The 72,089-nt window shown below is 39.2% G+C and overlaps 1 pseudogene; it reads right to left on the bottom strand.

The window, feature by feature from the left end:
* Positions 1-13,868: 13,868 nt before the first annotated feature.
* On the bottom strand, positions 13,869-35,018 carry LOC116665728 (annotated as a pseudogene).
* Between the last annotated feature and the right edge of the window lie 37,071 nt (positions 35,019-72,089).

Raw genomic sequence — 72,089 nt, forward strand, 5'->3', positions numbered from 1 at the left:
TCTGGGTTCTGAAAGCATGTGGTAGTCGTCCTTCACCTAGCTTGTTGGGAATGCAGAGTTTCCATGTTAGGTAAACACTACTTGCATATCTATGGGGAGATACTCGCTCCAGCTCGGATTTCCTGCACAAACTGCATTTCCCTTGAAACCGTCTCTAGGAAACATGCTGAGAAATTAGAGGAAGGGTGTCTAGATGTACCCATGATGCTTATGCTAGATGAATGAATGCCTCTCGAGTTGTACCATTCTGTGATATGATTTTGTGTTGAAGCCGTCCTTCACCTAGCTTGTTGGGAACACACAGTTGCTTTGTAGAGGACCTATACTGTTTTAGTGCCTATGGGGAGGCATGCACTCAAATCTGATATTCCAAAACAAACTGCATTTATCTCGAAACCGGCTCTAGAATACATGCTGAGAAATCAGAGTATGTGTTTTTAGATATACATATGCCCTTTATGTTAGATGAATGAATGCCTTTCCACATATTCCATTCTGGGATCCAAGTGAGTGTTAAGCCATCCTTCACCCTGTTTGTTGGGAACAGATTTTCCATTTTAGGAGCACTAAACTATATTCATACCTGTGGGGAGGCAATCACTCCAGGTTGGTTTTCCAGTGCTAACTGCCTTTCCCATGACACCGGCTCTTAGAAACATCTGAGAAATTAGAGTAAGTGTTTTTCAATATACCCATGCTCTTTATGCTAGATGAATGAACACCTCTCTACACGTTCCATTCTGGGACCCAAATGTGTGTGGAAGCTTTCTTTCAACTAGCTTGTTGGGAACACTGAGTTTCTGTGTTAGGGGAAATATGCTACTTACATATCTATGTGGAGGCACTCACTTCAGCTTGCTTTTCCAGCACAAACTTCCTTTCCCATGAAACTGGCCCTAGGAAACATGCTGAGGATTCATAGTAACTGTTTCTAGATACATTGTCATTTATGCTAGATGAATGAACGCCTCTCCACATGTTCCATTCTTGTATGCAAATGTGTGTGGAAGATCTCCTTCACCTAGCTTGTTAGTAACATAGAGTTTCTGTGTTTGGGGGTGTACGCTACTGACATGATTATGGGGAGACATGAGCTCTAACTCGGTTTTCCAGCTAAGCTGCCTTTCCCTTGAATATGGGTCTCAGAAACATACTGAGAAATCAGAGTAAGTGTTTCTAGATGTACCAATGTCCATTATGTTAGATGAATGAACGCCACTCCACATGTTTCATTCTGGGATCCAAATGTGTGTAGAAGCAGATTTTCACCTATGTTTTTGGAACACATAGTTTCTGTATTACTGAAACTATGCTACTTACATATCTATGGGTAGGCATTCGCTCCAACTGTTTTCCAAGGCAAATTGTCTTTCCCTTGAAACTGGCTCTAGGAAGCATGCTAAGAATTCAGAGTAATTATCTCAAGATGTATCCAACCCTTCATGCTAGATTAATGAAAGCCTTTCCATATGTTCCATTCTGGGTTTCGAATGTGTTTGGAAGTGGTCCTTCAGCTAGCTTATTGGTAACAGAGTTTCTGTGTTACTGGAACTATGCTACTTTCATACCTATGTGGAGGGACTCACTCAAACTCAGTATTTCTGCGCAAATGGTCTTTCCTATGAAACTGGCTCTAGGAAACATGCTGATAAATCAGAGTAAATGTTATTACATGTAACTGCCCTTTATGCTAGATGAATGAAAGACTCTTCACATGTTCAATTCTGGGTTCTGAATGTGTGTGGAAGCCGTCCTTCACCTACCTTGTTGGGAACACAGCGTATCTGTGTAAGGGGTACTACACTTCTTACTTATGTATGGGAAGGCACTTGCTGCAACTCAGTTTTGCAGCACAAACTGCCTTTCCCTTGAAATTGGCTTTAGTAAACAGGCTGAGTTATCAGAGTGTTTGTAGATGTAGTCATGCCCTTTATACTAGAAGAATGAACACCTCCCCAGGTGTTCCATTCTGGGATCCCAATATGTGTGGAAACCTTCCTTCACCTAGCTTGCAGGGAACACAAAGTTACTGTGTTAAGAGATTATACTACTTAGATACATACTGGGAGGAACTCATTCCAGCTCACTTTTCCATCGCAAAATACTTTTCAATTCAAACAGGCTCTAGGAAACATTCTGAGAAATTAGAGTAAGTGTTTCTAGTTGTAACCATGCCTTTTATGCTAGATGAATGAACGCCTCTCCATTTATTCCATTATGGGACTCAAATGTGTGTGGAAGGTGTCCTTCATCTAGCTTATAGGGAACACCAAGTTTCTCTGTTAGGGGAACTATGCTACTTACTTACTTATGGGGAGGCACTTGCTCCAACTTGGTTTTCCTATGCAAACTACATTTCCCTTGAAACCAGCTCTTGGAAATATGCTGAGAATCAAAGGAAATGTTTCTAGGTGTACCCATGCCCTTTATGCTACTTGAATGAACACGTGTCCATATGATACAATCTGGGATGCCAATGTGTGTGGAAGCCTTCCTTCACATTGCTTGTTTGTAACACAGAAACTTTCTGTGTTTGGGGAACTGTGCTACTGACATAGCTATGGGGAGGCACCGCTTGAACTCAATTTTTCAGTGCAAACTTCCTTTCCCTTGATACTGGCTGTAGAAAACATGATGAGAAATCAGAGTAAGTCTTTCTACATGCACCCATGCCATTTACACTAAATGAATGAATGCCTTTCCATATGTTACATTCTGGGATCCCAATGTGTGTGGAAGCTGGACTGCACCTAGCTTGTCAGGAACACAGAGTTTCTGTGTTAGTGGTAATACTTTAATTACATACCTATGGGAGGCACTTGCTTCAACTCGTTTTTCCAGAGCAAACTGCCTTTCCCTTCAAATCTACACTAGGAAACATGCTGAGAAATCTGAGTAAGTCTATCTTGATGTACCCATTGCCTTTAAGCTAGATCAATGAATGCCTACCCAGTTGTACCATTCTGGGTTGTGAATGTTGTGGAAACTGTCCTTCATTTAGCTTGTTGGGAACACAGAGTTACTGTGTTAGGGGAACTATGCTACTTACGTATTTATGGGGAGGTCTGTGCTCCAACTCGGTTTTCTAGTGCGAACTGCATTTCCCTTGAAACTGGCTCTAGGAAACATGCTGAGAAATCAGAGTAAATGTTTCTAGATGTACCCATGCCCTTTATAATAGATGAGTGAACAGCTCTCCACACGTTCAATCCTGTGGTCCGAATGTATGTGGAAGCTGACTTTCACCTAGCTTTTGGGAACACATAGTTTCTGTTTTAGTGATACTACTCTACTTAAATATCTAAGTGGAGGCACTTGCTCCAACTCGATTTTCCAGCACAAACTGCCTTTCCCTTGAATACAGCTCTCAGAAACAAGCTGAGTAATCAGTGTAGCTGTTTCTAGATATACACATGTCCCTTAGGATAGATGAATGAATGTCTCTCAAAATGTTCCTTTCTGGAATCTGAATGTGTGTGGACATCTTCCTTCACCCAGCTTCTTGGGATCCCAGAGTTTCTGTGTTTGGGGAACTACGCTACTTACTTACCTATGTGGTGGTCCACGCTTCTTCTTGGTTTTCCCATGCAAACTTCCTTACCCTTGAAACCAGTTCTAGGAAACATACTGAGAATTCAGAGTTAGTATTTTTACATGTACCCATGACTTTTATGTCAGAAGAATGAACATCACTCCACATGTTCCGTTCTGGGATCCTAGTGTGTGTGGAAGCCGACTTTCACCTAGCTTTTTGGGAAAACATAGTTTCTATATTAGGGGAACTATGCTACTTACATATCTATGGGGAGGCACTCGTTCCAACTCAGTTTTCCAGCACAAACTGCCTTTTCCATGAAACCAGCTCTAAGAAACATGCTGAGAAATCACAGTAAGTGTTTCTAGATGTACCCAAGCCCCTTATGCTAGATACAGGAATATCTCTCTACTTGTTCCATTCTCAGATCTGAATGTGTGTGGAAGCCATTCTTCACCTACCTTTTTGGGAACACAGAGTTTCTGCTTGAGGGGAAATCCGCTACTTACATATCTATGGGGAGGCACTCGCTCCAACTCGGTTATCCAGTACAAACTGCCTTTCCCATGAAGCCAGTTCTAAGAAACATGTTGAGAAATCAGAGTAAGTGTTTCTAGATGTAACCATGCCATTTATGCTAGATGAATGAACACCTCTCCACATGTTCCATTCTGGAACAATGTGTGTGGAATCCGTCCTTCTCCTGTCTTGTTGGGAACAGAAAGTTTCCGTTTTAGGAGTACTACACTACTTTCACACCTATGGTGAGGAAATCGCTCCAGGTTGGTTTTCCAGCACTAACTGCCTTTCCCTTGACACCAGCTCTAGGAAACATGCTGAAAATTCAGAGTGTTTCTAGGTGTCCTTTATGCTAGATGAATGACCGCCTCTCCACGTGTTCCATTCTGAGATCTGAATGTGTGTGGAAGCCGTCCTTCACTTAATTTGTTGGGAAGACTGATTTTCCGTGTAAGGAGAATTATGCTACTTACATATCTATAGGGAGGCTGTCCTTTCAGCACTCTTTTCCAGTCAAAATGCCTTTCCCATGAAACGGCTCTAGGAATATGCTGAGAAATCAGAGTAAGGGTTTCTAGATGTACCCATGTCCTTTATGCTAGATGAATGTACACCTCTCCTTATGTTCCACTCTTGTATGTGAATGTGTGTGGAAGCCGTCCTTCACCTATCATTTTGGAAACACAGAGTATCTGGATTAGGGGAACTGGGCTACCTCTTTTTAACAATTCAGGCACTGGCCCTAATCATTTTTCTAGCACAATCTGCTTTATCTTGAATCCAGCTGTAGAATACATGCTGAGAAATCAGCATGTTTTTATAGTGTATCCTTTCCCCTTGTGCTAGATGAAAGAAAGCTTTTACACATGTCCCATTCTGATATCCAAATGTGTTTGGAAGCCGTCTTTCATCTACCTTGTTGGATCACAGACATATATATATACACATATACACTAATATATATAGGTAGGAACTCACTACAACTCAGTTTTTTAGCACAAACTGCATTTACTTTGAAACAGACTCTAGGAAACATACTGATAAATAAGGGCATGTGTTCTATGTGTAACTTTGTCCTTTGTTCTTGATGAATTATCGATTCTGTACATGTTAAATTCTGAAATCCGAATGTGTGTCGAATACTTGCTTCACCTACTTTTTGGAAACAGAGCATTTCTGGGTTGTTGGCACTGGCATAGATAGATAGATAGATAGATAGATAGATAGATAGATAGATAGATACAGATATAGATATAGACATAGACATAGACATAGACATAGACATAGATATAGATATAGATATAGATATAGATATAGATATAGATATAGATATAGATATATGTATGTGGAAGCATTCATTCCAACTCAGTTTTCCAGCACAAACGGCCTTTACCTAGAATTCAGCTCTTAGATACATGCTGAGAAATCAGGATAAGTGTTCCACATGTACCCTTGACTTTTGTGCTAGGTGAGAATGGCACACGCTTCTCAGCTTGTGCCATTCTGGGATCAAAATGTGTGTGGAAGCTGTCCTTCAACTATCTTGTTGGGAAGAGAGAATTTCTGGACTATGGGCACTGGCCTACCTGTATATAAAAGATGAGCAACTTGCTCCAACTCGGTTTTCCAGCTCAAACTGCATTTACCCTGATACCATCTCTATGAAACATGCTGAGAATTCACGGTAAGTGTTTCTAGATGTACTTTTTCTCTTTGTGCTAGATGAATGAACTTTTCTCCACATGTTCCATTTTGGAATACGAATGTGTGTGGAAGCTGTCCTTCTCCTCCTTTGTTGGGAACACAGTTTCTGTGTTAGGTTCACAAGCCTACTTATATACATAAAGGGAGGCAATCACTCCAACTCGGTTTTTCTGTGCAAACTGCCTTTATCTTGAAACCAGCTCTAGGAAGGCTGCTGAGAAATCAGGGTGTGTCTTTCTAGATGTACCCTTGCCCTTCAGGGTAGCTAAATGAACGCTTCTCCACATGTTCCCTTCTGGGATTCGTATGTGTGGAAGCTATTCTTCACCAACATTTTTGGGAACACAGAGTTACTGTGTTAGGTTTACTGGCCCACCTATATATTTAAGGGGAGGCACTTGTTCCAAGTCGATTTTCCAGCACAAACCTTTACCTTGAAACCTTCTCTAGGAAGCATGCTAGGAAATCAGGGTAAGTGTTTCTCAAAATACCCTTACCCTTCAGGCTAGCTGAAAGAATGCTTCTCCACATGTTCCATTTTGGGATTGGAATGTGTGTGGAAGCCATCCTTTACCTAGCTTGCTGGGAACCCAGAGTTTCTCTGTTAGGTTGACAGACCCTATATAAATAAGGAAAGGTTATCACCCCAACTCAGTTTTCCATTGCAAACTGCCTTTACATTGGAACCAGCTCTAGGAAACATGCTGAGAATTCAGGGTAAGTGTTTCTAGATGTATGCTTGCCCTTCAGGCTATCTGAAAGAATGATTCTCCACATGTTCCATTCTGTGATCCAAATGTGCATGAAAGCCGTCCTTCACCTTCTTATTGGGAACACAGAATTTCTTTGTTATGTTGACAGGCCTACCTAAATACATAAAAGGAGTCACTCCCTCCAACTTGGTTTTCCAGCACAAACTTCCTTTCCCTTGGAATCTTCTCTAGGAAATATGCTGAAAAATCAGGGTGTTTCTAGATGTACCCTTGCCCTTCAGACTAGCTGAAAGAATGCTTCTGCACATGTTGCATTCTGGGATCGGAATGTGTGTGGAAGCCGTCCTTCACCTAGCTTGTTGGGAACCTATAGTTTATGTGTTAGATTGACAGTCCTACCCATATACATAAAGGGAGGCACTTGTTCCTACTTGGTTTTCCAGTGCAAACTGCCTTTAACTTGAAACTGGTTCAAGGAAACATGTTGAGAAACCAGGGTAAGTGTTTCTAGGGAGTATCTTTATCCAGCCTAATTCACATAAATATTTCCTTTCTGAAATCTATAAGACCAGCACAATTTACTGTAGAGGAATTCAATGACATTATCTTGTATATCACCTCTCTGTGAAACTTTAAATACATAATTCCCTGATATACCTCCCATGTAATACTTATTCTCTTAAAGATTTAAAAAACTTACTTCTTATAAACTCATCAAGTTTTCTTTTGATATTTATGGCAAAAGAAGAGTGACTATGTTAGTCCCTAAGACCTAACAGATTGCATGCAATGGCTATTTATAAATGTCACTGGACTATCACCTTATTCTTTAAATACCCTAGGCAACTTAGCTTGTGAATACTCTCAGGTTCTTACAAGAAAAATCACCAGTGGGCAACATGTTTTCCTAGAAGCTAGTTTGTGACTTTCTGCTTTACCTTCCACTTCTAGATTCACTCTCAAGTAGCTGGCATAAAATTAGAGTAATTATGCAACTTTGAACCATAAAGAAGTGGAATAAAAATATTGGTCAGGAAAAACAGTGTATAAATAAATAAATCAAGAACCATGCTGTATCTACAGCTAGTATTCCATGGGACAAAACCTTTCCAGTGTTAGTATGTCCCTACTCTTCTTACAGAGTGATGAGAAGTCGAATTCTGGAAATTGGAAATTGGATTATTCTCCATTGTATCTTTAGCACAGAGAATCTAGCACATACAGGCACTCAGTGAAGTAGCAAAGTAAATTTAATGTGATTTTTTATACACACAAACATATACCACACAAGTGAGCTATAGGACACATCAAGTTTATTGAAGTAAACTTGGAGGTAAACTTAGAGGTAACTTAGATAAAAGGAAAGAAAGAAAGAAAGAAAGAAAGAAAGAAAGAAAGAAAGAAAGAAAGAAAGAAAGAAAGAAAGAAAGAAAGAAAGAAAGGAAGGAAGGAAGGAAGGAAGGAAGGAAGGAAGGAAGGAAGGAAGGAAGGAAGGAAGGAAGGAAGGAAGCTCTGAACTTAACAATTGGTAAATTGGCTTGATTTATGTCAAAAACTCTTAGGCTTCCAAAATGCACATTTCTCGACTCTCATCTGTGTACCTATGATTTAATGGAAAACCATAGCATCTCTCCTTCTTGTGCCACTCTTTACTTCCAACCTTAGAACATTGCTCTGCATTCAGTAGTATCTTTATTTCAATATTTATTGACAGGCAAACTATTCTCAGCCAATTCAAATAGTTCTGTCAACAAAATACTTCTGTGCAGGGCTGCTGATCTGGCTGGCTCCTGTATAAAACTGCCTGGCCAAAAGAGCTTGAAATGTAGTGTCTTGGCGGTTGCAGGGAGCCTCGCCATCTGTCTAACCAATCACCCTCCTCTCCTACTGTTGTGACTTCTCTCCCACACTTACCAGCATGGCCACCTCAGCTTAGGTCTGTAACTTATTTGTTCAGTTGTCTCCCACAGATTTGGACTTTTTTCCATATTTCTTTGTTCAAAGCTTAAAAAAGATTTCCAGTTTCTAGTTCCACATGCAAGGAGACTGGAAGTCACTACTTCATTCTAACAATAAGTAAAAAGTTTAATGGATTGAAAAATCAGCAACTCTTCTAGGATCAATAAGAAAAGAGAGGAAACATTGCAAGCTGTTACCTCCAAGTTTGGAGAGACATACAGGCAAATATAGGGAGACATGGCTTACTAGAGCAGAGACTCACCAGGAGAAACTGCCACAGGAACCAGTGCTGGAGCAAGAAAACCTGGGCTGTAATGGGTAGATATTAACCCAGATATATCAGTGATCACTTTGAACATCAATATTCTAAGTGCATCAGTTCAGGGTGGGGGGCATAGCTCAGTGATTCAGCATGAGGTCCCGGGTTCAATCCTCAGTCTCTCCATTTGTAAAAAAAAACGATATTCAAATAATGACTGAAAATATAAATACATTGCTAGGGGCAGTATTGTTTTGTTTTTTGTTTTTTTTTTTTTTAATTTACAAACAACATTCTTCTCAGTCATCTCAGAAGTCAATAAAAGAAGTGTCTTAATGGGGAAAGAAGTGTCTTAATGGGGAAAGAAGTGTCTATCTTTCACAAATTTCCCTGGCATTTTGTTTTAGATAAGACCAGAGACTGTCCCAAAGACAGTTTCTTATCTACTTAGCACCAAGCTAGAGTACGTTTTGTGATCTTTTTGTTTTCTAAAAATGCATCATTAGTTTCACATTTTAAAGGAGACACTGAGCCCTAGTTGTTATGAATATAATTAAGTGTATATTCAAAGACTCAAATTTCAAGAACTGAGCCCAAGGTAAATTCATTCTTCTGGATCATTGTTGAGTATTTCCACTATGTAATTTTCCCAACTCTGTTGTTATGCCTTAAAGAAATAAATGTATAACTGGTGGATGAGCCAGTGCATTTGGATTATTTTATTTTCTATTAAAAAAGAATCATAATATCTGGATCACATTGTGGACAAGAAATTCGAGTTTAACTTCATCAATACATTTTATATGCTTTTCTATTTCTAGCAATATTTGAGTCTTCTTAAAATTTTATAAACTTGAAAAGTTTATATAATGTATAACCCACTGATTAAAGGGGTTAATTGTAAAAAGCAATCATGAATTTCACAGTCATTGTTTCTAATTTAAAAATATGTTCCTTGTGCATATCTCAACATTTGTAAAGTTAAAATAGAAATTTCCCTTTCCTTCACTCCAATTTTACATGCCAGAGATAACCATGGTTAAAATTTTGACATGTGTCTTCTCAGATTTTATTTTCCTATTCACATAGAAACATGCATGTATATATATTTTAATTTAGTCTAATCTTTACTGTGAAAAATTTCAAAGTTGAGGAAATTAGAATATTATAATGAGCCAATATATACCTTTCACCCAACTTGAACTCTTTCCATTTTTCCTCAGTCTTGCTTCATCCACACTCCCACCCACTTTCTTCCATCCCTCACTGGGTTATTTGTAAAATATATACATATATACATATATGTGTGTATATGTATGTGGCATAATATTTTATTAGTCAATACTTTACTTTAGTATTTAGAGTCAATAAAGTATGTATAGTCAATACAATACTTTATTTATTTATCTCTAAAACATAAGATATTTAAAAACCATTACCATACCTAAAATTTTCTAAATAAATAACTTCAATAAAATGAAGTAGTGTTCAAGTATTCCTAAAAATCTGAAAATATATATAAACTATACGCATGTATACAACAGAACTATACTAGACATAATTCTAGTTTATTGCAGAAAAATTTAAATTTTAAAAGTAAATAGTAGATGAAAGAACATTATTAGGATCCATTGGGATCTTTGAGCTTATGTTTTATACTCCTATTAATTTATGAAATTCTATCTGAGGTCATGCTTAAAGCTCACTTCCTCCATAAATGACTACTAATATCACCTATCTTTTCATGTGTGTATTTTCCAATCCGATATCATTAGTGAAATGTCTTTTAATGACTTTTGCCCATTTTTTGAATTGAACTGTCTTTATTTCTTTATTTTACTGTGGAGTTATGATATGGACTTAAGAGATGACTCCTTGGTCAGATGTGCAGTTTGCAAATATTTTCTCCCTTGCTCTAGCTTGTCTTTTTATCCTTTCAACAGGCTCTTTCATATAGCAAAAGTTTTTCATTTTGATGAAGTCCAATATGCTGGTTTTTTTCATTTATGGGTCATACTTTTGGTGTCTAGTCTAAGAAGTCACCACTCAGCATCAGCTCCCCATGGTTTCTCCTATGCTATCATCTAAAAGTTTTGTAGTTTATGTTTTACTTGAAGGTCTATGATTCATTTTGAGTTAATTTTTGCATAAGGTGTTAGACTTAGGTCAAGGTTCATTTTTTTCTATGCATATCCAATTGTCCCAGTACCATTGGTTGAAAAGACTTTTCAAAAATAGTTTTTTTGTATATTTGTCAAAAGTCAGTTCCCTGTTCTTGGTTGGGGGCTATTTCTGGGTTTTCTGTTCTGCTCCACTTACTTATGTGTCTATTGACTTATAAATTTTATGTAATGGTTCTAAATATTTCCTACTATACAATCTAGTCACCTGTCTACTGTAGTCTCCTGTTCATTGCTGTCCTCAACCAGGGACTTTTATCATTATGTTCCTAGTGTAAGTTTTTTGTTTTGGGGTTTTTTTGGGGTCTATGAAGAAGATATAGAGAATCTTGTATATTATTCTATTTAATGGTATTTTGTGAATTTCCTTGTGAAGAATTTAGTCTCTTTATTAAGCTTTCTTAGAGGGAAAGCTCTAAGCCTCACCATTGAGTATGTTAGCTTTTTCATATGTAGCATTTATTATGTTGAGGTCGTTATCTTTCATTCCTAGTTTGTTAAGGGTTTACATCATTAAAAGGTGTTAAATGCTCTTTCTGCAAAAACTGAGAAGATCATGGGTTCCCTTCACCTTTATTCTGTTGCTGCGGTATATTAAATTGATTAACATTTGTATGTTGAACCACTCTTGCATTCCAGAAATAAATTCCACTTGGTGACAGTGTATACTTAAAAATGTGCTGTTAAATTCTGTCTGCTGATATTTTCTTGAGAATTTTCTTCAGGGATATTGGTCTGCAATATTTATAGTGTCCTTGTCAGGATTTGGTATCAGTGTAATGCTGACATCATAAAATGAGTCTGGAAATGTTCTCTCCTCTTCAAATTTTTGGAAGAGTTTGGGGGAGAATTAGTGTTAATTCTTCTGTAAATGTTTGGTAGACTTCACAAGTGAAGTCTCTGGTCTTGAGCTTTTATTTGTTTGAATTTTTTTGATGACTGATTCAATCTCCTAACTAGTTTTGGATGTTTAGATTTTCTATTTCTTTATGGTTCAGTCTTGGTAGGTTTTGTGATTCTAGGAATTTGTCCATTTCATCTGAGATATATAATTTTTTGGTGTATAATTTTTCATAATGCTCTTATAATACTTTTTATTTCTGTAAAATTTATTGTAATAGCCCTTCTTTCATTTATGATTTGAGTTGTTTGAGTCTGTCTCCCTTTTTTCCATAGTCAATCTAGCAAAAAGTTTGTCAATTTTGTTTATGTTTTCAATAAAGCAACTCTTGGTTTTATTGATTTTTCTCTGTACCTTTTCTGTTCTCATTTTGAATATCTCTACTTGAATCTTTATTATTAACTTCCTGCCACTAGTTTTGCATTTAGTTTGTTCTTTTTTAGTTCTTTAAGGTGTAAATTGTTGATTTGGGAATCTTTCTTTTTTAAATATAAGCATTTGAAGGTATAAATTTTCTTCTTATTACTACTTTTACAGAATCCCTAAGTTTTATATGCTAGGTTTTCATTTTCATTTGACTCAGTTTTCCTAAATTTTTTTATGATTCCTTCTCTGACCCGTGGGTTGTTTAAGGGTGTTAATTCCTCACATTAGTGGATTTTCCCAGTTTTTCTTCTGCTATTGATATCTAGTTTCATTCCATTTTGATTTAAAAGATTATTTGTATGATTTTAATCTTTTTAAATTTATTGAGACATTTTTTGTGGCCTGACATATGGTGTAACATGGAGAATATTCCATATGTACTAGAGAAAAATATGTTTTGCTGTTGTGAAGTGGAGTTTTCTATCTATATCTATATCTATATCTTAGGTTCAACTGAACTATAATGTTGTTCAAGCCCCCCATTTCCTTATTGACCTCTGTCTTGTTCTACCTAATATTGAAAATGTGTTATTGATGTCTCCTACTATTATTGTAGAGCTATCTATTTGTCCCTTCAATTTTGTCAAAGTTTGCTTCATATATTTAGGAGCTTTAATGTTTGTTACACATATCGTTATAAACTATATTTGTATAATAACTCAATTGAAAAATAGGCAGGAGAACTGAATAGACATTTTGCCAAATAAGACATACAGATGGCCAACAAGCACATGAAAAGGTGCTCAACATCACTAATAATCAGAGAAATGCAAATCAAACCCACAATGAGGCATCACCTCATACCTGTCAGAATTGTCATCTGAAAGAACACAAACAACAAATGTTGGCAGGGATATGGAGAAAAGGAATACCTCATATGCTGTTGGTGAGAATGTAAATTGGTGTAACCACTGTAGAAAACAGTATGGAGGTTCCTTAAAAAGCTAAAAATGGAACTACCATATGATCCTTTGTGTATATATATATATATATATACACACACACACACACATATACATATATACACACACATATATATAATGGAATACTAATCAGCCATAAAAAATGAAAATTTGCCATTTATAAAAATATGGATGGACTTGCAGGGTATTATGCTTGGTGAAATAAGTCAGACAGAGAAAGACAAATATTGTATGATATCACTTATACATGGAATATAAAAAATACAACAAATTATAAACTAGTGAATATGGCAAAAAATAAACAGACTTATAGAGAACAAACTAGTTGTTACCAGGTTACATTGTCTTTGTGTTGCTTTGTTAAGTGACTGTGCTAATTTGTCATCATTCAGGATCATCAGGGTGTGCTTAAATAACACATTACTCATAACAGTTGAATTATCTTACTTTTTGGAACTCTTAAGAGTTTCTTCATTTCTAACATATAAGAGTTTTCTCTTGCACAGTGAAGAAAAGTGACAATGAATAAAGGTATGTTCATGTATAACTGAAAAATTGTGTTCTACACTGGAATTTGACACAACATTGTAAAATAACTATTGCTCACTAAAAATTTAGAAAGAGAAAAAGAAGGATAAAAGAAACATTTTTAACACAAAATAAAGCAGTCAGATGTAAAACAGAAAAAAAAAAAAGACAAAGAGTTTTCTCCTGGATCGATCTCCCTGTAATCACTTGAAACTCTCATTTTAAAATGTTGCTTTATGGTTTGGTTTGAAGGTTCTAACCCTAGTCTGTAGTAACTTTTATATCTTTTCCTTTTTTAAGTTTAATTGAAAAGAAAACTGGAAAAAAAAAGAAAGAAAAGAAAGAACCTCTGGCAGCTGTGATACCAAACAGAATTATATTACAATAAAAGTCCTATAAATGATGAAATGCATTTTTAAACAGCTATAAACAGAACTTACCTCCATGAGGTATGGTTACTAAGCCTAATGTACGGATTTTCCTTGCTTTTGCTTTTGAAGTCCATGATGCTGAACTAGCAGAGTGTTTTGTTGATGTGTCCCTCCATGGTGTCATGCAGGTGGTCCCCCTAGGGTTGGATGGAGAAGGACCAGTAATACACCAGGCAGGAGATCATGTCTGGTGTGAAAGTGATGATCATGGCCTATGCTGGGAGGAAAACAGTAAAGGGAGCATTAATTTAGAGACTTTATAGTTATGGTCAACAGACATGACAGAACTTCATTTTCAGCAGTCAATTTTTTTTTAAGATTCAGAAAAATTAATTATTTCCTGTAACTGGATATAGATAGTGAATGCCTTAAAGTCTTTGAGCAACTGCTTTAAAGTAGAATACTTACTTTGCTTTTGGTCTTTAACCTAAGGGAATATCCAGAAGTCCAGAGACAGTTCAAAAGCAAGGGCCTGAACCTTGCATATTACATTTTTTAAGTACAGTAAGAATAACTGTAGAATAGGGTACTGTGGATAACTCAAGATCTGCTTGGATATGTTATATGTAAATTATATTTTCAAAAATTAGAAATATCATGAAAATCAATCAACCTTGGAGACCTATTTGGTATAATTTAATCTTAAATAATGTAGATTTAGATAGCCCTTTTGTATATGTAACATTTATGAAAATAAGTTGGCTTTATATAACTCCTTTGTAGATAAATGATTAAAAAATTGTTTTTTTATCATTTGCTTCTTAAAAATAGAATATTAATTGCATAAAATATATTTTCCTTTAAATTCATACTTTTTTCCCTATACTATCTTGACTTGTTTAGATAAGTCAACCCATAGTCTTATCTATTTTAAACACTCAGTATGTGCTTCTGTCTGTTGCTTTATTAGAGAAGAAGAATTCTTTATTATTTTTAATAAAATATACTAGCAGGAAGCTATACTGGGATTCTTCCATTCACACAGTTAAGCAATGATACCTGTTTTGTTACAGCTAGTGTTTAAGCCTCTCAACTTCCAAAAGATTACATGGACAAAGTTAAAATTGTCATAAATGATCAACTAACAAAGTTTAGTGTGTTCCTTGATTAAAAGTATAAATATGGGTCAGTCTTAAATTAGGATGTAAAGCTCCTATGAATTACATGAGTTTTCTCCAAAATTCTTTAATTTGGGCTTTAAACCCTCCAGTAAAAAACTGGTTTGAAGGAAGAAGAAAGTTGAGAATAGAATCAATCCAAATTCTATGGGAATAAACAAAGCTAAATGTTTCAGTCATTTTTTGAAGCAGAACAGGTATGTTTTATGCACCATATGATTTTAATTGTATTCATTTGAACATATGTTTTAGACACTATGAGACCACAAGCCAACAAACAAGATCTCAGGCAAAGCAAGAAAAACAACCAAGGGGGTTTTCTATTGCAAAATTTCCCACAACTATAACTGTAATAGAAGAGAACAAATCTGATGCCATTTTGGATCTGTTCCTTTAGTTTTAACCACTGTGCCCTGTTTTCCAGGCTTAATCTTGCTGGCTCTGCACCTTTTGCAAAACAACGTTGCCTTTAGCCTGAAATCTACAGGCAAACCTATTCTCAGGGCTCTGACCTTTAAGGATGTTAGCACTTCTGCACTTATGCAGAGATGGCAAGTTGCAAAATAGAGAATAACCTTTGTTTCTTTGGAGGTTTACAGGGACACCATAGCCTGACGCACATGGATGGCTGCAAGAACAAAGAATGCCTGCAGCAAGAAGTTTGCACAACCAACCACACTCCCTTCCCTTTTTAGTTTATAAGAAGCCTGAAATCTGACTTGGGAAAAGATGGTTCTTCAGAGCATTAGTCCCCCATCTTCTTGGTCTGCCAGCTTTTGAATAAAGTCAATATTCCTTGCCCCAAAACCTCATCTCCTGATTTATTTGTTTATAACTGTTGTGCAGTGAGCAGAACATGTTTGGCCTCGGTAACAGAACCAGCTTTATCATTTCCTCTGATGTGAAATCTCTGGGTGTACACGTGTTTTCCTGGTGGTGGTGGTGGTGGTGGTGGTAGACAAAACTATTTCACTTCTCCTAGATTTCAATAGACTAAAATTTCCTGCTATTTAATTCAACTCTAGATTTTTACAGAATCTCCTGCAGATATGCTTCTGGAAGCTACAAAAATTCCAACAAGGAAAATAATTCTATTGTCTCCTGAATAGATACTTTTCCTCAAAACTGAGCAGCTCTGAGACACACTGCAGGAGTACAGATAGATGCAGTATGCTTCACTTCCCATGCTGTTCCAACACAATTTTCCACTTACATCAAAGTAAATTAAAATCAGTCTTCAATAGCAGATGCTCTGGCATGATACAACAATGTCAATTCCACTTATTTATTGAGCCAGAGCAGTTTTAGAATGAATGATTTTATACCAAACTCCTGCTTGGTGCCCTGTCTTCTCCCTGGTGGCTAATTCCTTCTTCTTACTTCCTAAAAGTTCTCCTGTTATGGGAAGTTAGCCTTTACTGTGCACATTCAATTGGGAAGGCACAAATCAAATATGTGAGGGGATGACATACATATTTAATTCTTACTTATACATATATACAAGCACACAGGACCTGTGTCTTGGAAGATGTCACTTCCTAATGTGGGCAAAAGGATGGTCTATAGTTTAATCAATGATCTAAAAGCAGTTTTCTAGGATATAATAAAGCAATGCCTGAGTTATAAGACAGAACAACTACTGGATATGAATCAGTGTCACCAAACAGTGGGTGCACGTGTGTGCATACACACGCCCATGCACACGGAGCAGCCTTGGAGACACTCCATCTGTGCTGATGGAGCAAAGTCATGCTGGGGAGATGAGGAAAAAGTGCCTAATACAATCAAACCAGGACACCTGGGTAATGGATAATAGGTGTCAATTGAAATTTCTGGTTAGCTGAAGGTCTGAAAAAAACCACTTTTAGTTTCAAACCTTGTTGCCAAAAATTTTCTTAAAGCACAAGAGCCCACTTTCCTCCCTTGCTTCATGTCATAAGGCATATTAAACATGACAGATTCATACTTCTCTGACTGTGAAACTGGAAAGGCCTTGCTGTCATATTTCTGAACATTAGTCTATGTTTTGCAGCACAGTGGATACTGAAAACGGGGCAATTTGAGTGAATGGAAATGGACATAACCTAGCAGTAATTGGCTGTGTGTGATTGGCCAACTTTCTCCTAAAAGTAGGGGTAGCAAGCAAATCAGATAAATTGAGAGTTCTTGGGGTGGGGAGTGGGGGGTGCTGATAGCTGGGTGGTCACAGGTAGCTTGTTTTACTGTGTAAAACTGTGAGTATGATCAAGACAGTGACACATTGTCAAATTCTTGTGCCTGTAGCTTTGATACCTGGCCAAGTCTATGCAGCCAATTTTATCGATGGTGCATAATGAAGATAACTAACATTCCCTGAGGACCAGGCTGTGTGACCTCCATGCATTAACTCACTGAATTCCCTAAGCACACTTTGTGGTACATAACAGTCTTAAAATATGCAGCAGGGAATTATTCTGTTTGCAGATGATAAAATGAAGATCTGAACTGTTGAAGCCTGGCCTGAAATCATGCAGATGGGATGATGCCGTTCTGGGAGCTGAGCTTGGGTCAGACTCCAGAACCTGCAGTGCCCAGCAAGTCCTCTCACCCAGGAGCCTGGCTCACAGCAACTGCCAGGCTCTGTTCTGTTTCTATGAGTGCTCATGGGAAAAGACCAAGACTCAGGGCCATCATGACTTGATTAAGAAATCCAAACTGGGATAGCCTTTTGTTGGGGACTGTAACCTGGGAGAGAAATTGGCAGTGAATTAAGGAAGGAAACAGTACTGGTTGTAAGGGTATTTCTAGGGAAGGAGGTTCCCTGATGGGCTGGCATGGGAATCACTGTGGTTGTGAGCACCCTGTTGTCCTGTTGGGGTGGGGGCAAGTGAGAAGAGAGACTGTTCAGACTGATCATAGTCAATACAGATTGTAAACAGCTGAGTTCTCTTCCCTCGCAGCTCAGACACATGCAGGGCATGAGGATGCTTAGCTAATGACAAACAGTGGGTAGTAAATGCCAAGAGTAGGGTGGGGAGGAGACATGGGACCACCTCGTGGAAGAACCTCTGCCCCAGGGGACCAGGAAGGTAATGAATGATTGAGGATGCACAAAGAGTTTATATGGCCTCATCAGGTAGTTCCTACTTTAAACTGATAGTCTGGAATATATGGTAAAATACGGTGGAATGACTGCTTTTATTTTAGGTTATACAAACTCTAAATGGATAGATTTATATCTCCATTATACAAGCACTGCTGGATAACTTTTATAGTCATGTGAGGCTTAAAAGACTGAGTGCTTATTAATACTATTATCATGCTTCTATTGAATTAACACTTTAGCAACAGTATAATGGTCATGCTTCTTAACAACTGCCTCTGTAAGAGGTCTTGTAAGTCACAAATAATAATTATAAAGAAAATACATTAAAATAATAATTACAGTTACAACAACTATGTTGTTTATAGAATGATAGTGTTAGCATCTCCCTCTCATATTAAACAATACTGAACACTGGATTCCTTAGGAAGCAATGCTAATGCATTTTTAGACTTTTCAAGGTCTTCACCCCGTGAAGACTTTTTAATCACATTGGTCCACCACAGCCAGAATTGCTGTTCCTTGAATAATGAGCTGCCATGCTCCAATGTCCTGGGCTTTTTCTGGCACTATGCGTCTATACTGGGTAGTCAAGTTTCCACATGTCCATTCTGATTTCCAATATATTGTTTCCCAGAGCCAACAGAGGGGCCAGTGGAAAAGAGGCCACAAATAAGGTGGTGAACCGAAAATGAATAACTGTTGAAGGAATGGACACACATCATGGAGTGATGGATGGACAGAAGGACAACATATATTCCTTTACTCCTGTAAAAAGAGAGAGGCAAATGACGAACTAAATCCCAAAGAGAAAAGACATACATGGTAATAATAATGTTCAACAGTGAAAGAATCCAAACAAAAGACAAATATAAAGTCTCTGGGAAGAAGACTAATTACAATCTGTTTCTTTCACATATATACACTTAATAGGAATAACATACTTTAAAATCTTTAACCAACCATATTGATTTGCTGATAATAAACTTGGGAATCTTGAAGCATATTATTCATTCTCAATGTTGAAATAATACAATCTTGGAAGATGATTTGTAATTGAGGATTAAAAAAAGAATATTGTGAAAGTATCTAACAATTTAAATAGAAATAAGAAATACACCTTTGGGAAAGCTATGCATAGAGAATTCTGGAGGAAATATGCTGAAAATAGGCAAGTGAGAAAGCTCCCTTGAGTCTGGGAAGGTGAGTGCAGCACATTCGGAGAGTCTATGAAGTCATTACAAGTCACAGAAAGGTATGCAATTAAAGTGTCTTAATAAGCAAAATAGCCTTCTTTAGGAATTTTTATCTTGATATTTCTATAGTCTGTGTGGTCACAGGAAGTTAAAATTATGGTGGTGGCTTAGAAGTTTTTTCTTTGTAATTTACACGGCGTTGCTACAGATGGGGCAGCAGAGATCTGTGATAAGCTGTTCCATGGGGTGGGGGAGTGGTTAGAAATGATAAGGCCAGAGATCTAAAAGACTTTTAGACCCTCCTCTCCTAACTGACAGACCTTTAAAGTAAACTAGCACAGGTATGTAACTAAGACAGTGGATGAGAGGAAAATTTATAGTCCCTTTAGGGTTACTGCTCAGTCAAGGGATAGGGACCACTCTGGCCAGGAAGGGCAAGACCGTGGATGGGTGGTTGGGTAGGAGGAGCTGACATTTGCTTCTGACCTAAGAGGCAAGGGTGTGTTGCAGAAAAGCAGACAGTGCTGGAAAGATGCAGCAGGTCCACAGCCCAGAGGGAGCTGTCATATTCAGGGAGGTCAGAGAGGCAAGAACCAGAGTTAGTGACACCACAGAGTCAGCAGCATGGCAGCAGTGTCAGTATCTGTGTCCATAACCCATCTAACCCTCCATGAACTCACCTGCCTACAGGGGGCAGGTAAGTAGCAGGAATGTGTGGAGTGGGTGCAGCCACTGGCAAATTGGCAAGTGGACATCCTAATGAAATGCACTACTCACAGTCACCATATTGGAATGAGGGCCCCACACTGTCAGATCTCCTTCTCATTCAAGAGAAGCCAGAAATTAAGACTTTATTAACAATCAACCCAGTTCAAAATCCAGAAAAGTCACCATTTATAATGACAACAAAGGCACAGATTATTTAGAAATAAATTAGTGAAGAATGTTAAGATGGTTCTGATAAGTGACTTAAAAAAAGAAAAAAAAAAAAAGATGATTGAATGAACAGTAGAATGCACCATACTCTTCATTGGGCAGACTCAAGGTTTGGGGACATAGCAAATTTTTTCTCCAAAATAAGTTTAGAATCTGAATGAAAATTTAGTTAATAATTCCAAATGGATTTAAGAAAAAAGCTGAAAGGTGATCCTAAAATTATTACAGAAATATACACAAATATACAAGTAAAATAATGAGGAGGGGTGTTTGAATTGGTAGTATCAAGGACAGCCCTGTAAAGGATAAAATAGGACCAACTCTAGGAGGTATTAATCTATGGTCATGGAAACAGTTTAGAAATAGTGCACTGAGAGTATGAATGAAATAGCATACATTTCAAGAATAGACATGGATATTTATGAGATTTTAGTAATATTATAAAACTGACACTTCAAATCAGTGGATTCAAGTACTTGAGTAATTAGCTAAATCATTGGAAGACCTGGTACATTGTCCTCACTTTTGACATTAAAATAAATTCCAGATAATTTTTTTAATTAAAAAATAAAACACCAGAAAAAAACCCAACATGATTTAATCTGTTCAGATATTCAAGAGAGAAGAACTTTCTAAAAAGCTTTTGGAACCGAGACCAACAACAGCAAAGGCCTAGCAACTCAGCAAGTCCAGAAACACCCACTGTAAAACAAAACAAGCCCTCATCTGACCCTCTCTCACGGTCTTGTATTGCTCTCTGACACTTTCTACACTTTCTTCTTCCTTTTAAAGTCCAGTTTCTTGGAGAAGTACCTGCACTGATGACTCCTCCAGGGCTCAGAGCCCTGCATACCCCATGGCCCTCATTGCGGCACTGAGACAGAAGTTGCACTGTTGGTGGCTGCATGTTCCAAAGCCAGTGGGCATTTTGAGTCCCTGTTTATTTGATTACCAGGTAGCTTTTGCTGTGGACAAATATATTCCTCTCTGTGGAATGTTTTTCCCCTTTGATTTTTGTTTTACTTAAATAATTTTAAAAGCCCAGGCAGAAAAGTGTGTGTGTACATATGCAGACACACACATATATACACAGATCTGTTTTTTAAGGCTACCTAAGTATAGCCTTCCTCCTCCTTTTCCCCGGCCTTAGCAATTAAAGGTGGGCTTTAGCTCTTGCTTTTTTGCCCCCCACACCCACCTTTTTCACTATGCTCCTTTTAGTCAGTGTTCAAATCCCTCTGAAGCCAGGTTACAGCATTCTCTGTGTTGTCTCAACTAGTTTTCTCCCAACTGCTCTTCTATTCTTCTTTCTCTTGGTGGATTTCTCTTCTCCCACTTGCCAAGTACATGGCCCTTTTCCCCAGGGCCTCGTCTTCAATCCTCTGCTTGGGAGGACTGAATCACCCCCATGGCCTCACCCACAGCTCCTCTGAGCTCCTGACTGGTGAATCCAGCTTAACAATGGACATCATCCTTCAGATCTCCCATAGACAATTCACACTCAAAATGCCACGCATGGAACCATCTCTTCAAAGCCAGCTCCTCCCCTTACACTCCCCCTGCAGATCCACTCTCCAGATGGGTCACTGGAAGGTCATCTCAGCAGCTATGTGTCCCCCCCACCATGCAGTCACCTCTGCAGCACTTACCACATCTGCCTCCCATGTCTCTATCCCTCTGCCCAGGGCCTCTCTGCAGGCGTGTGTCACTTGTTGTCTGGGTTACCTGGGGTGGTCCTCTGAAATATCCTCTTCCCCCCAAATATGGGGCTCCTGCCCAAAATATTATCATCCATTCTGCTGCCAGAATAACCAGATCTTCTCCAACATAAACATTATGCAATTCTCTTGCTTACAAATATTCCAATGTATCCCTGTTTCTTTAAGGACACATTCAAGTCTAAGCTCACAAGACCCATCATGACAGAGGCCTTGTGTACCTGATATTCCCACCTATGGATACTTTGTTCTAGCCTTACTTGTCATTCTTAAGTCTGGCCATGCTGCTTCATGCCTGTGTACTCTTATATATTTCTACCTCTCTGCATGAAGTGTCCACTCCCTCTACCACATGTTAGAGAGCTAACTTCCATTCACCTTTCAAAATCCAGTTCAAATATCTCCAGCTCTAGGAAGTTCAATTTGTGTTCACTTGCTTATCAATCTATCAACTACTCACCATGCCTCATTTGGCCTGGGGAGTGCAGATACCAAGTCTTACCTGTCTTGGTCTCCCCAGCAGTTGATGCAGTGTTTGGCATAGCAGGTGCTCAATGTTTGTTGGATGGATAAATCAATGAATGAATGAATGAATGAATGAGTAAAGAGATAAGAGGACTACAATCCCCCCCATTATTCAGCTGCCATTTTGAAAAGTTCATTCTTCAGAGATGAGGAAATATCAGTGCACGTGGTGGGCAGACAGAGCAGAAGTAAGGGCATGGGGGAGACAGGCCTGCTCCTGGAGAGCACAGGGGACGCATGGGTGGGATAGCACAGGAGAGAGAGGGAATGAAGGGGGTGGTTGCAAGGAGATATTGAAGAACAACTGATATTAACTGCAGTAAATTAAATGAGGAAGATAATATATGAAGGGAAGATCAAGTTAGCACAGGAAGGGTGGAAGAGCCAGTACCAGAGGCAAAGGGCTCACTTCATCACTCACTGCATTTCACTTAGGGCACCTGTCCTCTGGGAAGGCATCACCAAATTCTTGAGAGACTGGTGTTTGTGCTGTGGGTGCTCTAAGTACAAAACAGTATCTTATGGCTTCCATATTTTGAGGCTGATAGATTATTTCTCTTATGTCCCATATCTGAGTTCTCAGATGGCAGGATCATTCACTGGTGGGGGGAGAGCTACTTTGGTTAACAACTCAGGGTTACTCTCATAATCTCAAAGGACCATGGGGAATTCACTAAAACAAATAAAAGAGAAATTTCACTCAAAAAAATGTGCCATATAGAACCTTGTAGGGGCCTTGGGGGTAATGTTACCACAAACTCACCTAACAGTTGTATGTGAGTGTGTTGAAACTCCAAGCTCAAGTCACTTAAACACATATGAGAATGAGGGTCCAGGCTGTGGTGCTCTGGACAAGGACAGGAAGATGCAAAGCCTGACTACTGCCTCCAACATTACCAGTCCAGCCAGGGAGCACAATGGATACACGGACACGATCACACACCATGAAGACAAGAATCAAGTGCAATTAATGCCTAGAAATAAGAGCAGAAAATCTGTAAAAAATGGAGGGTTTCCTGCCAAAGCTTGGCAAGAATCCTTCCAGGTAGAAAGCCAGAGAAAGGTACTTCAGGCTAAGGAGCCCATGGTTGGTGGCTAGGTGTGATGCCTAACTAAGCACGGGTGGAGGGCTCCAGGGTCATCTGTCAGAAGCTGTTCCCCTTCAGCAGCTAAGAGGCATAACTAAAAAGGCAGGTGGGGTGTCATTAATCATCATGGGGAAAACTGGGAGGAGGAAACTGTGGTCAGGAGATCACCATCAGTGGCACTTTATTTTAGAGGGACAAAAATAATTCAAAAAGCACTTGGAAATTCTATCTCTCATGAACCAAAAGAAAAGAGATAGGTTTTACTCTAGTGTTGAATACAGAATAACAGATTGCCTAAGCTCAGAAATGGATTAAATTTTCTAATTCATTAGGGATTATTTAGATAAAAGGAAAACAATTTAATAAATCTGAAAAATCTCTCTAGAATGGCTGTTACTCCATCCTTTTATGCAGGGTAGGGGGAGGCTGAACTATTTAATTGGTATTTTAATGAGACTGTAAAGTTCTAAATGTCCTATCAATTTCTCCCCAAAGCATATAGCTTTTCCTTTCAATGCCCTTTATTTGACATAACTAGAACAATAACTTTTTTCCAATGCTTATTTTGTGTGTGTTAAAATAACAAATGATATGCTGCCCCAAGAATGTTGTTGTTATTATTAATGCTGATAGTAGCCCTAATAAGAAATATTTACAATTATGAATCATTTTGGAATTACAGGTTATTGGCTTATAGTCCTTTTGAAAATAAGCATAATAAACAAACATAACTTCTACACCAGGGACTGCAGCTGCACCCTTAATGGAACCTGGCCATGAAACACAACAAAAGCAAAAATGAAACTCAAATCAGACACCAGGCCACAAAGCATCACTGACTGAAGACACCACAAGATGGCCTTTCACTCACCGTAGGAACCAGATGTGTTTCCATGTATAATGTATATTTTTAAAAGCAATTATTTTATATATAGAATGTGATTTAGTAAAACAAAACAAAACAAAACAAAAAACCTCCCTCTATCTGTAGACTTATAAACAGGAAGCACAAAGGGGTGCCTTTGCAGACATTAACCCACATGCATAAATGCAATGCCTGTTGACCAAACTCCTTTCCTGTTCTCCTAAGCTTAAAAAAAAAAAATTCAAGGCAGTGGTGAGCTGAAAGGGCTCAGATACAAAACGTGCACATCATCAGCCTTCTAGTAGATAAACGCGTGCCATGCATAATGGAAAAGATGACATTTCCTATGGAAATCTATTTTGAGATGCAACCATTTAATGGCAACCAAGAGCTCAAAACCAAGTTCAACTGAAGAGAAACAGAGCCCAAGAAAATGTACAGAAATGGACAAAGACACTGGAGAAGGAGGGGATTTGTGCTCAACCTTAATTCCAGACTAGCAAATTCATCCTGAATTGAAGCCACTGATGTGCCATGAGGTCACTCAAGGTACCAGGCAAAAACTATTGGCCAGAGGAAATAGGGACAATGTCAAAGGCAGGTGTGAGATGTGGAAGGGGTGACCCTGTGAACCTTGCTGCCATGAGGCAGGATGCTCTTGCGGGCTTTCTGCACAGTCTGGCTGGCTCACATGACTCTGTTTAGAAGGATACCAGCCAACAGCTGTGCCACACGGGCTACAGCCCTAGCCGAGTCACATCTAGTAGCAGTTCTGAGTTCATCCTTAGATGACATGGTCAGAAGGGTCTGAGAATTAATGGTGGAGACATACCTGAGTGAATATTCCATTTCATCCCTTGGAAGTAAATCTTCAGCTTTGTACAGCATAAATATTGACAAAGATGCACACAGGCACCCTATCTGAAGGCCTGACTGCATAATTGTATCTAATGGAGAAAATTTGGCTCCATTTCCATATGCTAGGTCATTGTTTGGTTTGGTAACTGATTCTTCTGAGACCCAAAACATACTCTAGTATAACCGACAGCACCAAAATCTCCACTGATGACTTACTCACTTCAAGGTATTCATAAAATAACCCCAGTATGCCCATGGGCTGCAGATGGTACTCCCGTTCCCATCATGGGGTGTTCTGTTCTGCTCCTGAAACTGCAACACCTTTAGATTCATGACCCAGCTGCCAAACAGATCAAATTATAAGGCAGGATATTATCAGACCAAGGTCATAAAACTATTACTGAAATTTCAAGCTGAACACATCATCTTCCCAAGAATTTAATTTCTTGTTTTCAGGATAAATTTCTTTTTACTGCTGCCTCCCTACCCCCAAATATTGTGAAAACTAGTCCTGACTACGTACCTTGGGTTTACCAAAATTGTAACGACTACTACTTTATCTCCTACCTCCTTTTCAGGTGGGCATTTGAGCTTTTAGAAGATACCTTCCCTCTTTTGTATTTTTCCCCCCATTTCTCTGCTATTATCCGCCATGGTCTTTCCATTTTGAAAATCATCAGAGAAAATAAGTAAAAGAAAGAAAGACAGGGTCTGTGAGCTGGTGTTAAGTACTGCAGAGGAAAATAAAGGAGGGAGAGGAATGAAGAGTGCTTGCATTTGTGGTAGGGAGGAGTGGGGAGGGGGCAGTGACCTTTGAATAAGGCAAAGAAGGAGGCAAAGGGGCAGGCAGAGGTGGGGCAGAGGGAATGGTGATCACAGGCCTGGTGGCCCCTCACGCTAGACAGACACCATTGAGGCTGGTGTGGGCCAGAGTGAACAGGAAATAAGTGGTGGTTTTGGGGGTGAAACCTAAGAGAACTCAGTGAAGATGTGGGTGTTTTTCCCTTTGAAGGAAGTGGGGAGCCATGGAGGGTCAGGGAGCAGAAAAGTGATACTCTAACATTGGATAAAACAGGTCCAAGACCCTAATTTAAGCTGAACAATTCAAGGGCCAAAGTAGTGACATGCTGCCTCAAAGTCAGTGCAGGGCTTGGAAGAAACACAGCCTCGACTTGCAGCCCAGTGCTCTGACCCTTCCTGGGTGCTGTCCCACAGAGCTGTCTCTAAGGTTATCTTTTTTCCTCACTCAGAGTCTTGTGGGCCAACTGAATGCTTCCTCCTTTTTCAAATGGCAATTTGTCCTGAAAAGAAATTGGAGTTGGCAGTGAAACAAGGCATGCACCTGTAGCCTACAGAGCTGTTGTCCCTGAAAGCAGCAGCTGGTGTGTGGTTTACTCATGGAGTTCAGCAGAAGAGACAGAGCAACAACAGACAACTTAGCATCTGGCTGAGCTTCAGCTGACTGCACTGCACGTTTGGATGGATTTCAAATTTGGACAATGAGGCAGCTTTACATGAAAGGCAGGTGTATACACTGTACATGCACACATATGTGTATGCACACACACATGGACACACAGAGTATACAATGTGACTTGTAAGGAGCTGCCCCTGCTAGGTTTCCCACTGCCTCTGATCTCAGTGTTAACTATTCACTGACCACGCTCCCAGGTTTGCTATGAGATTTCTTTGCAATGGAACATACCCTTGGCTTCACAAGCTTTCCCAATTCTTTCAGTGATATTAGGGGAAGAGCAGGGAGCTCAGGGAAGTGGTGGGGATATGGATTCAAGATTCCCCTGGATCTGAATACACACTTTATGGCTTATTTGTTATTTAACTTTATTTACATTCAAAATGCAATTGTTGCAGATCTCAGAAGATGATTTACACTCACTGCTATTCCAGAAGGTTGTGGTTAGTCGACCCACCACTGGATCCTCTTATTCAACATGTTCTTCCAATAATTCAGATATTACTGCATCACAAATATCCATTTCTATATTTTAATATGTGCTTTTCAGTATAATTATCTTCCTTCTTTAGTCTCTAAATCTTATGATTTTAAAACACTTTTCTGAGAAGGGGTCCACAGGCTCTTTACCTATGATAAATTGATAAAGAGATCCTGGAGACCGAAACCACATTTAAATCCTGAGATAAAATCAAATCTGTCATATACATGGCTAGATTTAGTTTGCAAATACTTTGTTTAGAAATTTTCACATCAAAAAACAAGGTCCTGTATAGCACAGGGAACTAGATTTCATACCTTGTAATTGCCTATAGTGAAAAAGAATATGAAAATATATATATCTGAATCACTATGCTGTACACCAAGAATTAACACAATATTTTAAATCAACTATACTTCCAACAAAAAAAAAGTTGAAATAAAATTGGGAGATGAAACCTACACTCCCCAGGCTGCTGTCAGGATTAAATGATTCAAAGCAGGAGAGGTATTAGCAAACCCTGTAAAACATCAAAACCCCATGTGGGATCTTCCTTTTGAGTAGCACAGGCTAACTGATTGTGGCCAACTGTAAGTAAGGGTGAAGTCACTTAGACCCTTGGTATGGGGACACCGTGTCCACAGGGGTGGGAGTCACTGCAGCACCTATGAGAATGACGGGGACTGCCTGCTGCTGACACTTTTCTCCAGGCCAAAGCCCAGAGTGCTGCAGTCAGGTCTGAGGTTCGGCCAGGAGCACGCAGCTCAGCAGCCACTCCAGGGCCCTGCAGTGCAAGTGGTGCTGGGACCGTGCTCGTCCATCACCCTTCCTGGCACCCAGACTCGGGAGTCTCCTGGGAGACTTTTTTCTCTGCCTCACACTTCCTGTCTCAGCCTCTTGTGGAATCCAGTCCACACCCCAGGGAAGCAGGGCTTTTACCCTCTGGGACCCAAATCCATCACGGTTTGGATTCAGGATGGAACTTCCATGCTAACTCATCTGGCACTCCCTTCTTTGCTGAACTGCCCTCCAATGCCAATGGCATTAGGTTGTATTAGATGTCCCGACTGGCTTGTCCTTCTTAGCTAAGACTCTGAGCCACTTTCTTAGTCTTCCTGAGTAGAACCACTCATCTGTGGCAGAAAAGCTTGGGTTGTCATCTACCCAAAATTGTCCTCTGTCTTTTGGGTTTTCTGTTGGATTATGGTTCTTGTGCAGGGATATCAATTTGCACATAGGAGCACCTGTAGGCATTTTTAAAAATTCAGACACTGGATCCTCAGCCCCCCTCCCCCGGCCAAGGCTGGAAGCTTTCTCCCTCTAGCAGGGGTTACACAATCATTTGCTTAGGAATTGACCACACATATTAGCAATAGTCATAGTAAATTGCCATTTACTCAGTACTTGCCACTTAGCACTTTCTACCTCATGTTGTCTTTATACCTTCATTATCACATTTAATCTCTGCACTATAGATAGTCATTTCTGTTGAGGACACTACCACTTGCTAATCTTAAATACAAGTATCTTTGCTTCTCTGAATCTATTTCATTCCTGAGTTTCCTGTTTCTGAATTTAAAGAGTGAGTGAGGGACACTTGTTTTTAAGATTCTCTTATTATATGTCTCTGACTCACCCTCTAACCAAATCATATTTGGAGAAGAGAGATTTTCTCTTTTAAACATTTGCTTTTTCTTAATATATAGTAGTGCATAACTGTGGTGGAAAATGTAGAAAACATATAAAATAAAGTAAGAAAATTACAGCCATACATTATCTAAACACCAAAGGACAATGCTATGTCATTTGGGGCATTTAACTATTTTTCTTAATATTTTATCATAAAATTTTTCCAGGGCAATTTGCTTAACCCTGGAATTGTACTAGCCTTTTGTCAAATACAGAATAAAATTCCCAGAAGTGACCCCAATATCAAAATAGTATGTGAGGCTGGGGAGGCCACAGGGCTCTCAGCTTATTCTCTGAGTCCTAGAAACAATGCTGTTAATTCACTGATGTTATGCATTCAATGTCTGTGAGTCACTCACTCAGCTGGCTCGGACTGACTACTATATACCAGATGCCAGTCCAAGTGCTAGGGAGACTCCAGAGGGAGCCTGGATCAGAGCATCACTGTCCTTCTTCATTTGCTTACAGAATTCTCAAAAATCCCACATGGAATTGGGGGGTGGCGGCAGGTGAGTTATGGTGAAATTAATTTTATTATGTTCCTTTGGACATATTTAAATAGCATGAAAATAGTCGCTAAATTTGATAAGTTTTCTTTTCCCTTCCTATGTATTTTTGAGGATGGGTATAGTTTTGTCATAGCAAGAGTAACTGATAGATCTTTGGTATGTTAGGATTTTATATGAAAAAGTAAGGAGGTAACTGGCACCTTATACAAAGAGAAGAGGCAGTGAGGAGAACACAAGCCACCCTCAAGCTTGGCTATAATTCAGCATTCCAGGGTTTTCAAACAAGGGAAACATAATTCAAAACATATTCCCTAAATATTTTAGCCCATAGTAGAAATACATGGAGGCAAAGTTCAGCTCACTGGAACCTACAATGTGCTTACTTAAGTGAAAGTATAAACAGACCACAGATACTATAATGCATCCTTTACTTTAAACTATTTCATGTGAGCAAGTTTCACTTCACATGAATTTCTCAGTACAAATTTAGGAAATATATCCTTCTCCTTGATTGGTTAAAATAGCTCACTGATAACCAGATTCATCAAAATTTAGTGTTAAATAATTAACCTATTTCCTTCATGAAATGCTTTTGAGTAATGTGAGTTAAGTATTTCCTCTATCTGATCTATTTCTTTTCACACAGGAAAATAGTATGACTTGCACATGACCTAATTTTACTCCTCTGGAAAAATCTGACTGTGAGCTCAGGGTAAGAGTTGTCTACTGCACAGTAGGGAAAAAAAAAGATTCATTTCACAGTGAAGATCAGAATCTTTTCTTGAGGGGCATGGTGAACTGGGGGACAAGGGAAGTGTCTTTGTTTAGAAACAGACCCCAGTAATTCATACTGAAGTTGAAAAATGAAGCCCTTGTGAAGAAATGTGGAAGGACACATTTACACCCAAAGGAGTTCACTCTGCAAAAACAGAAAGAAAGAAAGAAAAAAGAATTTAACTGCCCTATAAAGAGAATGGACAGAAACTTGGTATTAAGGGAGAGAGAAGGAAGGTTAGAGAAGGGAAGAGAAACAATGAAAGGGAACTTGGATGCGGTGGGCAGAATAGCAGGATTCTGGAGCCTACAATGAAGGATGATAAGAAAAAAAAATTAAGTTTTAAAAAATTAACAAAGTTTAAAATAGTTTAAAAATTAAAAAACAAAGTTAAAAAAATTTTTATAGTGGCAAGAAAGACTTGAAAATGATGGAGGTTTTTTATTACAAAACTCAAGTTGTTTGAGTTTCTCCTCCATGCTCCAAACATCACTAAGGCCTGCTTGTGTATGTTGTTTTGGGGGACACCACAGAGAAGGGTGAGCTCCGCAGTTACGTTGGCCAGGAGAAGAATGCTGGTGTGGAAGACAAGACAGAAGAGAGATCAACAGTTTCATGAGAACAGAAACTCAAAGCCAGAAATTATCTTAAAAAGGTTAGTGTGGTAGGCAGAAAAATGGTCCCCCCCAAAGATGTCCATGTCCTAACCCCCAGAACATATGAAGAGGTCAGGTTCCCTGGCAAAGGGGGACTATGTTTGCAGATGTGGTTATGGTTGCTAACCAGCTGACTCTAAGAGAGATGAGCTGGATTATTCAGGTGGTCCCAGTGTAATCACCAGTGTCGTTAAAGGAGGAAGAGGGAGGCAGAATAGGGGAGAGAGGAGAGGAGATGTGACCACAGAATCAGAGTCAGAGGCACACAACCTTGCTGAGCTTGAGAAGGAGAAAAGAGGTCACAGGCCAAGAGACACAGGTGGCCTCTAGAAGCCAGAAGAGGCAAAGATACAGGTTACCCTGGGGCCTTCAGAAAGAAGCAGCCCTACAATGAGGTATCACCTCACACCAGTCAGAATGGCCGTCATTCAAAAATCCACAAATGACAAATGCTGGAGAGGCTGTGGAGAAAGGGGAACCCTCCTACACTGCTGGTGGGAATGCAGTTTGGTGCAGCCACTATGGAAAACAGTGTGGAGATTCCTCAAAAGACTAGGAATAGACATACCATATGACCCAGGAATCCCACTCCTGGGCTTGTATCCAGAAGGAAATCTACTTCAGGATGACACCTGCACCGCAATGTTCATAGCAGCACTATTTACAATAGCCAAAACATGGAAACAGCCTAAATGTCCATCAACAGGTGACTGGATAAAGAAGAGGTGGTATATTTATACAATGGAATACTACTCAGCCATAAAAACCGACAACATAATGCCTTTTGCAGCAACATGGATGCTCCTGGAGAATGTCATTCTAAGTGAAGTAAGCCAGAAAGAGAAAGAAAAATACCATATGAGATCTCTCATATGTGGAATCTAAAAAACAAAAACAAAAACAAACAAACAAACAAAAACAAAGCATAAATAAAGGACAGAAATAGACTCACAGACAGAGAATACAGACTTGTGTTTACCAGGGGAGTGGAGGATGGAAAGGGATAGACTGGGATTTCAAAATTGTAGAATAGACTACACTGTATAGCACAGGGAAATATACACAAAATGTTATGATAACTCACAGAGAAAAAAATGTGACAATGAGTGTGTATATGTCCATGAATGACTGAAAAATTGTGCTGAACACTGGAATTTGACACAACATTGTAAAATGATTATAAATCAATAAAAAATGTTAAAAAAAAAAAAAAAGAAAGAAGCAGCCCTGCCACACCTTGACTTCAGCAGACTTCTGTGTTCCAGACAACTACGAGGTTAAATTTGTGTTGTCTGGTGGAGACTTCTTCTTTTTGCTTCCTACTAGCATGACTTTTGGGGATACTTGTTACAGCAGCAACAGAAAGCAAATACAGTAAGCTCCTTGAAATGTGCAGAAATTGCAGATAACCCTGGACTGTCCACTTTGATATGGGACTGGATTTATATGAAAATCAAAAGGGCAGTATGAGCTTAACTAACTTCTGTTTTTCTCATTTTTAGGAAGAGAACAGTAAGTCAAAACCTCTGTAGTTATTATTTTAGACAAGTGTCTCTTAAAACTTTATGTAACCCTGTGCCTTAGGATACCAAGGGAGTCTCTGTTCTTAGAAGCACATGGTTTCAGAGAGACAGGGTCTTACATCTGAGTCCCACAGTGGTCTCTTATTGGCAATGAGAGCTTGGGCAAATCATTTACCCTCTTTAAGCCACAGAATCTTCATTTGCAAAAGGGAGATAAGAATAAGGATTGTTTGGGTGATTAAATTAAACACACACACACACATATGCACACATATATGTACAACACTTAATAAAGTGGGTAGCACATACTAGGCATTCAACAAATTCCTAATATGGATTTTTAAATGCATATATAAAAGGAGGAGAAAGTTGTGGGAAGTTGTGGGGAAACTTAGTTCACGGCCCAAACAAGGGCCATCTCTCAAAGTGCTCTGATCAGTCAGCCCCCAGTGATGGGTTAATAAGCAGAAACTATAGCACTTGGGGATTTAAGTTAAACATAAAAAGGAAGGTATTTAAGCATAATTATTAAACAGCAGGTACGTTTATGACTGTTGGCTGGATCATCTTATCTGGAGACCTTTAATAAGCAGAGAGTCTCCCCTGTTTTAGAGATGGGCACACAGCTATTTGGACTTGCATGAAAATGATGTGGATGGGTGGGCCGTTCTCACCCCAAGATAACATGACTTAGTACTCATGGAAGTAACACCTCTTGTATGTTATTCCAGATTGACGGTCCTCCCATGATTATTGTCAGCTGTGTCATCAGTTCAAGGAGACAGCCACCTGGGTCACACTGGAATATTAGAAAGAAAATCTCATTTAAATTTTAGATAGGTCTAATATGAAATAAAGTCATTATTTTATGGCTAAAAAAATCTAAGGAACAGACAGTGAAGACACTCTTCATGGGGCAACTAAGAGAAAACACGAAACAGGTTAGACTGTCAGAACACAAAGCTGTATTCACACCTCTTCATTTTTGTATTTTCACAGCCAATACACCAGATCTCCCTGATAAGTCACAAATCTCTTAAATAATGTGATATAGAAACACGAAGAGTAGTAGTTGACAAACTGGAACAAGAACACCTTCATGGTTAGGCTGTTCTCATAGTCAGTCTGGTCCTTGGGAGCTCTGCAGCTAGAATAAAGAAAAGTTAAGTCTATAAAACTGTGAACGGCTTTGAGACCCTAATCAAAGCCATGTTTACATGAGTTGACATGGTATATATATATATATACACACACAATTAACACTGTGTTCATTTAAGCTGTTTTGAATTCCTTAACATAGCTGCTATGTCAATTCCAAGTTTACACACTGTTGTAAGAGTTTCTCCCACTATGAACCCAATATCTTGCAAAGGAGAAAAAATAGTCAGCTGTTCCTTAAAATTTATAAGTATAACAGTATCCAATGGGCAAGAACTGTCCTCTGTCAGGTGTAAGTTGACAGAAAACTACTTTTGAACATCCTGCTAAGTGATATTCTCTTTTCTCCCTGAATGGCAGTAAGGTAGGACTATTGAAGAAAACAAACAAAACACGGGGCAACTTGCTAGAAGCATTTGGGGAACATAAAGTGGGTCATCCTCCTAGTTTAGAATTTGAATCATTCTTAGTGTTTGCAGAAGATGACAACTGAGCAGACCACTGGGAGAACGACCCAGCCACATGCAACGTGTGGGAAGCACTTAACTTGGGCCGCTAAGCCGCTGGCTGGGATACAAGCCAGAGAAAAGAAATATTTATTATAGAAGCCATAGGTGATGAGAACGGAGCTACACTAACAGGAACAGCATTGGGGAAGACACATAACACTGTGATTACTTGTCCTCTCCGTAACACACGAGAAAATCTGCCACTGGAACCATGAAACTCTTCCACTTATTTGCAATAAAGAGACTATTTACTTTCAACAATAGGGTACATGATCTAATGTAATTGAAAATATTATTCAGCACTGACATGTTTACATAAAATTTGGACATTCTAATGCAAAGCTGGAGCTAATTCACTTCTCACATAGTCTAGAGAAAATATGTTTACACTTGAAGTTTTCTAAAGACTGTAATGTACTGGAATTGAAGTGCCTAAAAGATACAGTCCCTGTTTTGACCTGGTTCTAAAACTGGTGTAGAAATGACCTCAGCTGCAGCAGGAGCTTACCAGAATCAATCGTCATGATTGCCACTTCCTCATATATGGTGTTCAGGGTCACAATGATGATAAAACTGATGAGGGAAGCAATGATGGACGTGGCCCATATGCACTGTCAGGTACTTCTGGATTAGGTCTCTTCCATTCAGGTTCTTTAGAAGTTTTGCAGAAAATACAATGAACACTGAAAGCCTGTAAACAATGACCTCAATAACTGAAGCATCGGTCAACAGGACCTGAAAACACAATAAACACAGCAGCATGATACTCACTAGTGATCATATTTTTACCCAGAAATTTTGCCCCCAACCTACACTTAAACTGACAACATACCATGTGCTGTAAACCTCACATAAATGTGAGAAGTGATGTAAATCACACATAAATGCCATAAGAGATGTGAATATCAGGCATGTTAAACTTCAGGGGAGGAGGAATGATGGATGTCAAAAAGGATGAGTGCATCCAGTAATGTAACATGCTGACAGCAGAAGCAGCTGTGTGCATGGCATAGGGAATATACAGGAACTCCCCTTTCTGTGAATATTTCTGTAAACCTAAAACTGCACTAAAGAAGGAGGCCTGTTAAAGTATATCTTTAAATGGGGTGGAAATGGAGTAACTAGTGGCATGTTCTTTTGGAGACAAGCCTGTGATAGCAGAACCAATGGAAATATCCCTTCTACATCTATAGAATTACTTAGGTTATGAGCTAGTTGTAACCCATGAAGGGGATATGCTTCCTTTCAAGGGAGAACCTATCACTGATTCAGAGGTCAGCAGGTGTTAGCTGTCATCTTCATTCTGAATAGGACCAGTGAAGCTGTGGACATGCCCTGAGGGAACCACAGGAAATGACAGCAGGTCTCTGCTAATGGAAGCTTCACATGCTTTTCATACTCCTTGAGATCTTAAAATGGCAGGTATTCATACTCCCTGCATTTGCACAAGGTTCATGTCCCTGATCCATTGTAGTTCTGACTGTGTGGATCCAAGGGCAGCGGGGGTGTCTGAAGCATAATTTGCACATGCCTGATAGGGTTTCAGTTCCTCACTAGGCAGGGTTTTTTTCTGGCCACTGAAGAATGCACATTAAAACTTCCCAGTTTTAAACTGTTTTCCTTCCATCTACCTTCTTGGTCATAGTCCAGAAGCATGTACTCAGTGTCCCTGGCTGCTCCTGATGGCTGCCCCAGAGAGAAAGCTACAAAGAATGTGAAATTCAAGTGAACCACATCATGTTATTTACAGTAATAGCGGGAGGCTGGCTTGCACCTGCAGGGGAGAGCAGAAGGATTGTTTACAAGCCCCTCCTAGAGCCACAGTCCTGCATCTGGATCCCAGCTCCGATGCTAGCTGTGGGACTTTGTGCAAATTACTTAACCTTTAGGGACTTCAATCTCCTCACCCATGTAATGGGGGGATAATAATAGCAATTTATAGGATTATTGTGATGACTCGATGATTTACTACAGGTGAAAACAATTAGAACATTAACCCCAGGCATGTGAATAATTCTAAGTATTAGCTATGAATATGGTGACCAAAGTGTTAAAAGGTGTTTTTCTTAGTTTTTTAGCCATAAGTTTGTAGAGAAAACATTTTATTTCCTCCTCTACCCTCTCTCATTATCCTTTTCTTCACAGTTAAGGCTTCATGCTTGTGAAAGGAATAACTTGTTGGTGTGTGTGTGTGATTAAATGTGAAAATTAGTTAAGGCAGAGAAAAATGCATTATAGAAGGTATATTGAGCCTTCCTCTCTTGTACAGCACATATAGGCCACTTGTTTAAAAGTCTGCATAATAATTTTAAAAATTATGTATTGAGTAATCATAATGGTTAAGATTATTTAAATGCTTACTATTGCTTCAGCAGATTTCTATTTTTTTAAATCCTCACAATCACCCTGTGGGGAAGGTAATATTATATTTCTTTTACAGATGAGGAAATAGAGTCATGTAGAGATGATGCAATTTGCCCCAAATGAAGCAATTATTAAGTGAATGAACTGAAATACTCAAAGAGCCCAAAGACACACTAACTCTGTATAGCACTGCCTCCAACATGGTCTGTGATATCAATTCTAATTCATTTCAGAACTTTTACAAACTTGACACAATTCCATTTTTCTTCCAAGCACTTAATGGGTTCAACATTTCTTAGGAAATAGGAAAGTTTTCCATTCTCCTTCCTCAAGTTTCTTCTTACATATCATCTTTTCTTATCATAACTTTAATATTTGCTCATTAAAGAAAATTTGAAAGTACTCAGAAGTGGACAGAACTGCTTTCCTGGATCTGTCTCCAGTCTTAGAAGAGGACCCAGATTTTGCTTTAGGATAAATAACTTCCCTTCTGTTTTTAGTCCTGTGATTTGAGCTTGATGGACCCACCCTTTCTGAGGCACCAGAGATAGATCCTAGTTGGTTTAAGACAAATAATCCCCCTCATTCTATTGGCCTTGCACCTGATTTGAGGATTGGCAAATAACCCAGTAAGAGCCACTGTTACGTGCTGGTGCCCATGTGAATGATGAGCTTCCTCTCTCAAGAGAGGAAGCTGCCAAAAGAGACTTCTCTTGGCTTGGATGGATGTGTGATCTGGGATGCTGAGTGCCTAGAAGCAGCACGCTGGGATACCCTTGGACACAGAATGAAGACAGGACAAAACCAGCCCTTGACATCATCTGGGCTACAGTATCTCCTTGACTGAAGCCAGACCTCAGACCTGAGGTTTTCAGTTACAGGAACCAATAAATCTCATCCATCCCCATTTTTTGGTTGTTGTTTAAACACATTGGAGATTGATTTTGTCACCTACAATCAAAAGACTCCAACTCTGAAAATGAGTAAAAAATAACATAAGAAAAAATGCTTCTACCTATAGGCATAATTCCTTAAAAATCATTTTATATATTAATTTTATTCTCAAGCCTATCATAATCATAACACTTTGACATGTTATAAAATATTTTCATGGACACACTTTTTCATGGCTGCTTAATATTCTACTATGTGAAGGGTTGGAAGGAGAATATTTTGGCTGAGATTTTTTTATATATACATATAAATATATGTCTGTGACTTACACCCATACAGACTTTTCCCTGCCATTTTGAAAGACTTCCTGATTAAAAGTTTTTCAAAGCTGAGTTAGTGGATTAAAGCATATGAATATTTTTGACTCGATATGAACTGCCAAACTGCTTTCTAAGGAGGCTGGAGGAGTACACCAGAAATTAACACAGTGTTGTAAATCAACCAGACTTCACAAAAAGTATCCAAAAGCCTAGGCATGGGATTGGTGATCACGGGCACTTCATCCTCATAAACAGAGCTGCATCACTTGAGAGGTGGAAAAGTATTTCATTTTGATGTTCACTAACTGAATTACCATTGGAGCCTGACATCTACTTTTTTCCTTTGTAAATGTGTGTTCATCTTCTCTGTCTTCTTCACTCCTGAGATTTTTTGGTGTTATCTTTGAAGTGATCTGAACTCTCTATGTATGGAAGGAATTAGTTCCTTGTTGGATTTGTTAACAAATAACATCCTCTGGTGTTTTGTTTAAACTTAGGATGCTTCTGATGCATAGAAATCTTTATATATTTTCCTCTGAAACTTATTGCACATCTAGAGGTTGTATATTCATCCATATTTATTTCTAGTTTTTTTCTAATTGTGTTACTTTTTTAACATTTTTTATTGATTTATAATCATTTTACAATGTTGTGTCAAATTCCAGTGTTCAGCAAAATTTTTCAGTCATACATGGACATATACAAACTCATTGTCACTTTTTTTCTCTGTGAGCTAACATAACATTTTATGTATATTTCCCTGTACTATACAGTATAATCTTGTTTATCTATTCTACAATTTTGAAATTCCAGTCTATCTCTTCCCACCCTCTGCCTCCAACTAATTGTGTTACTTTTTTAAATGTTTCTGGAATTTATCACAGTATATGGTTTACGTAGGATTTCAATCTTTACTTTACCCCCAAGTAGCTAACAAGTTTTCCATTTATTCAATAACCTCTATTTATCTCCCTGATTTGTAACACCTTCCATCTCATATATTAAATTATTATTGATATCAGAGCCCATATCTGGACTTCCTGTCCTATTCTCTAATCTGGCTATTTTGGAGCTAGTGAAATTCTCATTATCTTATTAATTATTATATTACTAATATGATTTTATTCACAATAAACCCCAAATTAATTTTATAAGTTCTGATATTTTGGAGATATGGTCTCTTAATCTAGAATCATGTGTTTAAAGCTTCTTTTATGTCTTTCAGTAGTTTTCAATTTTTTATTTGATAGTTCCTACTATCCTTTTGTTAGGCTATTCTTACACATTTTACCTTGGTTCTCACTCTTGGAAAATTTTAGAATTGTTAATGCCTCCATGTGGTCTCTTAATCAGACCCTGGAGAATCCTGAACCACTGATCTGATTTGAACAAATAAGGTGAAAAGAACTGGGGGAAGCACTGTGAGCAGAAGAGACTGTGAAACCTTGTTGAGGTGCCAGCTGTGTTTGGGCACTGAGCTAGGCATTTTATATAATTGGAAAGGTAAATTTATTGCTGCCACTCATGCTGCAAAATTAAAAAATAAAACTATGTATCTTTGTATAAACATTCCAGAGCTATGAAAGATGATTTTTTGAGTCATCTGTATTATTGCTTCTTTCCATCAGCTGAGATAATTTAGAGCTGATGGTACTTGCAGTCAGCAGCAGCAGGACAGTAGGTTGTGAGCATGAATAACTCTTTGAAAGAAAATGCTTTTACCAGGAGCATCTGAAAATTTCTCCAACTATAGATTTTATAAATTGAATTATGGATTTACAGAACGTTGGCACTGGAAAGGTCTGGAGGGAGCAGGTCAACCTCTTCTTTTTATAAATGGAAAAAAAATGAGGTTCAGTTACCAATAGAAAATGATATTTGTCTTTTACTGTGTAGTAAGTTTCTAACAATCTCCATTATGAATAGTTCCCATTGTTTACAACTGAAGACGGGGGTCAAAGCATGTGTTGGTGAAAGACTGTACATTCAGAGATGAAATCAGTAAGACTTAAGATTTACCTGGATTATAAAAGCAGATATAGTATAATAATAGCTGTAAATAAGTACATGGTCCTTCCTTTGTGCCAGGCAGTGTCCCAAGTAGATTCTGTACATTAACTCAGCCCGTCCTTACCACAGTCATGAGGAAGCAACTCTCTTATTCTTATTTTATAGGAAACTATGGCACAGAGAAGTTAAGTTGTCCAAGATCACTCAGGGAGCAAGCTACTGTGTTCAGATATGAATTTAGGCAGCTCTTTCAAATGGTCTCACTACCACACTGTTGGCCTCTCTAAACAATGGAGTATGCATTCACAATTAAAGTAAAATACTTCAATTACAAAACTAAAAAAAAAAAAAACAATTTTTTAAATAAGGAAGAATGACAAAGAAAAATGAGCCTTCATCTTCAATTTTTTAACAAGGATGTTCCAATGCAAATTTAAATTTATTAGTTGGCAATTTTAAATTTAAAATTGGCAGTTTAAATGACAAAAATGACTTCTTCAGTATTTTTTGTATGCTGCCAATATGATCTTTTGTTTGTTTGTTTGTTTTTCAGGACTCAAAAATATTATGAACATCTAATTTTGTCTAAGTTTCAGCTTTCATTTCTGAATGTACAGTCTTTCACCAACACATGCTTTGACCCCCGTCTTCAGTTGTAAACAGTGGGAACTATTCATAATGGAGATTGTTAGAAACTTACTACACTGTAAAAGACAAATGTCATTTTCTATTTGTAACTGAACCTCATTTTTTTCCATTTATAAAAAGAAGAGGTTGACCTGCTCCCTCCAGACCTTTCCAGTGCCAACGTTCTGTAAATCCGTAATTCAATTTATAAAATCTATAGTTGGAGAAATTTTCAGATGCTCCTGGTAAATCATTTTCTTTCAAAGAGTTATTCATGCTCACAACCTACTGTCCTGCTGCTGCTGACTGCAAGTACCATCAGCTCTAAATTATCTCAGCTGATGGAAAGAAGCAATAATACAGATGACTCAAAAAATCATCTTTCATAGCTCTGGAATGTTTATACAAAGATACATAGTTTTATTTTTTAATTTTGCAGCATGAGTGGCAGCAATAAATTTACCTTTCCAATTATATAAAATGCCTAGCTCAGTGCCCAAACACAGCTGGCACCTCAACAAAGGTTTCCCTTCTTCCTCTACCCTTTCTCTGACTTTAGGATGAGAGTAATGCTGCTTTCTGCACATCCCAACCAGGAAGGGGAGCAGTGATCGTGACTTAGTTCAAGACAAAGGGGCAGCTAGTTTATGATGAAAAGGAGGCTGCAATAATGAAGGCACATGTGAAAAAATGGGAATCAACTATATAAACCAATGTGTCTTTCCTTCTACATCTATGTCATAGTGGCTATTTTTTTTTGCATTTTTTATTGGTCTTATGAAAGGACACAAATCAATGCCTGTTTTTTTATACATTTATATCAGTCTTTTTTTCCACCATTTTTACTATTATTATGAAGGAGGGACCACACTTCTCTTCTGTGTCCACCATTCCACGCAGTGCTCCTTCACATTGGCTGCACATTAGAATCACCAGAGGAGCTCTTAAAACACCCCAGGCCACTAAGTACCATCAGAGTTTGCAGTGATGGAATCCAGTCACCAACATTTTTAAGGTCCCCTGGTGATTCCAACATGCAGCCAAGTCTGACAAGTCCTGCAGTAAACAGACTAACGTGCATCTAAACAGCACCCACTTTTCCTGGATAATCTCATCTATCCCCACGTGGGGACACTGTGCCTCCTATTCTGGCCAGGCTTCTTATTCCTGCTGTAGCTCAACCGTGTCCCATTTGTACTCAAGTTCTGCCTGGCACAGCTTCCAGAACTCCAGAAATAAGGTGACTAACAGAGATAGAGAACAGCAGAATGTGGATCTTCAGTGATGACTGATGCTTCAGAAATCTGTACTTAATATTTATTACCCCTTAACACTTTGGTACATGGATAATAAAATCACATTTTATTTATAGGTGACACTAAAGAGAAACATGAGTTAATGCCTTTTTTTTAAGAAAAAAGAAAGTGTAGATAATTTATTCAACTTGTGAAAACAGTTTATCTAGCTCTCTAGCTCAGGGGAAAGATAGTAACGTGATGGTCAGAGGCATGTTACTGTGTCTGATGCTAAAGCACCTGCTACCAGCACATTATGCCCACTAAAAACACAAATATCAGGGGGAAGCGTGGGTATAGCTCACTGGTAGAGCACGTGCTTAGCATTCACAAGGTCCTGGGTTCAAGCCCTGGTACCTCCATTAAAAAAAAAAAAAGTTTAAAGAAAGCACAAGTAGCTGTCATAATTTAAAAGCAGTGCATGGCCCACCCTCCAAGTCTTCTCCTCACATCCCTCGGTCTCTTCTGTCCAAAGGACCTGAGGGTGGGGGGAGGGGATGAGAATGCTTTAATAGCCCCTGCATTTCTATTTTCCACCACCCCAGTCAACCGAAATAAAAATAATATTCTTAAATATGGAAAACTACCATTTTTCTCAATCTTCGGTAAAGTAATTTTTAGAAATCATTATTCTGTTTTAAGACTCGGAACTTCAAATAGTAGACAAAAACAACATGAAATGTTAATTGAAAATGCGGTTTCAGGGTAAATCCCCTGAGCCCTTCTTCCAACCAGACTGTTACCCCTAGGCCCCACCTATGGAGAAATTCCAGAATAATCACTGTTCCCTCCACCATTATATCTGAGTCTCTACAATGCTCTGAAAATAATGAGAAAAAAGACACAGTCCCTACTTCCAGGAGCTCCTAGGTGCACAGGAGTCATCATGAAGTAATGGCTGTGGAAGCATGTTAAGAGGGCTTGGATAACAGTCAGCACAGTGTGCTTGGGGCACAGAGAGCCAGAACTGTAGCCAAGGCTATCCCAGAGGAGGGAACCACTGTGGTGAGTTCTGAGATGCCCTAGAGGTGATCAGGTGAAGGTAGAATGTTAAGACCATTTCTCCCTGGGGAGCTGCACATGCAAAGGCGAGAGGCCAAAGAGAGACAAGTCCCTTCCAGGAACCAAAAATAGTCTAGAAGTGAGCACAGAGTGTGGGAGGCAGGTGAGGTAGCCAGATGGAGAGATCACAGGTGCACATCACAAAGGACTCTGTGTGCCTTCAAAGTGAAGACATGCAAAGTGATCTAGAAAGATATTAGATAGAGGCAGGGAGACCTACTAGCAGGTACATGGCAAGGCCTGCTGAGGCCTGGCCAGGAGGAGAGAGAAGAAAGCATTTAAGCAGGTGGAAGGATTGGCCACATGTATGATGGAAGCACAGGAAGAGGTCAAAGATGCTGGCCAGCTTTCTGGCTTTGGCAGTGTCCTAAATTCTAGTGCCATTCCCTGAAATAAGATGGGCAGGAAGAGGGGCAAGTCATGAGAGGAGACAATGGATTCAGTTCTGACTGGGTGCCTGTGGGCCCCAGGAGAGATGTCCAGTAGGCAAATAAAAGTCTAGAAATTGGGAGAAAGTTCTAGGCTGAGCCAAGAAGTTTTCCTGTTTCAAGAGGCTAACGGGTGTGAGTGGACAAGCTCACGAGATGAGTTGTGGAGGGGTAGCTCTCACCCTCCTGCACATGGGAAGCATCTGGGAGCTTTTAAAAAATAGTGCGCCCCAGCCTGGAGTGGGGCCTTTGTGCTGTTTTTTGTTTTTTAAATATTTCTTCCTTTTTTGTTGTTGTTGTTGGGGGGTTAATTAGCTTTTTTTTAATGAAGGTACTGAGAATTGAACCCAGGACCTCATGCATGCTAAGCACATGCTCTACCACTGAGCTGTACCCTCCCCACCTTTTTTTGTTTTTAGACATTATCTCTACTGAGCAGTCAGGATTGAGAATCAACCTGTAAAGAGTAGACAGCCTTGGGGTATAGAGCAAGGAGAAGCTGTCAGGAGTCCTGCAGACCCCACCAGGGGCAGCTGGATATGCAGGGAGCCTCGGACAGGCTGTGAGGAATGTGAACTCAACAATCCCCAATGGCAAAGACAACAAAAGTGTTTCAAACACCCACTTCCCAACAGAGTTTGTTCTGACTTTACTAATTTTCCAGTAATACTGAATGAGAATAGAAAAAATCTGGACGAAAGGATCAAATTCAAATGCTGGTTCTGACCATTTTTAGCTGCATGATTGCTGATTAAAAGGTTACCTGTTTGCCACATGTAAAATTGGAAACCTAGAACCGTGCTCATGGGCTGCTGTGAGCATAATGACATGACATCTATAAAGGCCCTCCTGACTCTCAGAGGTAATTGCTACTATTGTCCCCATTTGGGACTCCAAGAAACAGAAGCACAGAAAGCTTCAAACATTTGCCCAAGATGAGGGTTGGGGTCAGGAATCAAGCCAATGCCTTCTTGGCTCCAGAACCCAGGATCTTCTTATGAACAACATGACACTGCCCAAGCTCCCTGCTCCAAAACCTGTCTCCCTCTGGCTTGGTTCCATGGCACCTGCTCTGCACAGATGTCATTACTGCCTGCCTGCCTGCCTGCCTGCCTTCCCAGTGTCTGACCCTGGCACTCTTCCCTCAATCCCACACACCGTGTCCATGGGCATACCAACCCTCATGAGGCCATTGCTGTGGCCTGTGTTTAGAGGGAAATGCAGGTGGCAGCCCAGCTTTTTGCTATAGATGCTGCTGTCAGTGGAGGCAAAGAACTCACAGTTGGTGGGGGAGGCCACTTCTGGCCTCCTCCTTGGCTGGAGAGCTGGATGGAATCTAGTTTCCCTCTGCAACTTAGACATCCAGCATGAGAATTATGTAAGGCCATCTGGCCTCTCAACATAGAAATGATGCCCCTGCAGTCGTACTTAACACTGTAATCTCCTGGCTCCAGCAGGGAGCAGAGGCCATGGCCTGTTGTCCACCAAGTTCCGTCTCCCTGCATGACAGCTACAATGGGGTGAGTTAACACCAGACCAGCAAATCTACAAAGCCCTTTTGTATTACTTCCTGACACTTGCAGGTCACCCAAATAGCCCAGATCCTACAAGTAAACAACTTGTAAGAGAAACTGAGCTGGCTCATCTGTCAGATCCCTGATGGCAGGACTGATTTGGCCTCTCCTGCTATCGGGATGGTCCTTTTTCTCCTGTGTGCCCTTCTCTGACTTAAAAAGCCTGTTCTTTGTTTATGGGTAAGGGAGTATTTGTGGCTCCCTGACCAGAACCTTCAAAAGTAGAGCTCTTGGTGAGAATGGAATCATGGCACCCACATCTCATGAGTTCAGCTACCCAACAGCCTCATCTAGCCAAGACTGGCCAATGCCAGGGGTCCATCCTGTTGAGTGTTGGGTCTGGAGAGCAATGCCTCCACAACTGAAAAGCTGTCCCACCACTTGTGCCCTTGTCCCCATCCGGGGGGAGGTAATGTATCCCCAAGCTGTGCTGGCTGGTCCTGCTCCCCACCACGTGACCCATGTTAGCCTCATGTGCAGAAAATCTCCAAAGAGACCCCTGCTTGGGGGAATGAGTCACCTATAAGCCAACTGTCCTCAGGCCGCCTAAGAAGCAACACAGTATACACAGTAAGCCACCCACTCATTGAAGTCCCCTAGGCTCACAGCTCCCTAATGGAATTCCAGGCATCCCCAGCAAACAGAAGATCCTTGCTTTATAATTGACTTGAGAATTCTACTGTAAACACTGCCTTCCACCTTCCACTCATGAAGTTCTTTCCACTCTGTCCTCTGCTCTGCAACTGTGCAATCAGTCCAGAGCTCCTTCATGAGACAGGGGGGAAGGGGGCTGGGCACAGCCATTAAAAGAATGACACAGCCATTAGCACCAACATGGTGGAAGTGTGAACTCCCTGTAGATCTTGAGCTTCAACACACGCTCACCAAAATAGAGCAGGATGCTAAATGGCTATCCCACAGGCACCAGGACAGGTTCAAGGCTGACCATAAAAGGTCAAAGGGTGAGTGGTGACCCAATTCTTGGGAATCCCAGCACTTTCCCCAAAGTGGTTGGAATAGTCCTCCCACTTGTTAGCATATGAAGATACTGAGTGCATAAAAATTAACAACCCCACACCTTGTGGCTGCTCTCCCTCCTGAGCGAGACAGCCCACATTCTGTCTATGGAGTGTGTATCTACTTTTACTTTAAACTAGAGCACCTAACCCCCACGACTTGTGGCCTTTCTCTTGCCTTCTGAAACAGCCCACTCTGTCTATGGAATATGTATCTCTCTGAATAAATCTACCTTTACTGAAATGTGGCTCACTCCTGAAATCTTTCCTTTGCAAAGCCAAAGACCCACACGTGGTGAGGTGTGTCCCAGGGACCCAACTGAGATCTGGGATATGGCCATCCTCTCCCCAAAATTTTCGTGTTTCATACATTCCTTCCCAAAAGATCTCACCTTGTGCACTCCAAAATAGACAGCACTCATGTGTCCTGACCTGGATCTGCTTCTGCGTGTATCATTTCTCATGTCCACTAGAACGTCACCTTCATGAGGACAGGGATTTGGTTCTGTTCACAGTGGAAGCACCAGCACATCACAGGTGCTGGAGAAGTACTAGCTGAATGAATGAGCTGTGGGAAGTCCTGGGAATTCCACCTGGAACTCCTAGCCACTTGGGTCCCAGCTGACTCCAGCTGCTCCCTGCTACTCATGGCTGACCTCTTGCCACCACTCTCTGCTCTGCCATCACCTGAGCCAGGATGATCTGAGATGAGCACACACCCCTGAGAGCATGGCAGCTGGTTTGTGAGGTTGCAACTCCCTCCCCCCTTGACTGCCAGGGGTTACTCAGGACAGAAAGACTGAAGGCAGCACCCTGTACACCGCCCTACCCCACAACTCACTTGAAGCACCAGGACTGCACACAGGGGAAACACTGGCCCTTTGAAACCTAAGGAAAGGGACTACATGTGAGAAGAGCATCTCTGTCAATTAGCAGTCTCTTTATGAGCCCAGAGTGAGAAAAGCTCTTTAAAGACACTTCTGGTATCTTCCTTGTGTTTCTGTAATCCTCCTAGATTTTGTCATTTTAATCTAGGCATTAGAAATACAGATGTTCTTGAAACCTGTATTGATTTTCAATGAAGAAAATCCTCAATTTCCTTCTCCACTAAGAAAATTGCTGCACTTTATATAAAAAAGTAGCTTCCTTTCATGAGTTTCTATCTTCAAGCACTTAATTTCACAAGAATCTGTGATGCAAGACATGAAAGTCTTGCTGTGCTTTAGCACCTAAACGTGGGCAGGGATGAAATGAATAAGGACTGATCTCATGAGTCAGGAAGGCTGGGCTGTCTTATTCCTGCTACAGCTGGAAGGTCCGTATCTGTGAGGGTGAGGAAGGACCAAGGATTAGAAACCAACATTTTCTAACCCGTTTCTATTTTTCAGAGTCCCAGACAAACAGTGCAATTGTATCAACAAAAACAAGTACGTCTGCACCCTTCTAAAAGCACGCTACAACACACGGCACTCTGTCACTGACCAAAAGGCTGATGACAGCCAAGAAATTTGCAGGGCTCTTATTCTGTGCTCATCCCTTTTTGTCTTTGGTACCTCAGGCAATTTGCCTCCTCTCCCTGTGTCATTTTCCTCATCCTTCAAATGGGAGTGTAACAGCCATTCATTTGCTCAGTGTCTATCCAGAAACAGGAGACAGCCTATGAAAACAAACAAACAAAAAGCAAAACAGCAATTCTGATCTGTGCTCTCTTCCTCCTCCTCCATGAACTTGAACATACAGGGTAAAATGGCGTCTTCCACTAAATCCTGAACTTAAGGAGCATAAGGAAGTCACAGGACTGCCGTGTAAGCAAGAAATGACCTGGTGAAAAAGAATGAGTTGCAAGCAAATCCTCAAAACCTGTAAGGGTGCAAACCCTGGGAGCTACAGGCATGGGTGGGAGTTCCTTAGTTCCCCATTTCACAAAGCTGAGAACTTTGCAGGGTCCATGAAAGACACAGATAGCCCAGTACAACCAGGCCATGTTTTGGAGTACACCGGGGCCACATCGCTGCTGACCTGCACTGCTGTATGTCCCAGAGCAAGACCCCTGGGTGGGGTGACTGTGTTTGGGGCTGGACAAGAACTTCCTGTTCTGTCTCTTTTGCTCTCTCTCTTCCTGCAATAAAACAACTGGTAGGACTCCGGTGGGGAGCACTACACCCACATTCTCTGGCAAACCACACACCAGGCAGCTGCAGCTGATCAGAGGACTCTTTTATGAACATATATACACAAAAGGCAGGCAGAAGGCTGCCTGTGACCTTGGGAATCCAAACCATCTTGTCCTTTTAATCAGGATATTAGACATCTAAAGAAAGTATGCACAAGATGAAGATGACTCCTGTAGACAGCATTGGTGGTTATGTCCAGCAGTGTCTAAGGACAAGGCATGCTGTGGTAGATGGGAGTATTCTGGTTGCTTTAAGAGTTTGCTGCTGAAGGGCTGGGACATTTCATTGGGCCTTAAAACGCCAGACTTCTTTACTCACAAAGGCAGACAAGTTAGGTGAGCCAGCTCAGCCTTTATTCCAACTTCCTAACCAAAAGGCTATGAGGTTGAAAATATATTTCTCAGACTCTTCTGCAGCAAGGGTTCCAGATGTGGCTTTAAAAATGCCCATCAGAGATTGAGATTTGCAAATATTAACTACTATATAAAAAATAGCTTAAAAAACTAAATTTCTTCTGTATAGCACAGGGAACTATATTTAATATCTTGTAATAACCTTTAATGAAAAAGAATATGAAAAGGAATTCATACATATATATGTGTATATGAATGACTGGAACATTGTGCTGTACGTCAGAAATTGGCACATTGTAACTGACTGTACTTCAATTAAAAAAAATATATATATATATATAAAATGCCCATCAGCAGCATCTGAGTGTCACTGAAAGCAGAAACCCAGATGAATAGAGGCAGAGGTTGTTGGAGGAGCTATGTTATTTTGCTGGGGTGGATGCAGCCGGCACGGCAGAGATCTAGAAGGAATGGTCACAACAGCCATTCACTGATTGGCAAGTGAATTAGGGTAACAGCTTCCTGAAATCCTCCCCACCCCTTCTGATGAGCCAAGTGTCTGGTGTTACTTGGAAATCACTAGGCCCAGCCTGGAACTCAAAGGTAAAAATTAAAAACTGCAGTCAGGCAGCCAAGAGGCTGGAAGGATGCATTGGACAGAAGTAGGTCAGAAACAACAAGGAATGGGGAGGGGAGAGAATGTGTGCTGAGGACCCTGACTTCAGTAGTGGTTTGTTGGTGTTGAGGACTCTGGGTCAGTATGAGTAGATGGATTGGTGTGAACTACAAGGGTGGCCATTGTTCAGATAAGTGTGTGATTTGGCCTATATTTATTAGAAGAGGTTTTTTTTTTTTTTCCTTCAACATTGATCATTTCTAGCAAGCAGAAAAATACTCTGCCACATAACATCTAAGTGCAAAAGAAATGCTACGGGATGATGGTGGTATGAACATTTTCAGTCCTGTAGTTCCAGGCTTTCCTTAATGAGGTTCACTGCAGTAGGTACTTAAAATAAAATAAGGTACTTAAAGTCATCATCATATTTACATGTCCTTAAAGTTACATATATGGTGCTATGAGAGGGGCTGAAATGTGTTCTGTGTTCTAAAATATGATGAAATAAAATCAGTAGTTCTATATGCTTGTCGGATCTATGAACATGATGTAGCTAATGATCACAGAAAGCAAGATCAGCTAGGAAATTTGAGATTTGTCTTTTCCAGTGTCAAAGTTACTATTTTTTGCTTTACTTAAAAAGTATTTTTTTTAATTAGGGCTGTCAGCATCCATTGGTATACAGGGTTCAGTAGATGTGTTCAGATGTTCTAGACAGTGAATCAGAGCAAAGACTGAGCTTTAGACAGTAGTTAAATGTCTCACCCTTGTGTTCAGCACACACATAGTGATATACTGAAAATCTTTAAAACAGAGAACTTCATTAAAACAATGCAAAGAGAGGGAAAAAAATAGCCATGGACTAGTGGAAGTTTTGTAACATGTAAACATGACAAAGGGCTATTCATAAGCATATTTTTAAAAACTCCTACACATTAATAAAGAAAACAACAAACTGACAACAGGTTGCACACTACTCCCTGTAGGAGAAGCCATGCAGATGGATTCTTATGTGAATGGGGCTGGAGTTGTAGAATTAGTTAGTCTTGCAAATAACTCAGTTAAAATCTAATGGACATGGGATACACTTCTAGAATATCTGAGCAAAGATCTTGGAAAACTTATTCCTCTATAAAGCAAGGACACTGGCAAAATTTGTCAACATTAACCTCTGCAGAATTCTGGAAATTAAACAAAGGCTTCCAGCAATATGAGGAGTGTTTATTTGAGAAAAAAACAGCTAAATCTCCATAAAGGCAGTGAGTTTTGCATCTTTATAACTTGATCTACCCCCATCCCAGTATATTAACCTAAATGGTGGCCTTTACAAGCAACAGTCTCACAATCAAGGTAGGGGTAGAAGTGGTTTGAAGTTACCCAAAAAACCCATCCCCAGAGAGCTGACACTATTTGACCTATCTCAAACTCATGCTGTGCAAACAGCCTATCCCCAGAGTGTTTGTAGAAAATGATCAGCAGTGAGTATTTAACATTACAATTGCCTGAGGCAGTGATACTAGTAGAGGCTAACTAGATGCTGACTAGGAAATGTAGAAGACAAAATTAAATAATGAGACATCCTGGGGGTGGAGGTAGGGTTAAAAAGCTCCAAACAATTCTGAGAATTGTAGAAGGCCATACACATGTGTGGCACATGGCAAGGAAAGATATGAGAAAACCTTAAGCCTTCAACTCTGGCTGAACTTGACATTCTGCATAAGCAAGAAGTAAAGGCTATGAAGAGCTGCAGACTACCTGCTGGTGCTGAGGGCTTCCCTCAGCAAGCAGACACAATGCCACCTGGCAACAGCTCATAAAATAATTGGCTCCAGGCATTGAAAGAAATCACTGTCCAATCATTATTACAGTGATGACAACTAGGCTTTCTGCACACATACAGATCTCATGCCCATGCATGATAAATAATACAGACTTTACAGAATTTTTTCAGGAAAGTAAGTAAATAAACAGCAGCAACAACAATGACAACAGAAGCAGTGATAAATCCTAGAGATGAGGAAAATCTGGCTTTCAGATCTGCCACATTGTAGTATTTTAAGTGCCCAGTTTTCAACAGAAAATTACAAGATATACAAAGAAACAGAAAATTTTGGCCATAACACAGGGGAAAAAGTAGTCAATAGAAACTCCATGTGGAAGCCCAGACACTGGACTTACTAGACAAAGACATAAATAAGCAATTACACATATGTTCAAAGAACTAACATAAACCATGCCTAAAGAATTAAAGTATGTGAACATCTCATTGTACAGAGAATACCAATAGATAAAACTTATATTAAAAGCCAACTAGAAATTCTAGAGATACAAATATAATGACTAGAATGAAAAATTCACTAAAGAGGTTTCTCTGTAGATATGAACTGGTTGAAGAAAAAATCAGCTAACTTAAAACTATTGAGATTATCCTGTCTGTGGAACAGAAAGGAAAAGGAATGAAAAAAAAATGAACATAGTGTCGTCAAAGATGGGTGGGACACCATCAACAATACCAATATACACATAATGGGGGTGCCAGAAGGAAGGAGAGAAAAAAAGGGGCAGAAAGAATATACAAAGAAATAATGGCTGAAAAACTTCCCAAATTTGATGAAAAGATTAACTTGTACATCCCAGAAGCTCAACAAACTTCACGGAATATAAACTTAGAGATACCTAAACATAGACAAATCAGATTCGGTGTGTCAAAAAACAAGAACAAAGAATCTTGACAGCAGAAAGAGAAAAGTGACTCAACATATACAAAGGCCCCACAGTAAGACAAACAGTTGATTTCTCATCAAAAACCATGGAGACCAGAAGGCAGTGGGATGGTATCATCAAAGTGATAAAAAGAAAAGACAGTCACCACATAGTTTATATCCAGCAAAATGATTCTTCAAAAAAATTAAAGGAGAAATTAAGGCACTCCTACAAAAACAAACTCTGAAAGAATCCATTGCTAGCAGTCCCGCCCTACAAGAAATACTCAGGATAGTCCAGCAGGAGTAAATGAAAGGACAATCACCTGAAAAAATAAACAGCACTAGTAGTGGTAACTACATGAGTAAAACAATAAAAAAAAAACAGTACAAATGTAGTCTTACATGTAAGTGTTTTCTTCTACTTGATGTAAAAGACAACTGCATAAAGCAATACTTATGAAACTGTATTTTGGAGCTTATAAATGCATAAAGATGTAATTTGTATGACAGTAACAGCACGAGGAGGGGGAGGGAAAAGATTGATACTAAAGCAAGGTTTTTGTATACTAATGAAGTTAAGTTGGCATTAATGTGAACCAGAATGCTTTAAAACAAGATGTTAATTATAATCTCCAGGGCAACCACTTAAGAAAATACAAAAAAAAAAGGAAGAAGAAGAAAGGAAAAAGAAAGGAAGAAGAAAAGAAGGAAGAAGAAGAAGAAGAAGAAGAAGAAGAAGAAGAAGAAGAAGAAGAAGAAGAAGAAGAAGAAGAAGAAGAAGAAGAAGAAGAAGAAGAAGAAGAAGAAGAAGAAGAAGAAGAAGAAGAAGAAGAAGAAGAAGAAGAAGAAGAAGAAGAAGAAGAAGAAGAAGAAGAAGAAGAAGAAGAAGAAGAAGAAGAAGAAGAAGAAGATAAAATAAACAACAAATTAAAATGGCACACTCGAAAATATCTACTTTGTACAAAAAATGTAGTAATGGAGGAATGGGAAAAAAAGACATAAGACATATAGAAAACAGATAGCAGATGTAACTTCAAACTGATCAGAAATTACATTAATGTAAATGAATTAAACATTGCAATCAAAATACAAAAGGCAGAAATAAGTGGACTAGAGAATAGATGAACAGAGAAAAATCAACAAAAAGAAAAGTTGGTTCTTTGAAAATATCAACAAAATTGACAAAGTTTTATCTAGTATTGAAGAAAAAAAGAGAAGATTCAAATTAGTAAAATTAGAAATGAAAGGAAGGATGTTACTATTGCCCTTACAAAAATAAAAAGGAATATAAGGGAATACCATGAATAATTATATAGCCAACAAATGAGATACTCTGGATGAAATGGATAAATTCCTAGAAGGACATAAATGACTGAAGCTAATTCAAGGAGAAATAGAAAACTCGAATACTCCTACGGTAAGTAGTGACTAAAATAGTAATCCAAAAACTTCCCAAAAGGAAATGTTAGGCCCATATGGCTTTGCTGGTGAATTCTATGAACTAATTAAAAAAAAAAAAAAAAGCTTCACAAACTCATCTAAAAATAAAGAAGTGGGAACACTTCCAAATTCATTCTATGAGATCAATATTACACTGATACCAAAACCAGACAAAGGCATCACAAGAAAACTACAGACTTCTATCTCTTATGAATATAAATGTGAAAATCCTCAACAAAATACAAGCAGATCCAATCCAGTAACATATAAAACAGACCACAATCAAGTGGTATGCATCCAGGTATGCAAAGGTAGTTCAACATATAAAAATCAATTCATGTAATATGCCATATTAATAGAATAATGGATAAAAACTAGGAATAGAAGAGAACTTCCTCAACTTGACAGAGAACATCTATGAAAAACCTAGAGCAAAAATCATACTTAATGGTGAAAGACTGAATTCTTTCCTCCCAAGATCAAAATTGTACTAGAGGTTCTAGTCAAAGCAACCAAAGAAAATAAAGCCTCTAGATTAGAAAGAAATAAAACTATTTATATTCCAGATGGCATGATATTGTATATTGAAATCATAAGGAATCCACCAAAAATCTATTAGAATTAATAAGCCAGTCCGACCAAAGTTGTAAGACACAAATCAATATATATAAAAGTAATTATATTTTTATACAACAGCACTGAATAATCTAAAAATAAAATGAAGGAAACACTTTCATTTACAATATCATCAAAAAGAATAAAATACATAGGAACATTAAGAAAAAATGTGTGGAATATTGAGAAAAATGTGTGAAACTTGTATACTGAACACTATAAATTTCTACTGTTAGAAGTTAAAGATGACCTAAAATAAATGGAAAGCTCTTCTGTGTTCATGGATCAGAAGTCTTATTACTCTTAGGATGGCAATCATCCTCAAAATGACCTATAGATTCAATGCAACTTTCGCTTTTTTGCAGAAACGAACAAGCTGATCCTAAAATTAATACGGAAAAGCAAGATACCCAGAATAGTCAAAACAATCTTGAAAAAGAACAAAGTTTTGAAGTTTCCAAATTCAAAACTCACTAACAAAACTGTAATCCATACAATGTGGTACAGACAAATAGATTGATAGAAAAGAACTGAGAGTCCATAAACAAACTCTTACACATAGCCAGTTAATTTTTGACAAAGTCCCAAGACAATCCAATGGGGAAAAAAGAATCTATACAAAAATGTTGCTGGGACACCTGAATATACACCTGGAAAGAAAGAAAATTGAACCTTTATCTTACACCATTTATGAAAATTAACTCAAAATAAATCACAGACCTGAAACTATAAAACTTTTAGAAAATGAACACTGAGAAAATCTTCAGGACATTGGATTACAAATGCTTCTAAGATATGACACCAAAAGCACAAACAACAAAAGAAAAAAAAAATCAAGTAAACTGGACTTCAGTAAAATTAAAAGCTTCTGTGCTTCAAAGGACATCATCAAGAAAGTAAGAAGACAATCCACAGAATGGGAGGAAATATTTCCAGTATTTTCTCTGATAAGGGACTTTTATCCAGTATAGACGAAGATCACTTAAAAGTTGACAACACAAAGACAAATACAATTAAAATGGGCAAAGAATTTGAATAGCTCTTTCTCCAAAGAAGACATATGAATGGCAAATAAGCACATGAAAAGATGTTAAACATCAGTAGTCATTAAGGAAACAGAAATCAAAAGCACAATGACATACCACTTCATACCAACTAGGATGACAAATATATATGATATATGAATATATAAATACATATCTATAAACCCGGTAATAACAAGTGTTGATGAGGATGTGGAGAAACTGGACTCCACATACATTACTATTGGAAAGGTAAAATGGTGCAGTCACTTTAAAAAATACTTTAGCAATTCCTCAAAATATTAAAAGTAGAATATATCCCAGCAATTCCATTTTTTGATATATTCTCAAGAGAACAGAAAATATGTGTTCACACAAAAACTTGTCCATGAACATTTGTAGCAGAATTATTCCTGATAAACTGATGGATGGATAAGCAATGTGGTGTTTTTATAACAATGGCATATTATTTGAACACAAAAAGGAATGGGGTACTGATATATACTACATTATGAATGAGCCTTGACAACATCACACTAAATGAAAGATGACAATCACAAAAGGCCACATACTGTATGGTTCTACTCATATGAAGTGCCCAGAAAAGGAAAATCCATAGAGGCAGAAAGCAGAGTGGTGGCTGCTGGGGGCTAAGGGAAAGGAAGTTTAGGGAGTGACTTACTAAAGTGTACTGGTCCCTTTTGGGGGTGATGAAAATGTTCTAAAATTAGATAGTGGTGATGGATGCACAAACCTGGAATGTACTTAAAACCCATAATGTACACTTTCAAAGGCTGCATTTTATGGTATGTGAATTATATCTCCATAAAGCTGTTATTCTTGAAGGACACATAGGCTTTAAACAGGCCTTTTATAAAAGAGGAAATATTTCTGGTATCCTCCACTTATGCAAATATATTTTCAAAAGCACACAAAGTTAATCATATTTTGTAATGATACAAGCATATGTGAAAAGGAATATACAGTGTATGTTAAGGAATGATAAAAATCACTATTTAATGAGCATTTATCCAAGATGGCAGAGTAGAAGGACGCTCATAGCTAACTCTCTCGCACAAATACACCACAACCCACATCTATGGACCCACCCAGCCAACCAGAGCACCTGCGGAACTCCGACAGAACATCGCCCTCTTCAAAAGACAAGGACGCCAAAAATCTGGTAGGAGAAAATGAATAAAGAAAGAAGAAAAAGCAAAACACTGCAGGACTGGTCCCGCAGGAAGGGAGCAGCAAAGGAGAAACACCGCTCATTCACTGGGTCTCCCCTTCTCCAATGGAGAGGCCAGGGGGATGAAGGGGGAGCCTCTGAGGCTCAGATATAACCCGAGCACCCTTTGACCAACAGAACCAAGTTAAATGGGCAAGGAGGATCCCTGCGACACCCAGCCCAAGACGAGAGCCGGCAGATGGGGGCTGGGACAGTCTGCCTGAGCCAGGCAGAGGACTAGGGTGGCTGCACTGAGGCAGCCCTGGGGGACTGTGTGCCATGGCTGGGAGGTGATACAGAGCAGAACAACCTGGGCTCCCATAAACTATGAGAAAAAAAGCAAAGTAACATGGCTGGTGTGCCCTAGGGGGAGGGTGCCATAGACTATGTATCCTCAGACCTGTGCCGCCATTACTGGTACTTCTCATGAGAAGAGAGGCTGGGTGCAGACCCAGCTGCTATGTCCTCCTTTGCACAGCACCTGGACAGGGGTGGGGCTGAGCCCTGAATCCACACCTGGTGGCTCCACAACCCCCTAGACAGGACTGAGTCTTGTTCACAGCCTGAGACAGATAGGTTCTTTCTGCCCTGGCACCTCAGAGAACTCATGCCACCAAGATAAAGGAGCTGAATTTTGGCACGGACCAGGGGCGGGGCAGTTCTGTGGTCTTCTCCAAGCCCACCTATGGAGCACCGACCTGAGGCAGAGCAGGCAGCTGCACAGAGCAGCAGAGCAACTGGCACTGGGAGTAGGCAGGGGGCCACTCGCCTTCCTGGCAGGAATGCAGCACTTGATTGCAGTGCTGGGAGGGGGCACAATCGTCCTGCCTGCCTCCCCCAGAGTGCAACATGTTATTGCAGCTTCAGGAGGGGCAATGACCCACTCACCCACCTTGAAGGAGAGCAGCACCTGACCCAGTGTTGGGAGGGGGCATGATCATCTAGCAGAAAGGCACTGGGAGCAGCACAAATGAGGGCAACAAAGGAGGGCCTCTGGTAACAGCAAACTGAGTTCATGAAACAGGGTGAAGACAGAAAGAGTTCTCAATAAAACCATTAAAAGTGCAGTCTCCAGGAGAACACACCTTTTTTTCTTTTTTTAATCTTTTTTATATCTGTTTTATTTTCTATTACTTTTTTAATGCAGTTGTATGTTTACAATTTTAATCCTTTTTAAATTTTTCTTTTAAAATCTTTTTATTATTATTATTTTTAAAAATACACCTCATTTCATTTTTAATTCTCATGGCTTTGATCTCCTGTCATCGATTATTCACAGGTTTCAAATATTGTTTTCTGACTTTTTTCTCCTTTTTATTAAGGATTTTAAAAGACATCTCAACTCAATTGCTATTCTGCTTCAACTTGGTCTTCTCTTGTTGATTATACACTGTTTTCAAACCTTTTTTCCCTTCCTTCTTTTAAAATTATCTTATATCTTTTGCTAAAATCTGTTCTATTTTCTATTATATTTTAAAAACATGCTTTTAAAACAATTGTATATGTATCCAATTTTAATCCCTTTTAAAGTTTTCTGTTAAAATATTTTTATTTTTATTTTTATTAATTTTAAAAATCTACCTTATTTCATTTTTATTTCTCTTGGTTTTGGTCTTCCTGTTATTGATTATACACAGGTCTCAAATATTGTTTTCTGATCTTTTCTCCTTTTTTAATATTTTTAAAAGACATCTCAACTCAATTGCTACTCTGCTTCAACTTGCTCTTATATTACTTATTATACACTATTTTCAAACCGTTTTGTCCTCCACTCTTAAAATTATTTCTTTTTTTAAGCTTTATTCCTGCATAGGTTTTAGATAGATAAATAAATAAACTCCTTAAGGACCACAATAGATAACTGATACTCCTTAAGCTACAGTGCCAGAGAGATATGAGCAATATGAAGAGGCAGAGGACCTACTCCCAATTAAAAGATCAAGGAAAGCATGATCAAGGAAATAGACATTGATGGCCTACTAGATCAAGATTTCAAAAAAGGAGCAATCAAAATACAGAAGGAACTAAAAAAGATAGTGTTTAGAGATATGAAATATGTCAAAAGTGAAATTGAACCTATAAGAAGAGCCAAGTAGAATTGGTAAACTCATTGGCTGAAATGAGAAGTGATCTAAAGACTCTAAAAAGCAGGATAGATAATGAAGAGTAATGAATAAGTGACCTACAAGACAGGACAACAGAAAGCACCCAATCAGAACAGCTGAGAGAAAAACGAATAAAAAAACAATGAAAGCAATATAAGGGACCTTTGGGATAATATAAAGTGTGCCAATCTATGAATGATAGGGATTCCAGAAGGGGAAGAAAGAACAAAGGGAATTGAAAAGGTCTTTGAAGAAATCATGACTGAAAACTTCCCAAACTTAAAGAGCTAATCAGATATCCAAGTACAGGAGGCTCAGAGAGTCCCAAACAGAAAGAACCCAAACAGACCCACACCAAGACATATCATATTCAAGATGGCCAGAGTCAAGGATAAAGAAATGATCCTAAAGGCAGCAAGAGAAAACCAAAGAGTGAGTTACAAGGGAACCCCCATAAAGCTCTCAGTTGATTTCTCTACACAAAAACTACAGGCGAGAAGGGAGTGGCAAGATATATTCAAAGTACTGAATGAAAAAAAGATGCAGCCTAGGAAACTCTTTCCAATAAGGCTACCCTTTAGGATAGAAGGAGAGATAAAGAATTTCACAGACAAGCAAAAACTGAAAGAGTTTAGCAACACTAAACCCATGCTAAAAGAAATATTGACGAGTCTACTCTAAATAGAAAAGAAGAAGAATGCTACAGAAATGAGAAACTCATAACTGGAAAGGAGATAACTGTCGTGATACACAAAAAGAATAAACACAAAATTGTAAAAGAAGACATCTAAATCGTTAAGAATGGGAGAGGGAAACAAGGAAAATCACTGTGGAAAACAGTATGAAGACTCCTCAAAAGACTAGGAATAGACTTACCTTATAACCCAGGAATCCCACTCCTGGGCATCTATCCAGAAGGAACCCTACTTCAGAAAGACACCTGCACCCCAATGTTCATAGCAGCACTCTTTACAATAGCCAAGACACGGAAACAGCCTAAATGTCCATCAACAGATGACTGAATAAAGAAGATGTAGTATATTCATATAATGGAATATTATTCAGACACAAGAACTGACAACATAACACCATTTGCAGTAACATGGATGATCCTGGAGAATGTCTTTCTAAGTGAAGTAAGCCAGAAAGAGAAAGAAAAATACCATATAAGATCGCTTATATGAGGAATCTAAAAATAAATAAATAAATAAATAAATACATACATACATACATACATACATACATACATACATACATACATACATACAAAACAGAAACAGACTCATAGACAAGGAATATAAACTTGTGGTTGCCAAGGGGGCAGGGGGTGTGAAGTGACAGACTGGGATTTTAAAATGCAGAATAGATAAATAAGATTATACTGCATAGCACAGGGAAAAATATATAGGATCTTGTGGTAGCTCATAGTGGGGAAAATGTAACAATGAATATATATATGTTCATGTATAACTGAAAAATTGTGCTCTACACTAGAATTTGACACAACATTGTAAAATAACTATTGCTCAATAAAAAAATGAAAAACATAAAAAAACAATTGGTCAATTATGAAATCAAAGTTGAAATTTAAAAAATCTTGGGACAAATGAAAATGAAAACACAACAACACAAAACTTATGGGATGCACTAAAGGCAGTGTTAAGAGGAAAGTTTATAGTGATACAGGCCTTCCTCAAAAAAAGAAGAACAATCTCAAATAAACAATATAACCCACCAGTTAAAAGAACTAGAAAAAGAAGAGCAAAAACACCCAAAAGTCAGCAGAAGGAAGGAAATAATAAAGATCAGGGAGGAAATAAATAAAATAGAGATTTTAAAAAACATAGAAAATCAATCAAATCAAAATCTGTTTTTTTGAAAGAGTAAATAAAATCGACAAACTTCTGAGCAAACTCACAAAGAAGAAAAAAGAGAGCACAAATAAGCAAAATAAGAAAGGAAAATGGAGAAATTACAGCAAATAACATAGAAATACAGAATATCATACAAGAATATGATGAAAAACTATATGGAATGAAAATGGATAACCTAGAGGAGATGGACAAGTTTCTGGAAACATACAGTTTACCAAGACTGAATCAAGAAGAAACTGACCACTTGAACAAAGCGATCAATAGAAATGAAATTGAATTAGCAACAAAAACACCTTCCTACAAATAAAAGTCCAGGACCAGACGGGTTCACCGGGGAATTCTACCAAACATACAAAGAAGAACTCATACTAGTCCTTCTCAAAGTCTTCCAGAAGATTGAAAAAGATGGAATACTCCCAAACTCACTCTATGAAGCCACCATCACCCTGATACCAAAACTAGGCAAAGACACCACCAAAAAAGAGAATTACAGACCAATATCACTGATTAACATAGATGCAAAAATCCTTACCAAAGTACTAGCAAATAGAATCCAACAGCCCATAAAAAAAATTATACATCATGCTCAAAAATTATACATCATGCTTTGTGTCCCTGGGGTTCATCCCAGGGACACAAAGATGGCTCAACATATGCAAATCAATCAATGTAATACATCACATCAACAAGAGAAAGGACAAAAACCACATGATCATCTCAATAGATGTAGAAAAAGCTTTTGATAAAATTCAACACCCATTTATGATAAAAAAAAAAACCTCTCACCAAAGTGGGTATAGACAGAACATATCTCAACATAATAGAAGCTATATATGACAAACCTACAGCCAGCATAGCACTCAAAGGTGAAAACCTCAAAAGCTTCCCACTAAAATCTGGGACAAGACAAAGCTGCCCAATATCACCACTCCCATTCAACATAGTCTTGGAAGTCCTGGCCACAGCAATCAGGCAAGAGAAGTAAAAGGTATCCAAACTGGAAAAGAAGAGGTAAAAGTCTCACTATATGCAGATGACATATACTACATATAGAAAACCCTAAAAGGTCCACACAGAAACTACCAGAACTAATAAAAATGTTCAGCAAGGTAGCAGGTTACAAGATTAACATTCAAAAATCAGTTTCATTTCTTTACATTAATGATGAATCAACAGAAAAAGAAAGTAAAGAAACAGTCCCCTTTAAAATAGCACACAAAGTAATAAAATAACTAGGAGTAAATCTAGCCAAGGAGGTGAAAGATTTATACACGGAAAACAATGAAACGCTGATTAAAAAAATTAAAGAAGACTTTAAAAAATGGAAAGATAGCCCATGCTCCTGGATTGAAAGACTCAATATTGTTAAAATGGTCATACTGCCCAAGGCAATCTGCAGATTTAGTACAATCCCCATCAAATTACCCAGGACATATTTCACAGAACTAGAACAAATCATAACAAAATTTATATGGAACCACAAAAGACCTAGAATTGCCAAAGCATTACTGAAGAAAAAGAAAGAGGCTGGAGGAATAACTCTCCCAGACTTCAGACAATACTACAGTGCTACAGTAATCAAGAGGGCATGGTATTGGTACAAAAACAGACATATAGACCAATGGAACAGAATAGAGAGCCCAGAAATGAACCCAAATTTTGGTCAACTAATCCTTGACAAAGGAGGCAAGAATATACAATCAAATAAAGACAATCTCTTGAGCAAATGGTGTTGGGAAAACTGGACAGCAGCATGTAAATCAATGAATCTAGAACACTCCCGTACACCATACACAAAAATAAACTCAAAGTGGATCAGAGACTTAAACATAAGATAAGATACAATAAACCTCGAAGAAAATATAGGCAAAACATTAACGGACATACACCTCAAAAATGCTCTCCTAGGGCAGTCTATCCAAGGAATAGAAATAAAAGCAAGAATAAACTAATGGGACCTAATTAAAGTTACAAGCTTCTGCACAGCAAAGGAAACCATAAGTAAAACAAAAGACAACCTACGGAATGGGAGAAAATTTTTGCAAATGAAATTGACAAAGGCTTGATCTCCAGAATATAATAAGCAGCTCATACGACTTAATAAGAAAAAAACAAACTAGCCAATACAAAAATGGGCAGAAGACCTAAATAAGAAATTCTCCAAGGAAGAAATACAAATGATCAATAAGCACATGAAAAAATACTCAATATCACTAATTATCAGAGAAATGCAAATCAAAACTATGATGAGGTATCACCTCACATCACTCAGAATGGCTATCATTCAAAAGTCCACAAATGACAAATGCTGGAGAGGCTATGGATAAAAGGGAACCCTCCTACACTGCTGGTGGGAATGCAGCTTGGTGCAGCCACTGTGGAAAACAGTATGGAGATTCCCCAAAAGACTAGGAATAGACTTACCATATGACCCAGGAATCCCACTCCTGGGCATCTATCCAGAAGGAACCCTACTTCAGAATGACACCTGCACCCCAATGTTCATAGCAGCACTCCTTACAATAGCCAAGACATGTAAAAAGCCTAAATGTCCATCAACAGATGACTGAATAAAGAAGATGTGGTATATTTATAGACTGGAATACTATTCAGCCATAAAAACCAACAACATAATGCCATTTGCAGCAACATGGATGTTACTGGAGAATGCCATTCTAAGTTAAGTAAGGCAGAAAGAGAAAGAAAAATACCATAAGAGATCGCTCATATGTGGAATCTAAAAAATAAATAAATAAATACAAAACAGAAACAGATTCACAGACATAGAATACAAACTTATGGTTGCCAGGGGGACAGTGTGTGGGAAAGGACAGAATGGGATTTCAAAATGTAGAATAGATAAACAACATTTTACTGTGTAGCACTAGGAAATATATACAGGATCTTGTGGATTACAGCAAAAGAAAATGTGACAATGAAGATATGTATGTTCATGTATAACTGAAAATTCGTGCTCTACACTGGAATTTGACACAACATTGTAAAATGACTATAACTCAATAAAAAAGAAATGTTTAAAAAAAATCAGTATTTAATGTAGTTGTTACTTCCAGAGTGGAAAGTGAGGTGATGAATCTGAACAAAGAACTTTGTGGATAACAGTTATGTTCTTTTTCTTAAACTGGGAGACAGATCATTATTCCTTACAGCTTAAATACATTTCCAACTCTTGTGAATCTGCTCAGTAGGGGGTAAAATTAACTGAAAATATTTAGGGGGTAGAGCTCAGCAGTAGAGTGCACGCTTAGCATGCACAAGGTTCTGGGTACAATACCCAGTACCTCTATGAAAAAAAATAAAAATATTAAAAAAGTATTTAAAATGTATATATTTTAAATACATCAATACTATTTAAAAATAAATAAACAGAGCCCAAGTAGTTTTGAGCACAGGGAGATTATCCCCAAGATACACCTACCTCTGCCCTCTACAATTTGTATAAATTAATCTCTGTCAAAGAGTAGGACGTTTGTGGTGTGACTGTCATTTCCTAAAATGAACTATAATGAGAAAAACTACCATGCAAGAACCTTATAAAAATACTACCTTTTCACTTTGCCGCTGTATTTCTGAGATGCCTTTTCCTGGTTGGAACAATATACAAAACAATGGAGAAGCCAAAGACAAATTTAATCAAAAGATATCAACATTCAGCCTTTGGCCCTAAACTCTTTTTTGATGAAGAGAGGAAAGTACTTCAAAGACCATCTGCAGCTTTCTAACTAAGAAGCCATACTGGGCACACACCCTCAGAATCCTGTTAAACAGAACGGATAATTATGCCTATACATCAGAGCTGCCGTGTAAGCTCCTTCCTGTGAAGCCAGGCCGATAGGCTCAGGGCAAGAGAAATCTGATCAGCAGCTCATCGCTGGTGCCCAGAAATGTGGATCTGGCCATCACGTCTGGACGGAGGCCAGATGAACAAGAGAAAACTCCTGGTTCAGTGTTGTACCCCTCTGGAGGTTCAGATCACTGGGGGGGGGGGGAAGGACTACTCACACAATTCAGAGCAGTGGTGGTGAAATTCAGTGTTCTGGCACCCATGTATTTCCATTCAGACAGTGCAGCTGGTGTTTTAATTTTGGCATCAAACACAAACTGTCACTTTTTTTCCTTCCTAACACTGTAAGGGCTGTTTTTGTTTGCTTGCTTGCTTGTTTGTTTGTTTGTTTTTAAGTAAAATAATAATAAAATATTGCTCATTCGACTTTTTGAACATGTATTTCTCCATATATATTAAGAATTCATTTCTAAACACAGAAAAACACCAATTTTACCAGTTTTGCCATTGAAACACTGAAGAAATCAGGGCTGCACTTGGCACACATCCGTAGGGCTGAGTGAAGCATTCCTCTGTGGGCCAGAAGTTCAAGGATGGTTCTCCCTTGAGACCTTCTTTCTTTTTCAAATGAAGTCTTGTCTTAAGATATTGGAGTGTTTTCTAAGGGTAATATTCCTGTCAGAAGCTGGGCTGCATTATCTAAGAAAACTTTTTTTTCCATTTCACTTAGTTATTATCCTCAGGACAAAGGGGATGTATCATCCAAAGCAGAAAGTGATCTGCAGTGAGTTTTCTTTTACTAAACCAGTTGGAGATCCTGAAAATCATTTTATGTCTAGTCAACTTTTCAACATGGTAACAAGGAATAAAGAGAAATTACCTCCAGGTACAGTTATTTTGATTAAAATATCCACAGAGAAAGCAAGCCACCCCCACGACTGCTGCCAGGAGGAGCATCTGAGTGTAATAGCCCAGCCAAGCAAAGTAGATTCTGACCTTCTCTCCATGGAATTTCCTTCAGAAAGACAGAAGGTAGTTTCAGAAGACACATAATCACCTTGTAGCTTCATCCTCATATTAATTTCTTTTTTATTTTCTTTGGTTGTTTTTTGGGGGGCATAATTAGGTTTATTTATTTGTTTTTTAAATGGAGGCATTGGGGATTGAACCCAGGACCTCATGCATGCTAGGCATGCACTCTACCATTGAACTATACTCTCCCTCCATCATATTAATTTCCAATTCTAAATCAAGGGTGCTTTAAGTTTAAACCTCTGACTCGATTCACACTTAAAACATATGCGTTTTCATAGCTGATCCCACATTCTACTGTGAAATAAGAAGTATTTTATTTATTATTGAAGTAATGATCACTGGTTCACCTGCCAAAATGAGATAAATGAGAACAGAGCAAAGGAGGGAAGAAGGCTGACTCTGGAGCAGATGCAGGGGATCATCATCACTCACTGGAAAGACTGGCACATTCAACAAATCCCCCCAAAGATCATTCTTAATAGGTGTGACAGAAGTGAACGTCAACAATTGGCTCAGTCATCTGCTTCTGCTTTATCTCTGGAACTTCCCTGGAGCAAATGCATCGTAAACCACAGATAATAAGAAAATGGCTGATAATGATAACAACTAGGAGTGCAATGTCTCTCTGACAAAATATTTATAAAACTCATTATGAGAATGGGAGAGGGCAGGAGGGATGTGACTGAGGAAGGTACTGCCCTGTATTTTTTGTATCTAGCATGTCTATTGTTCCTAGATTTTAAAAACTTTTCAATGTTTCTCAGTTAATCTGGAGTAGATGGAACAGGCCAGGGAAGCAAGATTAGAAGAAAGGAGGCAGGGCATGAAGCAGTGCCAGGCTGGTCCTGAAAGGGAGACAGACACAGACAGGCAGACACAGAGGGCTTAGGGATGAGGCAGAACAATGAGGCGGTGGCTCAGATGTGTCTTGCTGCTGCTGATACTTCCCTCAGCTGGCTCACTGTGGACTCAGCAGTGCTGGGTAAAACCTGTGGATTTCCTCAGCTCTGAGTTCTCTCTGAGGCTTCCGGCTCAGTCTGGAGCTGAGATGAGCTCCGTGGGCTTAGCCTAGGGGGAACTCAGCTCTGAGAACAGCCTGGAGTCCTGGGAAACTTCATGCAGGAACCCCCTTCGGCTGGACCAGCGCTCACAGGGCTTCTGTGAGACCAGCTCCATCGCCAGAGACCTGGGCGTGGACCATTCCATGGGGGAAAAGGCTGAGCCCAATGCCAAATCAGATAGGAAGGACAAAGTGTGTTCATTCTCATGTGACTGGGCTTCGTGGCCTGGCTCACAGATGGCAGGCTCAGGATGGTGTCTGGGAGAGAAAACCCTGGCAATGGGTTTGAGATGTCTTGGACTCTTTCTTGTTAAGCTTTTTGTAATATATTCTTATCAACTACCCGCCCTGGAAATGCCACATTCAAAACTGAAAGAATGTTGGAAGTTGCCTGCTCCAACTGCCTAATGGTAAATATATCCTGCTACAGTTAGAGAGCTGGTCAGGCAGCCTCTGCCTGGATATTTACAGTGACGGGGATTTCATTACTTCTGAAGGTTACATGTCGGCAAGGTCAGAAAGAATTTTTGAACCTTAAACAGATGTCTGTCTCCTAGTCCTTGCTGAAAGGCTAGGAATAATGAGGATCCCTTCAAATGTAGTTTTGTCTGATTGTTATCTCTCTCTGTCAAAAACACCCTAATACTCAACATCAATTTTTTAAACTTCAGCTTGATTTCTTTTTATCAAAGTTGTACTATATATTCATTAAAGAGTCAAACAGTTCTAGAACACTGATTATAAAAAGGAGCAGTTCCCAACAACCTCCCCCATTTCCTGGCCACCAGCAAACACTTTCAACTCCTACTGCTGACTCTTGGAATAATTACCCCCCTATCTCTGAGTAATATCCTTGTAGCATAGCCTACTGACTTTTTCAGCTGTATGTATCACCTATTTGACTTTCTATTTTGGAAAATGACAATTAAGCTCTCTTTAAAATCCCATCTCATCTACACACCCAAACCTTCATTCTCCCAAACTTTTGACATGATTACATTATAATTTTGGTCAGCTCAATATCCTTATTTTACATTATTGGGACTCTGTACAGACTGTTCACAGCTGTAGCAAGTTGTATGCTAGGCTTACTTTTTTCTTTCCTACTTTGTTTTTCCTGGAGTTAATAATTGTCTTGGTGGTTTGTAGGTTAGTTTTCTGTGCACTTAGCAATTCAACCCCAGACCTTCTCCTAATGAAAAACTTTCTCACTACTTTCTAATACATTGTCTACAAATTTCATCTCCTTGAATAAATCTCTTCAGATCTCCTTCAACCTGGATTAATGACATGCTAGTCTTGTCACAGAGCTCAAGGGGCCACTAGTGGGAAACAACAAAGGGAACATGTGGACCAGGAGCAGGGAACAGATCAACGTATTTTCCTTCACAAAACATACTTAAAATAGTGGGAAAATTGATTTCTTTACAAACACACACACAAACCCCAAAAGCCCATAAAGAATGATTAAAGAGCCATCAAACCCATCGCCCTGCCATCAAATACTGTATAACATAAAACAAAAATAACAGAAGGAAAACATCATATACATATGAATCTCAAGAGGGATGGGGTACACTCAATTGAAAAGTGTGTTCTCAGCATGCATGAGGTCCTGGATTCAATCTCCAGTACCTCCACTAGAAAAAAAATTAAAAAGAAAAGAAAAAAAGTATCAACTTTAAATATTTACATATATACAAACATCCTCTTAAAACTGTGTTCTACAGGATAACCCAGGTTAATGGGAAAGTGCCTCTTCATGACTGTGATCCTGCTGATAAATGAGGAAGGAAATTAGAGTATGACCACCTGAAATAAAATCCCTTATGAAATAATGATCCTAGGTGACAATCTTTACTGGCTGCTGTCATCACAAAAAAGAGAGACAACTGGACATTATGTACCTTGTGACAGGAGTATGAAACTCCATGTAACAAGTATTCTTGCAGAAAGTTGAACCTCAGTCAGATCAAGTTTTTAGGGGAGGATCAAATCACTTAGTTAAAGCAAATACATAGGATGGAGAAACAAGGCTAACACCACAGGGGAGAATGAAATCAGCCAAACAGGAAATAGAGAAACCCCTCAGCAATTTCAAGGAAAATGAGAAACAGGAAAATTATAGATTAGAACCCACTTGAGAGATATGTTAGCTGCAATGTCTGAACCTAGTCTATATCCTGATTGCAATCCAAAAACTACTTAAACATATATTTTTGTGACAACCAGGGAATTATTTTGTAACCCTAAAGAAAAGGAATATTCCAATTGTATTTAAAAGAGAGCTTGTCATTTCACTAATGAAAGGTTAAGCTATGTAGGATTGTCTTCAAAATGATCCAGTAGTGGGGGAGGGGAGGGATGAAAGATGCAACAACAGTGACTCTGAGTTTATAATTCTAGAGCTGGGTGACCGATACAGTTAGGTTAGCTGTGCTGTTATCTCTACTTTTGTACATGTTTGAAACTTTCCATAAAATGTGAAACAAACAAAAACACTTCAGTGTTTTAAAACTCTCAATTTGACAGTTAAGAGGTTTGCCCAAGTAGGTGGGCACCTGCATGGGGCACTGAGATTAGAGAGAACAGGCACTTGGCTCTAGGCCAACCTGGGGCTACCTTGACCCTTCTCTTCTCCTCGCCATCCACAACCAGCCCATAACTGCATCGTGTCAGCTCCACTCCCCAAATGAATTCCACCCTGGCTCCCACCATCTCTCATCTGGCCCACTCCAAGAGCCTCCTACCTGGTCTCCTTGATTCCTGGGCCCCTGCAATCCATTCTCCACATTATCTTTGCAAAATGTGAGTGAGAGAAAATTATTTTAGTGCTTAAACTATCATGACCGCTTCTCACTGCACTTAGAGTCTACACTCCTTTCCGTGCTCCTGATGCCCTTCTAAACCTCACATCTCATCATTCTCAGAAGCACTGTCTCCAGTATCTCCTCAAACCTGCCAAATGCATTTGTGCCTCGGGGCCACTGGACAAGCTGCCTCTATCACTGGGATGACTTTTTCCAGATCCTCAAAATCTGGCCTCCTTTTCATCATCCACATCTCAGCTCACATGTCACCTACTCAAAGATAGCTTGCTTGACTCACTTCCCCCTATGTCTCCCCATCTCAACACTGTGTTATTTCCTTCATTTCAATCAGAAGTTTTCTTTCCTTATTTACCCAATTATGTTTGTTTGTTCAGTTGTTCTTGGCCTCCCTCTCCCCAGCCACCTTGCCAAATAACATAAGCTCCTGGGGAGCAGCCGACATTGGTGCTCTGAGAAGAGCCATGCTGAGCGAGAAGTTACAGTCATGTGGTGTAGTGGGACGGTGTCAGACAGCAGATACAGCAAAGCAGTGAGAATTTCTATCTATTATTTTATAATTTAAGTGAAATCTAACATTTACTCCTGTTTAATGAAGAGTTTGGTAGGTCTTTGGTCCCAGTTCCTGGAAGGCAACCTCTAAAGACTTGAAATTTCCCAAGATAGGAGTGTCTTTGCTATTCATGTTGGACCCTTGGATGGCTTGTGCTCATGAGATGATTCAGGATGATTCAGGTGTCTCTGTCAGCCAGAGAAACCAACCATGTGATTAGAGGAGTGGGGCTGTGAGCTGTGTGACAGGTGAGTGACCACCAGGAGAGGAAGGGGCTCAAGGATTAGGGCTAAGGAAAGGTTTGAGTTACAGTTAGGGTTTGGGTTAGCCATGTTGGTAGTGACTCAATCAATCATGTCTTTGTAATAAAGCCTCCAGTAAAAACTTGGGGCAATGAAGCTCAGAGCTCCTGTGAGCTTCTTGGTTGATAATACTTTTGGAGGACTGTCACACTCAGATGCCATGAGTGCAACCCTGAGCCCTTCCCACTGTAGTGCTCTCCACAACAGCTCACCTGATGAGATCCAAGGCCTGTTTGTATATTCTTTGAGGATGAGCCCATTCCTTGTACAGAAGGTCCTGTTTGCTGGGACAGATGAGGTCCTCTGATGGAGGCCGAAGTTGGACTGGGAAGCAGAAGCAAACATGTGAGCATCACAATCACCACGTGTTCACATGTTCTGTTGATAAAATGTGGTGCTAACACTTCATGCTCATTTGTAAATAAGGGGAAATCATTTGCCAGAAGGGATGGAAGTATCATATAATTTTTCATAATTCTCACCCAGGGCTAAAACTAACCCCTTGAGGGTCATTTGCAAATATGGAAGGAAAGGAACGCTTGGATGTTACAGTCCTGGGACCACAGTGGGTACCTGGTGAGAGCCTTTCAGATGCTTAAAGTCCTACAAGCGGGCCAGTCTTACATAGCAAAGAAACTAGGCCACCCAAGTGCCCAAACTGCTGCAGTGGAGGGACACCTGATGGTCCAGCCCCCACCTTGGACACCCTGAGGAACCTAGACTCTGGCTGGTTAGAGGCAGGGTCAATTATAAAACCTAGGCTTTTTTGTCCCAATTCAGTAGTTATTCTGTGACAGCACATGGAATATAAACAACAAAGAAACTTGATGTGATGTTATATATTTAGCTTATTCAAGAAACAAAGTTTAAATACAGTCATTCTCCTTCCCACCTTACCTACTTTCCTTCCTCCTGTACTAGAACCAGATTATCACCCACCCAGCCTTAACATGGGTCCTGATTCCACTTACCTCCCTCCCAAACACCACATGAGATTATTCCTTAGCCCAGATGTGGAGCCAGCAATTACAAGAGGCTTTAGTGGGAAAGAACTGGTTGTGTGCAGGTGCCATCTAAACACTGTAGAATCCTGGTGTCCCATATTGGTAATCATGACAGCTGTTTGCAAGTGTCCCCAGAGTTCATTTCAGGCTCTCACTGCTAATTTTGCTAGGGCATATATATAAAACATGTGGACTGCCGGGCTGGACTGTTATGCTGTGTCTCTGAGCCAGGAAGCTCAGTGTCTGCTCCCTGCACCCAGCTCCCTGTTCTGTTCATGCTTGTGTATCGAGCAGCTGTTTAGTGTCATTTTAATATTGTGAGCTGGTCTTGAGATGAGTTAAGGCCGTGGGACTCAAGGCCACGATCGGATAATTGAGGTGAGTTACAGCCATGGGACCCAAGGCCACGATCAGAGCATGTTTATAGTATGCAGTAAATAATTGCTCCACACATGTGTCAATTATATAAGATTTAGAACAAAGAAAATAGAAGTACGTATGTGCTAGAGATATTCTGTAAGCCTAATGAACAAAGAAACTCAGACTGCACATGTGCTGACAGAAAACAGATAGAAACAGGACAAGTGCATCAGGAGCACACCTCCCTGAGTCAATAAAGTGTTGTTAGCCCCATGGTGTCTCCAGCTGAAGTCTGTCCAGCCGTATGGCAACTCCTCGTGCATTTTTTCGTTTGGGCTGCTCACCTCCTAGAACCCTACGTCAGCCTCCCTCAGCTGACAGATATCTTATACAGTACATTTCAGCATTGTCTTCATCTGCAAATACATGTACCACACAGTAGTAATGATCAATCTCAGTCTTTGCTTTCTTTGGTCTTAGAGAGTCAGATAAATGGATAGCAAAGATAACAAAGTCATAGAGTGCTATAATATAGTATTTCCTTTATTTCAATGACAGAATTTATTTAAAGAGCTTAGATATAATATCCTTGCATTTATGGCATCATTAAGCATCTGAAGCAGTCACATTTTAAAAACTTCATTTCATGCGAGATGTTATCAGTTAGAGAAGTGCTCCTGAATTTGAGGGGTTGCTGTCATCTCAGACGGAGTCCCTAAAAAACGTCAACACTCTGCAGTATTGCCATCATGACAAGAACCCAGACAGATTAATTTTGGAAAGCCCTGTGACATTCTAGTGCACAGCCAGAAAACGATATTTCAGAGGGACAAAGCTTGAATTACAGAAAATGATAAATGAAATGGTCTAACATGTATTTCTCTTACAAAGAGCTAATACTTTTTTGGTTGATAATAACATCTGCCAGTAATTATGAAAAGAGCTGACAGATGCATAGTACTTACTATAAGCCAGGGCTGTTCTAACATTGACACGGATTCATTAATCCCCATAGCAACTCTACAAGGTGGGTACTATTATTATCCCCATTTTATTGATGAGGAACTGGATAAACAGAGAGGCTAAATGACTTTTACAAGGTGGACAGTGAGAAACCAGCACAGGTGTTCCAGCCTGAGTCTATGCTCTTGGTCACTGCTTTTCCCTTTTTCTTTTTTT

Source organism: Camelus ferus, chromosome 9 (assembly GCF_009834535.1).
Source record: "Camelus ferus isolate YT-003-E chromosome 9, BCGSAC_Cfer_1.0, whole genome shotgun sequence".
Lineage (NCBI taxonomy): Eukaryota > Metazoa > Chordata > Mammalia > Artiodactyla > Camelidae > Camelus > Camelus ferus.